Here is a 60948-nt window from a genome sequence, read left to right on the forward strand (position 1 = left end):
TACGAGCTAGGTAGCAAGATTAGACCTTGTGAACCCTAGCCACCAGGGTACCTATGCTCCAATGTCAGGCCTGGCCTAGGGGCACCCACTGACACACTACCCCCACCCGGATACCACCCTACCATGCGTAAGTTGTAATGATGGGCACTGTACTCACCCCCTTGTGGCTGCTGTGATGCCCTCAAGCACCCATCCAGCTCAGGATAGGCCACCGCCAGTATGCTGGCCATCAGGGGGGTCATGTTTCGACAGGCACCCCTTACTCGTTGGGAGGCCATCCGCAGCTGGGCCTACACCATCTTCCATGCCCACCGTCTCAGTTCCTCAAACCGTTTCTGACAGTGGGTGCTTTGCCTTCCATAGACCCCCAGGGGCTGCACCTCCTTGGCGATGGAACGCCATATACCCTTTTTTTGATGGGCGCTAACCTGCAGAGGCAATACACACAGGGACACTGAATTACACAAACAGTCCTGCATGTTAGACTTCTGGCCAACCATACCTGTTTCCATCACCATAGGCACACACATGGCCCAGTACACAATTTATTCGCCACCCAGAGGACATCTATCCACTCCCCTTACATGAGGCTTTCACACACACCACTCCATGCATTCATGCCACACGCATCGTGCCCACAGTGTACTCACCTGTTGGTCTGAAGGCCCATACAACAGTATGTACTGGGATAGGACCCCATCCACTAGTATCTCCAACTCCTCCGAAGTGAAGGCTGGGGCCCTTTCCCCGGTCACAATGGCCATGGTAGGTTCCAGACACAGGTCACAACAGCAAGTGCAGTGTAAGTCCTCTCCTGTGAAAGATCAGGTAGCAAGTGAGGGATCAGATAGAAAATGGCGGTCATGTCCGTGGCAGTGCATACCATCACCACAGGCGTAGATTCCCATTGGCCACTGTAACCCATAGTGCCCAATGTTAACCAATGAGGAGTTGCACAGTGGTTCCTGACCGCCTCCGGCAATGGCGCACAATATCAGCATAATTACCTCACTTCCACCTGTCCCTCCACACAGGACAGATGGACGCCATTTCAGCGGGGAGGCAGGTCCTGGAAAATATCTGCGTCACTGGTGAAATTAGGACATTCTGGACAAATCACACTGACCCATTACATGTTGACAGCATGCAAAGTTCTGTTGTAGCTCCATTGTTCAGTTTGTGACCAGCTCCTCACTCTTTTTCCCCATAGATTCCTACCGCTGCGGATGAATAGGAGATGGAGACATACCCCTGTGTACAGACCCCTGGTGGACGTGGCAACATTGGAGGACAGGCACATAATACTCACCTATAGACTTGACAGGGCCAAAGTCACCAAGCTGTGTGCCCAATTGGAGCCTGACCTGATGTCTGCTATCCGTCACCCCACTGGGATCCCCTCACTTGTGCAAGTTCTATCAGTGCTCCATTTCCTGGTTCTTTCCAAGTGACAGTGGGCTTGGCAGCAGGAATGTCACAGCCATTGTTCTCAATAGTGCTGACAAGAGTATTGTCTGCCCTGATTAAACACATGTGCAGCTAGATTGTTTTCCCCCAGGTTGAGGATTTGGCCACAGTGAAGGCTGAGTTTTATGCAATGGGACATATCCCCAACATAATTGGGGCGATTGATGGAACACATATTGCATTTGTCCCCCCCCCCCCGGCAGAATGAACTGGTGTTCAGGAATCAGAAGAGTTTCCACTCTATGTATGTACAGATGGTGTGCTTGGCAGACCAGTACATATCCCACATCAATGCTAAGTATCCTGGGTTGGTGCATGATGCCTTTGTCCTGAGCAATAGTAGCATCCCAAATGTGATGGGCCAACTACAAAGGCACAGGGTGTGGCTAATAGGTGAGCCCTGGTTCCCACCCAGTGTAAGTTGGTGTATGGTTATGGTGTTGGCCATATGGCATAGAGTGTGGCTAAATGTTGTCCCTCAATATTTCAGGTGACTCGGGTTACCCAAACCTCTCATGGCTGCTGACCCCTGTGAGGAATGCTAGGACAAGGGCTGAAGAATGTTATAATGAGGCCAATGGGCGAACCAGAAGGATAATTGAAAGAACCTTTGGCCTCCTGAAGGCCAGGTTCCAGTGCCTCCATCTGACAGGTGGATCCCTGTGCTACTCACCCAAAACGGTCTGCCAGACAGTGGTGGCATGCTGCATGTTGCATACCTGGCCCTCAGACGCCATGTTCCATTTCTGCAGAAGGAGGAGGCTGGAGATGCCCGTGTGCCAGCAGTGGACCCTGTGGACAGTGAGGATGAGGAGGCAGAGAATGAGGATGAGGACAACATAACACCAGTGATAAGACAATACTTCCAAAGACACACAGGTAGGACAGTGTTACTTCACATTTCAATGACATTTGTTTGAATTTCTGTGGCACTGGCATGCTGTTATTTCCCACCTCTATATCCACTTACTGTTCCCTCTCCCAATTCATTTTGCAGATGTTGGTGACCTCACATATACTCCTGGTGTGATCACTGCAGCCAGCTATAGGTCATTGGTCTATGCTCATTTTCTGTACAGTTGAATTGCAATGTTTGTACCTGTTTCAATGAATACATATAATTGATATACATGACATACTGCAAAGTTTTTTTTCCAATGGTGTTTATTGAAGTGTCAAATTATAGAGGGGGAATTGCAATGGGATGGGATGATGATGGAGGAAAGTCCAGGGTATTGTTCCAGTCTGTTTGTAGCACAGGTGCATTGTCCAAGGGACATAGGAAGGGGAGCAATGGCAGTTCAAGGTGGACAGGGTGACTGAGTGGGACACAAGGATGACAATCAGGAGAGTCTCATTTCCTGGTGGGGGACTTGGCAAGTATCTCTGGCTTCTGTCTAGATCGCAGGGAATGTTTGCGGGGTGGTTCTCATTCTGCAGGGGGAGGGGTGTTGGTGGCCTGAGAGTCCTGTGGCGGGGCCTCCTGTCCACTAGCGGTGGTGGAGGTGGAAGGCTGTTCAGATGTCTGGCTAGTGGCAGGGGCCTGCTGTTCTGTGACTGCCTTCCTCATAATATTGTATATTACGAACCACAGAGAGTAACCCAGAAAAAACCCGACAGGGTCTGGGTAGGACTAAATTACAAAAACACCAAATTGGGGATATAATTTTGACTGATGAAACAATACTGTGATTCAATGTGATTGAAGGATTAACCAACAGGTGTTTTTTATGTTGTTGTTTTTTTAAATATTTTATTCTGGTATAGTTTTATGGGAAATCTATTATTTCTAATTCTTTCTTATTACACAAGCACTCTATCTCGATTGCACTTGGTCCTATTCTATATCTTGTTCTTTTGTTGTGATTATGATGGGGGACTTCATAAATTGTATGTATATGAAATTAATATATATTTGGCATTTATAATAAATAATGTTTTTGGAATAAGAGAAAGGTAATGTTGCATGTGTATATATGAGGAATGAGGCAATTGGAGTGATGAAGAAATGTTTTTCCTGGGGGTCTTTGTTGTTTTTGTAATTTATTCCCTCATAATATTGGCCATGTCTGCCAGCACCCCTGCTATGGAGATCAGGGTGTTGTTGGCCTGCAAGTCCTCCCTGATTCCCTGGTGCTATCCTTCCTGCAGCCGCGTGTTCTCCTGCACATTTTCCAGGAGCTTGCCCGTGTCCTGGGAATGTTGATAAGCTCCCAGGATCTCTGAAAGTGCCTCTTAAAGAGTCGGTTTCCTGGGCCTGTCCTTCCCATGGTGCACAGCAGTCCTCCCAGTTTCTCTGTTGGCCTCTTCCTCTGTCCCCTGAACCGTGTGCCCACTGCCTCTGATCTTAGGTCCCTGATCATCTTGGGTATGAGATGTGGCCTGGGGTCCCTGTAGAGGTGGACACACTGGACACACTGCTGATTGACGTGTCCTAGAGACAGAGGTGTGGGTACGCTGGATGGGTGCTTTTGGTGGTGTTTCCTGATGGAGGGGGCTCTGTGGTGGTGTGTGACTGGGCCTGGGTAACCGGCTGTCCGGAGGTCCCTGATGGGCCAGGTAGGTCATCCAGATCCTGAAGACCAGAGTTGCTGTCATCACTGTGGGCCTATTCTGTTGGGGGATTGGATATTGATGGCACCTCCTCTCCGGTGACATTGGCTGGGGATTTAAATGATGTGTTATGGTTTCTGTGTCTGACATATTGCACATTCATGGCTTGCCCTCTTTGGTTGTATTTGCCCTGGCAGCTTTCACTTGTGTACTTTGGTGTATGGTGGGATGATTAGTTCTCTATAGTGTGCATGCTTTAGTGATGAGTGTCCATGCAGGGCTGTGAGGGGTGTCCTTGTATTGGTTGTGCATGCAGGGCTTGGCATTGGGATGAGTGAGATGTGATGGTGGGGTGTGTGAGAAGTGGTGGAGTGATGGGAGTGAGGGTGAGAGTGGGGGTATGTGATGGCATGCAGATAGGGGAGTAGTAGTAGTAGTAGAGAGTTGACTTACCAGAGTCCAGTCCTCCTCCTACTCCGGCCAGGCCCTCAGGGTGCAGGATTGCCAAGACTTGCTCCTCCAATGCTGTGAGTTGTGGGGAAGGTGGTGGGGGTCCACCACCAGTCCTCTGTACAGCGAGCTGGTGTCTTGCTGCAATGGAACGTACTTTCCCCTGTAGGTCGATCCACCCCTTCCTGATGTCATCCTTAATTCTTGGGTGCTGTCCCACGGCGTGGACCCTGTCCACGATTCTCCACCATAGCTCCATCTTCCTTGCTATAGATATTTGCTGTACCAGTGCTCCAAAGAGCTGTGGTTCTACCCTGACAATTTACTCCACCATGACCCTTAACTCCTCCTCAGTGAAACGGGGGTGTCTTTGTGGTGCCATGGGTGTTGTGTGAGGTGTGTAGGTGAGGCTGTGTTGGGTAATGTGTTGGGGGTTGTGATGTGGGGTGCATGAGTGGTGTATAGATGTGTATAGTGTGTGGCTCTGGTTGTGTCAGTGGTCTTGGTGTCTCTCTCCTGGCAATGGTTTGTAATGGTAAAGGGTTGTGGGTAATGGAGGTGTGTGTTTTATAATGGTGTGGGTGTGTGGGTGTGGTGTGTGTATGTGTGTCAGGTGTGTGTTGTTTGAATTGTCCAATGTGGTGTTGTTTTGTATGTGTGTGTACATTTTGAGCCCAGCGGTATGTACCGCCAATGGTTTACCGCCGTTGAATGTCCGCCGTGGTGATGCCTGGGTCATAATGTGGTCGGCGTTGTTCTGTTGGCGTAATGGTGTGGGTTTTGATACCGCCAGTTTATCACTGACGTTTGGTGTGGCGGATATTTTGTCTGTGGCTGAATAGTGACGGATTGGTGTGTGTGTGTCATAATATGGTGAACACATATCCACTGCGGTGGTGGTAAGTTGGTGGCAGTCAGCGTGGCGGTAAGTGGGATTTACCACTAATGTCATAACGAGGGCCTTAGTTTAAAACAATCCAGATTCAGTCTATAACCATCCTCTGCTACCAAATTTGATGGCACTTTTCTTTATTGTGTCAAATGAAAGTGCTTCTGATGGAACAGAGTGGTGTTACTCCTGCCAAGGATTTTGTTGCTCCTGACAAAGGTCAAATGTCAGTCTAATCTTCTGACAAATTGCTGCATATTCCTTTAACAGAGAGAGTAGTGTTTGCTTTTCTTTCTATTACTACAAAGTGTGATGATTTTTTTAAAGCGACCTATATGATAATCTTGCCGGTGTGAAAGGACGGGTTGTAGGATGTTTTCTTCTAAAATACAGTAACATTTGAATAGCTATGAATGAAATGTACATATATTTAAAAATAAATAAACAGGAAAGTACAAATGAAGCATCATTTTTCTAAATGTGATGGAAATTAAGGTTTTAATTGGATCAAAACAAATCAAGACACTTTACTTGTGATGCACAAAATTACAAATCATTGGTGGAACCCAATGTTCACACATTATTGTTTGTGGGCTATATAGTTTTATCAATAAAACTGTATCTCTGTGCAATTTAGTACTCAATTGAATGTAAACTTGCTGTCTGTTAATAACTGTGTGCTACCACGCCATGCTTTAGTAAAATATTAGTGACAGTGTGCTCTGAAACACAATATTAGGTACATAACACACTGTAATGGTGATGTGAAACTCTTGTGGCACTACGGTGTTGTGAGTGACTATTTGTTGATGTCATTTGTGTCTAACCCCTTTGGTGCTGAGAACAGAATGGTTCAGTCCTCAGCACCGATGCTCGTGTGTTGAGGATGGAACGGTTCCGCCCTCATCACACCACCACCAAAATCCCTCTGCTGCTTGCAGCAAAGGGATTTTTTTTCTTCTAAAAACACCTTCAGGAGCTGGTAAAGAGCTTTCCCAACGTGCAAGACTGTTTTTAGCTTTCACTGAAATGACGAGTAGCATGCTTGCCGCGCTGACATCATTTCAGTAAAATATAAAAGTAAAATGAGCCGATCGGGTCATTTCACTTTCTCTTCCTTGGTGCTGAATGGGCTATCTCAGCCCCTTCAGCCCTGAGGCAGACAGGAGAGGCAGATGTGGAAAGTATCATTGGAAATCCCCCTTCTCCAATGGTACCCTTCTCTAGTGGATCCCGGATTGGAGATCACTTCAGGAGGGCCATCCCCAAGCAGGGATCCACATACTAGATGTCGGGGAGGAGGGAGCGGCTCCTTGGGCAAGGGCTTTTCTGCCCCCACAATGTTTTTTGGCCAAATCAGTCTTTCTGCCCCCCTGGGGGGCTGGGATTGGGTCAAAAGCCCACTTGGTCCCATGGAGATCATTTTTTAGCCAGAGAAGGGAAGGGGTACCATTGTTTACCTGGTGACTGAGGGCAATGCTGGGTGATAGGAATTTTGTGCCAGTGCAGTAACCCCACACAAAAATGTGAGGAAAATGTGATTTTTTAGCTAAATTTGAGGTTTGCAGGGGATTCTGGGTAAGAACACGCTGGAGGATCTATGCAAGCCACACCTCCCTGGACTCTCCAGGGTGTCTAATTTTCAGAATGTCTGGGTTTGGTAGGTTTCCCTAGATGACCGCCGAGCCCAGGACCAAAAACGCAGGTTACCCCCTTGCAAAACCAGGTTGTTTTGTGATAGATAATTTTGTCTCCACAATAGGTTTTGGGCTGTTTCCTATCACAGGCACTTGGCCTACCCACACAAGTGACGTACCATTTTTATCAGGAGATCTGAGGGAATGCCAGGTGGAAGGAAGTTTGTAGCTCCCTGTAGATTCCAGAACTTTACATCAAATAAATATGAGAAAAATGTTTTTTTAGTGAATGTTTGAGGTTTGCAGGGAATTCCGGGTAAAACAATGTGGTGTGAGCCAAACAAGTCAGACCACTTTGGATACCCCTATGTGTCTAGTTTTCAAAAATGAACAGGTTGGCTAAATTTTCTTAGATCTCTGCTGGGCTAGTGTCCAAAACCTCAAGCTACCAGCATTGGGAAAAAGTGTCCGTTTTCAGTGGAAAACTGTGCTGCGTCCATGTTGTGTTTTGGGCCGTTTCCTGTTGCAGGCACTAGGCCTACCCACACAAGTTAGGTACCATTTTACTGGGAGACCTGGGGAAATGGTGAGTGGAATGAAATTGTGACTCCCCACAGATTCCAGATCTTTCCAATTTGAAGAAATGTTTTTTTTTGTCAAGGTTTGAGATATGGAAGGGATTTTGGCTACACTGTGGTGTGATCCAGGCAAGGCAACCCACTGTGAATACCCCTAGGTGTCTAGTTTTCAGAAATATACATGTTTTCCATGGTTCCCTAAGTGCCGGCTGAGCTATGACCCAAAATGCACAGCTAGGCACATTGCAAAAAAGGGCCAGTTTTCTGTGGAAAAATGTGATGTGCCCACACTGTATTTTGGGCAGTTTCCTGTCACAGCCACTAGGCCTACCCACACAAGTGAGGTACCATTTTTATTGGGAGAATTGGAGGAAGGCTACATCGAAGGAAGTTTGTGGCTCCACTCAGATTCCAGAAATTGCCATCACAGAATCATAAGGGAAATTAGTTTTTAGACACATTTTGAGGTGTGCAATGGATTCTGGGTAACAGAACCTGATAAGAGCCACATACGTCACCCCATCCTGGATATCCCTGGGTGTCTAATTCTTAAAAATGTACAGGTTTGCTAGGTTTCCCTACATGCCGGCTGAGCTAGGGCCTAAAGTCCACAGCTAGGCACATTGCAAAAAAGGGTCAGTTTTAAGTGGAAAAAAGGTGAAGGGCCCATGTTGCATTTTGGGTTGTTTCTTTTCACAGGCACTGGGCCTTCCCACACAAGTGAGGTTTTTATCAGAGACTTGGAGGAATGCTGGGTGGAAAGAAGTTTGTAGCTCCCGTCAGATAGCAGAACTTTCCATTAAAGAAATGTGAGGAAAATGTTTATTTTAGTCAAGGTTACAGGTTTGCAAGGGATTCTGGGTAAGAAAACGTGGTGACAGCAAAGCAAGTCTACTGTGGATACCTCCAGGTGTCTACTTTTGTTTAAAATGTACAGGTTTTCTAGGTTTCCCTATGTGTGGACTGAGCCAGTGTCCAAAATCAACAGCTAGGCCCATGGCAAAAAATTGTCCGTTTTCAGTGAAAAACTGTGATGTGGCCATGTTGTGTTTTAGGCCTTTTTTTGTCGCAGGCACGAGGCCTACCCACACAAGTGAGGTGCAAATTTTATCTGAGACGTGGAGGAATGCTGGGGGGAAGAAAGTTTGTGGCTACCCTCAGATACCACAACTTTCCATCACAGACATGTGAGTAAAATGTATTGTTTAGACAAATTTGAAGTTTGCAAGGAATTCTGATTAGCAGAACCTGGTGAGAGCCAAACATGTCACCCCTCCTGGATTACCTTGGGTGTCTAATTTAAAAAAATGTACAGGTTTGCTCAGGTTCCCTAGGATGCGGCTGAGCTAGGGCCCAAAATCCTCAGCCAGCACAGTGCTAAAAAAAAGGTCAGTTTTTAGTGGAAAAATGTGATATACCCACTTTTTTTGAGTTTTCTCCTGTCGCAGGCATTAGGCCTACCCACACAAGTGAGGTACCATTTTTATCAGAAGGTGTGAGGGATGCTGGATGAAAGGACGTTTGTGGCTCTCCTCAGATGCCACAACTCTCCATCACAGAAATTTGAGAAAAATGTGTTTTTAGACAGATTTTGAGGTTTGCAAGGGATTCTGGGTAACAGAACCTGGTGGGAGCCACACAAGTCACCCCATCCTGGGTATCTAGTTTTTAAAAATGTACAGGCTTGCTAGGTTGCCCTAGGTGCCGGCTGAGCTAGGTCCCAAAAGCCACAGCTAAGCACATTGAAAAAAAGGGTCAGTTTTCAGTGGAAAATGTGTTGTGTCCATGATGCCTTTGGGGCTATTTCCTTTTGCAGGCACTGGGCCTACCCATACAAGTGGGGTACTATTTTTATGGGGAGACTTAGAGGAAAGCAGAATAGTAGAACAAGTGTTATTGCCAATTGTCTTCCTCTGTTCTTGCACCTTTCAAATGTAAGGCAAAATGTAAAAAAGAACTCATTTTGAGAAATGCACTCTACTTCACATGCTAGTGTGGGTACCCACAAATTCAGAGATGTGCAAATAACAACTGCTCTACACTCCATATATTTTGCCCATTTCAGAAATACACAGGTTTCCCTGATACTTATTTTTCACTCTTTATATTTTACCAAATAAATTGCTGTATACCAGGTACACATTGATAAACCATTGCGAGGTGCAGCTCAGTTATTGGCTCTGGGTACCTCAGGTTCTTTGGGAACCCACAGGCCCTATATATCCCTGCAGCCGTAAGGGTCCAGTGGACATAAAGGTATATTGCTTTCGAACATCTGTCGTAGTTTGAAGAAGTTACAAATGAAAACGGAGGCACAAGTGGCTGTTTTTTCAACTCAATTTCAATATTTTTTCATTTCAACTGTTACTTTCTATAGGAAAATCTTGAAGGATCTACACAAATGACCTCTTGCTTGCTGAATTTAGAATTTTGTTTACTTTTCAGAAACGCATAGCTTTCCGGGATCCAGCATTGGTTTTACACTCATTTCTAGCACTAACTGGAATGAGGTTGTATGCACAAAAAGTAAAAAAAATGGGCTATGTCCCAGTAAAATGCCAAAACTGTGTTGAAACATTGATTTTCTGACTCAAGTCTCCCTGTTTCTGAAAGGTGGGAAGATTTTGATTTTAGCACTGCAAACCCTTTGTTGATGTCGTTTGCAGCGAGAAAAACACGTTTTTTTCTGAAGCACTCTTTTCCCACCAAAAATAACAAACCTTAGCTGTATTTTGGCAAATCAAATTTCTCAGTCACCCCAAGGGGAATTCACAGACCCTGGGGGCCTTTAGAATCGGCCTAGCAGCAAAGTGGTTAATGTGTGCTTCATGTTCTGCTTCCAGCATTGTTGGTGTTTTGATGGACTGCTGACCAGTTCTTCAGGGACGCTGGCAAGGCCTGAGGTGCAGTCATGCACGCCTTTCTCTGCACCTTACATAAACGCTTACCTGGCACTTCTCCAAGCCCTCCGCCTGCTTATTTTCACATACACACTTGATAGCACATCCCAATCTAGTTAATATATTCACTCTGTTATTCGTTTTAGGCCAATGAATCTTTTGACCCTGATTGAAGACACCTTAGGACGAGATAACTGATCAACAAGTCAATCAACAAATCAATAACATCATCAATTAGACTCAGAAACCACCATGACCTTTCAGTCATGAATAACCACACCAGTTTAGTACGATTTTGTGATGTTTATTCCCTATTGATTACAATTCTACTAGCAAGTTTATTAATCTCAAAACCATGAAACACATCAGCATTGTCATAATATGGCAACTCGAATATGATTTCATCAAAGCAAAGATCACAAACATTAGAACATAGCACGACGTCAACATAGGTTATCCTTTAGCAGAGGATCATTAGTGCGTTATTCAACAAAGCATTGATCCAGTCATTTGTCTATTTGCGTCCGTTTAGTGAACCCCTCAACTAACCTCGAATTAGCATTGGCATGTTGGGCTTCATGCAAAACAATTTTGTAACACTAATTTGGAAAACATCTATCTATGGTCTCTGTCAAAAGAAGAAGTTGGTACCTAGAAAGGAAAGGCAAACAGACAATTACAATTTCATCATCAATAGTTACCCTCCGTAATGGGTCAGCATACAGAGTCAGTCTTCGTCCTCAGGACATCAGTTGATTCACCATCAGCCAGGGAATTCAGCAAGACGGGGTAAAAAGGGACACTTCCCTCATAGAGAGAAGTATAGGACTGGTAAGATACGGTAAGGATGGTTTGAAGAACCAAACAGCAAAGTCTCTATGCATAGTGACAAAGGGGGTGATTCTGACTGCGGCGGACGGTGGTCGCCGCCCGCCAAGCGGTTCCCGCCGAAAGACCGCTCCGCGGTCAAAAGACCGCAGCGGTCATTCTGGCTTTCCCACTGGGCTGGCGGGCTACCGCCGAAAGTCCGCCCGCCAGCCCAGCGGGAAACACCCTTCCCACGAGGACGCCGGCTCAGAATTGAGCCGGCGGAGTGGGAAGGTGCGACGGGTGCAGTTGCACCCGTCGCGAATTTCAGTGTCTGCTAGGCAGACACTGAAATTCTTTTTGGGGCCCTCTTATGGGGGCCCCGCGGCACCCCCTACCGCCATCCTGTTCCCGGCGGGAGAACCGCCAGGAACTGGATGGCGGTAGGGGGTATCAGAATCCCCATGGCGGCGGAGCGCGCTCCGCCGCCATGGAGGATTCTCAAGGGCAGCGGAAAGTCGGCGGGAGACCGTCGACTTTCCGTTTCTGGCCGCGGCTGAACCGCCGCAGTCAGAATGCCCAGCGGTGCACCGCCAGCCTGTTGGCGGTGCTACCGCCGACCTCCGCCATGGTGGTCACCGACCGCCAGGGTCAGAATGACCCCCAAAGTGTCTGGGTCATAACAAAAGTTTGCAATGGCATTTCCCTAATGGCTTCTCGTGTCAAAGGTTTTTATCCCTTTTCTGTTATACAGTCCCCTAATTCCTAATTGGTTAGGGTTGGCACCCCACTATCTCCATCCAATGGGTTTCACTGGTAATATTAAAATTTGTCACCCCATAACAGTTCTCACGTAGTTTATTGGTTCTTGTGATTGACGTCTCCAGCGGGTAGAATGTCCAGTATGATTTCATACTGTCGTGGTCCTCTCGCATCTTCAGTCAGTGGGTCCATTGTCTGTACCGGTTTAGGCGACCTTGTACCTGTAACCAGTCTACACTGTTGCATTCAGCAAAAACAAATGTTTCCTTGAGCAAGTCGTATTTCGTAAGAACGGATCTACTACAGTTACACTCATCTTTTAGCTTTGGAAAAGTACGGGTACATGTCCTTCAGCAAGTCAGCACACTGCACGTTAGAAAAACACATTTAATATGAAACCGGGCAGCTAGGCCTCGGCTCAGGCTAACTAAGGCCTAATGATTTATTAGCAAAACCTTAATATATAATTCTTAATATTTGTGTAAAACCATACATTAAACATATTATTATTTCATTATTAGTCAGCTTCATTAATCATTGTATACGTTGGTGGCCACACATTTCAAGCGTTTTTTAGCAATAACACATTAATACATTTTCTATGCGGCATTATTATGCATTAGTTCATAAACATTTCATGTTAATTTTGAGTATAAGAGCTACGCTCCCTCACACTTACAACTCTCCTACTGAAAGGGTGTGGCTCACTGTACATTGTGTGATGCTTGGATTTTTCATAATTCTTCTGAGTTTAGTGATGCATTCATACCAACAGACCTGATTCAGGAAGGAAACTACTCATTATATTAAGCAAAAATGCTGTATTTTAGCTGTTCCTGCTGAATATTTCCTGTGCCTCAACAGACGTCAATAGGGAAAATACAATTCCCCTGATTATTTTTACAAAATCTCTCTCTTGCTTGTTCTGAAATGTTGGCTTGTGTGGCGATGTAACATTAATAGCAGCAGCCCCAGTCTGAAAATTGTTCCAGTACCACTGTATGTGCCTACCTGTCTGTTTTTCACCAGGACTCAAATTCTAGTCTGAGCTTTCTGTGGGTGCTAATGAAAGTGCACTTGTTTTGGATAAAACAAGATCATTGTATCTTAAGTCACTAGCAGAGGAGTGGTGACCAAAAGGGAACACCTTCAGCATCCAACTGCCACTGAAAGGGCTAGCTTTCTAGAACCATAACAACACTGAAGCATGAGCTCGAGCTAAGGAGAGGCTTGTGCACAATATGTAACCTGTAAACATAAACTGCATGTAGGTATGGGCATAGGAAGTGTGGGGGATTCCCCTCCCCCCCTCAAATTTTGGAGTAGCAGAGACACTGGGGACAAAAAAATCCCCTCTGCACTTTCACTGTTTGCAGGGCCATAGGAGCATTAAAAAGCTACCTATGACGGTTCTGCTTTTGCGCTGATAACCTGCCTCCAGGCAGGGTCGAATTTAGAAGGCAGGTATTCTCTGGTGTCCATGGACAAATTCCTGAGACGAGATTAGGCCGTTTTTAGGTCGAGCGGTCAGTCCTGCCTCTTTATCCCTCCTTTTTCTCTTTTGTTCCTCTCACAGAGCAGGGACTAAGTACAATATATTTATGTCATGTTTCTTTATCTCTTGATTTCAGGGACTTCTTTATTTTTCCTTTCTTGATCGTGTTACACTGTGGGTGCTTCAGGCTGTAGCTGCTTGAATTTTATTGCAACATTCGACCCTCCCACCTCCTCCTCCCAAGCTGGAAAAGACCAGCTGCTGTGTTCAAATTGGAGCTGCTGCTCGGTGAGTGATGGTGTGCTCTCTCATCAAAGAGAGAATTTCATTTGCTTTCCATTGAAGAAGACTCTACTTTCAAATGTTTCACCGTTCCTCCTCATAATTAGCTCTCAAAATTGTTGCTGAGTGCACCTAGATATATCCTTTAAGTGCAACGCAAATATTTCGGATTTTCTGTATCTGTGAAGCTCATGAGTGCATAGATAACGGGTGTGTTCCCGGTGTGTAGTATGTGAAAACTTGAACTTCTGTTACTCACTGCGTTATATATTCATGCCGTCGCATTCATACAATTATTGTGCCTGACTTGTGAAATGCTGCTGATCTATTTAAAGGGCCTGAAGTTGGTGGAAGTCAAAGGTACAGGACAAAGAATAAATTAAAGTGGTTTTTAAAAGTTCTTCGCCCTGTCCATAAGGAGAGTAGGTCCTCTTATCGGGGAGAGAGCCTTTGCCCTTCCTCCAAGACACCTCTCCTCTTCTTAGCTAGAATGTTAAACACCCCGGTTACTCTAACTAATGTTTACTGGAGAGGGTCACAGGGGGGGGTGCAGGGGTGCATGATGGGTGAGAACCAGGGTACAGTGACATGATAAAGAACAACGCCGGGAAGTGGCGCTGGGCTACAGTGTGGCACAATTAAAATAACAGTATTAATCTGGCTGTAACAAACAATGAGCCCGCACTAGGAATGCCGAGCAGTGCTTCTCTGCGCTCTTTATCTTTGCCTTCAAAGACTCTCTTTCTGATACTGTTGGTTGTCTTGTTTTGTGTCAGAGATGCGCTTACCTCTTCCTGTTGATGGCCTCTGTGAACCGCCACAGACTTTCTATGTATCATTTGCCATAAACAAAATATGCAGATGCCAGATACTACAACATTCTCATACAACAGGTATGTGGAATGCATAAAAGTGTGCAGAGTATTGGCAGCTATGGTTAGAACTGAACATTACATTGTAGTCATCCTGGAAGTAATAAAATAAAACACCACATTTGAACAAACTGGGACCTATGGGCCGATTTAAGAGCCCCTAGCACTTCCTTGGGCCATGTCAGCATCATTTTTATTTACGTTAATGTGGCCCAACCAAAATCGCAGCACCAAATTTACAAAGTGGCTCAGCGCATGCATTGCACCACTTTGTAACCCTTTATGCTACATTATGCCTGCGCCAGGCATAATGTATGCAAAGGGGACATTCCCCATTGGTGGGGCGAAAAAATGTCACAAAGAAATCTAAAAGGAGGCAGACCATTGTTTTCAATTGGCCTCAATGGGCTTTGCATGATCAGCGTCAATTGTTTTTATGCTAATCCTGTAAAGCTCAGAACTAGCTCCGAACTAGTGTAAAAAATGTTGACACTAGTTCACCTAATTACCGCCATAGAGTGCCGTATCTTAGATGGTGGCGTGAGGAGGGCACTGAGGGGTCCAAGAAAAGTGGCACTGCACTGGGTGCAGCACCACTTTTCTTAAATCAGGCCCAATGTGTCTTTGTGGAGCTTGTATTCTGTCTTCTGCAATGGGTTAGATGTTTCACAACCAAACCACTACATTTGATGAAAACATAGCTTTACCATTGTCAGGTAAAAAAATATATATGCGCTGCAATGTGATTCTTTGTTTTACTGCAACAAATGGCACTTCATCTAACTAAATAGACAATCAAATGTGACAAAGAAATGAGAGACTCCTTGCTATTTTACATTTTTAGGAAGGTAATGGCATTTTGTATTTGTGGGTCATCATCTTTTAACTATTTCACCAAATACAGTGGAACCTCTTGAAGAGTCTCCACTCTATGTAAGTTTGTATGCAGTAGCTGCATGCTGTGTGGAAGAAAACTACCAGGTAAGTCACAATCTGCATACCCTGCAGGTTCACTTGTGAAAACAATTTCATATATGGTTCTAACCGCACAGAAAAGCAGATCTGGTAAGCCGTAATGGACGCTCAGTGTGAGCTGTGGCAAATCACACCTTAGCATGAATTAATCAGAGAGGCATCAATGCACTCTACTAACACCGTCCCAAAAGCTCTACCCTCCTTAGCCGCCACCCCACTCCAAAGGTTGACGCAACTCTATTTTACCATGTTGCTTCTTCTGGTAGCCACTTAACTTACCTAGTTGGGTTCTGAATGATCACTACGCAACTGAGTGCCACAAAATTCTATACCACACAACATAATTACATGCCACATAATACCACTCAATGCCACATAATTTAACTTCACATAATTACACTCTACTCAATACCACATAAATCCACTCTATGGCACATAGCAACAATCCACATAAATATACTCCACACCGTGCCACATAATTCCAATCAGCATCATTTCACTCTACGCCATATAGTTCCATGCCACAGAATTCAACTCCACACATTTCCATTCCACACTACATAATTTCACACCAAACCATCAAATTAAACTCCACAACACAGCTCCATAACACACCACATACATTCATTCCACACCACAGAATTACGCATCATGCCACAAAATTCAACAGCACACCACATAACTCAAATCCACTACATGCCACTCCACAATACACAATACCATTACACTTAATTACACTCTGTGATCCACAATCCCACTCCATATAATTCCAGTACACTCAATACCATATAATTGCTATCCACATAATTCCACAGCACGCCATGACACATAATTCCACTACACAACTCTACTGCACAACACACAGTTCCATGCCACACAATTCGACAACAAACTATTACAATCCAAACCACATTTTTCCACTTCACACCACATCTGTCCACTCCACTCCATAACACATGGCTAAAAGACATTGGCTCTCATTATGACATTGGCGGTAAAACCAGCTTACCGCTGGGGTGATGGCCTCAAACATACTTCTGCAGTGGCGTATATCCATTCGCCATATTATGACACACACACACCAATCCAACAGAATGAAGCCACATACACAAATCCACCAGCCCAAAGGACAGTCCTAAAGTGGCGGTCCCAACACCCATACCGTTACGCCATCAAAACAACACCCATCACATTATGACCCATAAATCACCATGGTGGACGTTCAACGGCGGTAAACCATTGGCGGTACATACCGTCGCGCTCAGAATGGAGACCCACATACAAAACAACACTGCATTGGCCAATACAAAAAACACATACCTGTCACTCATACACACACCACACACACCCACCAACAGCACTATAAAACACACACACACATTACCCACAACCCTTTACAAACAACAATTACTGCCAGGAAATTGACACGAACAGCACAGAGACAACTAGAAACACACACCACATACACCCATACCTCCCTCACGCACCCCACATCACACACCCCATCACATCACACACCCACACCATTATAAAACACACACCTCCATTACCCACAACCCTTTACTATTACAAACGATTGCCAGCAGAGAGACACCAAGACCACTGACACAACCAGAGCCACACACTATACACATCTATACACCACTCATGCACCCCATATCACACACCCCAACACATTACCCAACACACCCTCACCTACACACCTCACACAACACCCATGTCCCCACAAAGGCACCCCCGTTTCACTGAGGAGAAGTTAAGGGTCATGGTGGAGGAAATTGTCAAGGTAGAGCTACAGCTGTTTGGAGCACAGGTACTGCAGATATCCATTGCCAGAAAGATGGTGCTATGGTGGAGAATCGTGGACAGAGTGAACGCCGTGGGACAGCACCCAGGAACAAGGGACAACATCAGGAAGAGGTGGAATGACCTACGGGGGAAGGTACGTTTCATTGCATCAAGGCACCAGCTTGCCATACAGAGGACTGACGGTGGACCCCCACCTCCTGCCCCACAGCTCACAGCATGGGAGGAGCAAGTCTTGGCATTACTGCATCCTGAGGGACTCACTGGAGTAGCCAGAGGACTGGACACTGGTAAGTCAACATTTAATACGTATTAACCCCCATACCTGCATGCCATCTCACACCCTCACCCTCACTCCCATCACTTCACTCCATCCCACACACTGCACCTACACATATGACTAACCACAATGCCATGCCCTGCGTGCTGTGCCAATGCATGGACAGCCCTCCCAGCCCTGCATGGACACCCATCACCAAAGCATGCACAGCATAGGGGAACTAACAATAACACAATACATCACCATACACAAGCAAAAAGTGGCAGGGCAACACCAACAATAGAGGGGAAGCCAGGGATGTACAATATGTCACAGACATGAAGCATAATACATCACTTACATTCCCACAGGGGTCCCAGCCAATCTCTGCAGAGAGGAGGTGCCACAACTAACCAGTCCCCCAACAGAAGATGCCCACACTGATGACAGTAACTCTGGACTTCAGGATCTGTATGAACTAACTTCCCCATCAGGGACCACTGGACACCCAAGCCCACTCCCAGTCCACCACAGAGCCTCCCCCATCAGAATCCAACACCACAGCACCCACCCAGCATAACCACCCTTCTGTTCCCAGGACACATCAATCAGCAGTGTACCCATCTGTACAGGAACCCCAGTCCACACCTCGTCCCCAAGACAATCAGGGACCTGGGGTCAGTGGCAGTGGGCACTGGGAGGACCGCTGTGCACCAGGGGGAGGACACGATCAGGGAACTGACTCTCCAGGAGGCACTCTCCGAGATCCTGGGAGCCTACCAACATTCCTAGGACACGATGGGCCAAATCCTTGACAACGTGCAGGAGAACAGGTGGCTGCAGGAGGGACAGTATCAGGGGATCAGGGAGGATTTGCAGGCCATTAAAACCACCCTGATCTCCATAGCAGGGTTGCTGGCAGACATGGCCAACATCATGAAAGAGGCAACAGCACCCCAGCGGGCCCCTACCACTAGCCAGTTCATTGACCAGTCCTCCACTTCCGCTGCAGCTAGTGGACAGGAGGCCCCACCACAGGACCCACAGGCCACCAACACCCCTCCCCATGCAGAACTTGAACCACACAGCAAACGTTTCCTGTGACCCAGACAGAAGCCAGCGACACTTGCCAAGACCACTGCCAGGAAATGAGACTGTCATGATTGTCCCCCTTGTGTCCCACACTGTCACCTTGTCCACTTTGAACTGCCTTTGCTCCCCTTCCTATGGACCCTTGGACACTGCACCTGTGCTACAAACAGACTGGGACAATACCCTGGACCTTCCTCTACCATCACCCCATTCCATTGCACTTTTGTCTCCATTTCATAGCACTACAATAAACACCCTTGAACACAACTTGACTATTTGTATTTCGTGTTTTGAAACTGTGCATTTATGGAAAAAGTCACATCTTGTGCAAATGATCTGAACACTATGAGAGCATAGAAATAAGGACCTTTAGCTGTCTGTAGTCAGCACATCAGTACACAGTAGTTATCCCAGCAATATCTGTAAAATGACAAGCCATGGGTGACAGTAAGTTGAGATGCAATGGAAGTTAATGCCATCATGCTACAGCCACACAGAATACACCAATAGGCATAGGAATGGTCAGTTGCACTGTCTCACCTGTGTGTCACTGGAAGTACTGACGGATAACTGATGTTCTGTTGTCCTCATACTCCTCCTCAGCCTTGTCATCCTCACTGTCCTCAAGGTCTACTGCTGCCACAGGGGCATCTCCAATCTCTTCCTCCTGCAAAGAGGGTACATGTTGTCTGAGGGCCAGGTTGCACAACATGCAGCATGCCACTACTATCTGGCAGACCTTCTCGGGTGAGTAGCACAGGGATCCACTAGTCAGATGGAAGCACCTGAACCTGGCCTTCAGGAGGCCAAAGGTCCTCTCAATGATCCGTCTGGTTCACCCATGTACCTCATTATAACGTTCCTGTGACCCTGTCCTGGCATTCCTCCCAGGGGTCAGCAGCCATGATAGGTTTGGGTAGCCAGGGTCACCTAAGTATTGAGGGATCACAATTAGCCTCACACAATGATTTGGGGATGACACCTGAAGGCATACACTAACATAAATTGGGTGGGGACCAAGGCTCACCTATTAGCCACACCCTGTGCCCCTGTAGTTGGGCCATCACATTTGGGATGCTGCTATTCCTCAGAACAAAGGCATCATGCACCGACCCAGGATATTTAGCATTGAAGTGGGGGTGTACTGGTCCACCAGGCACACCATTTGCACATTCAGTGAGTGGAAACTCTTCTGATTCCTGAACACCTGTTCATTCTAGCGGGGAGGACAAACGCAATATGTGTACCGTCAATCACCTCAATAATATTGGGGATATGTCCCATTGCATAGAATCCAGCCTTCACAGTGGCCAAATCTTCCACCTGTGAGAAAGAAATGTAGCTGCACATGTGTTTTACCAGGGCAGACAACACTCTTGCCAGCACGATTGAGAACATTGGCTGTGACTTTCCTGCTGCCAAGCCCACTGTCACTTGGAAAGAAACTGTTGCCAAGAAATGGAGCACTGATAGCACTTGCACAAGAGGGCGGATCCCAGTGGGATGACGGATAGCAAATATCAGGTCTGGCTCCGATTGGGCACACAGCTCAGTTATTGTGGCCCTGTCGATTCTACAGATGAGGATAATGTGCCTGTCCTCCAGTGTAGCCAAGTCCACAAGAGGTCTGTACACAGGGTATGTCTCCACCTTCTATTCATCCGCAGCGGTAGGTATCTAAGGGACACAAGAGTGAGTAGGCTGTCACAATTTGAACAATGGAACCACAACCTCAGTGTACATAGTGCATTTATGTATTGTGACAGTGGGAATGGCTAGGTATGTGCTAATCTAGGCTGTGACGCAGTTAATGTGGATATGACCGTTGCGCCCCCCCATGAAATGGCAACCGTCTGTCCTGTATGTAGGGAGAGGTGGAAGTGAGGTAATTCCGCCGATGTTGGGTGTCGTGGCGGAAGGCGGTCTTGCACCACTGTGTACTTCCTCATTGGGTAATATGGGGCTCTATGGAGTACAGTGGCCAATGGAGATCAGTGCCAGAGGTGAAGGTGTACACCGCCGTGGACGTGACTGCCATTTTCTATCTGATTCCTCACTTGTTTCCTGGCCTTCAACAGGAGAACACCTACACTGCGTGTGCTGCTGTGAACTGTGTCTGGAACCTACCGTGGCCTGTGTCACTGGGGAAAAGTTAGCATTCCATTTCAGTCAGGGCTTTGTGGGTACCAAGAGGAGTGCAGTTGGTGGTTTGAGGCTCTCATCTTGCCGTAGCATCTAGCCAAATCACTGGCAGTGCAATGCATAGTGTTCAAGCCTGATCCCTGTATGTGACAGTGCTGTGTATGTAAAATGTGGTGTGGGTGCAGTAATTGACCCAGTGTTTCCTTTTTCTCTTCCCCCCATTTTTTCTTCTGTCATCCTGTCCATGTGTGCATTAGCATCATCTGGCAGAGGAGCAGGGGCACCGGCGACAGAGGGAGCTGCATCCCACAGGATCCTGGAGGCAGGCAGAGTCCACTGATGCCGAGGGAACCAGTGAGATGGAGGGCGAGGGGAGCACAACGGCGAAGACAGGAGGTGACAACACAGACTCAGATACCTCCTCCGATGGAAGCAACCTGGTGGTGGCAGACACCTCTGTGACCACCCTAGCTGCAGGTACAGCCACCACCCCGTACCAGCACCACCCTCCCAGTAGCCCCTCAGCGAGTTGCCCGTGCCCCCTCACCCAGGATGGTGGGCATCTCCTTCGCCCCAAGCATCTCAGGCCCTGCCCCAGTGAGCCCTGTTGCCATGAGTGAGGAGGCTATTGACCTCCTGAGATCTATCTCTGTAGGGCAGTCAACCATTGTGAATGCCATCCAGGGGCTGGCATCCCAGATGCAGCAACGCAATGCATTCCTGGAGGGCATCCACAGTGGATTGGAGGCCCAACAGAGATCGATTCAGGCTCTAGCCTCCTCTCTGATGGCAGACATTGTCCCTGTTTCTACCGTCCCCCCTCCAACTACCACTTGCCAGTCCCAGTCTGCTCAACCCCAACCCATCCCAAGCACACATACTCATGAGCATGCACACAAGACAACACCCAAGAGAGGCACAGGCAAACATAGGCACCACACTTCATCCCACAAGCACTCACGCAAACACCAGACAGTTGCAGATTCAACCACATCCACTGCCTCCACTGTCTCCCCCTCCTCCTCCTCCACCTCTCTCCCAGTCACGTCCACACTCACACCTGCATGCACTGCTCCAACATCCATCACCAGCTTCACCACACCAAGCAGCACACACACCTCACTGGCAGACACCTCCACAACATCCATGCACGCTTTCCCTGTGTCCTCTCCCACCCTGTCTGTCCCCCCTCCTAAAGGACACAAACGCAAGCACTCACACACCCAACAGCCATCCACCTCACATCAGCATACTGCCCATGCACCTGCACCCAAATCCAGCAGATATACACCTCCTACAACCACTCCCTCAACCACCACTCCCATCCCTCCTCCTGCCCCACCATCCCTAAGAAGCTTTTCCTTTCCCATCTTGACCTCTTCCCTCCCCCTCCAGCCCGTAAGAGCAGGGTCCCAATGACGCAGCCCAGCACCTCAGCCTAACAGTCCACTTTGACAGTATTGGCACCACCTAGTCAGGGTGGCAAGTCAGTGAAAGATCCCACTCCACCAGCCCAGAAAGGGAAGGACCCCACACCTCCTGCCATGAAGGGGAAGGAGCCTGCACCTCCTGCTTTGAAGGGGAAGGAGCCTGCACCTCCTGCTTTGAAGGGGAAGAAGCCCTTGACTCCTGCCCAGAAGGCTAAGGAACACATACAACCTGCCATGAAGGGGAAGAAGCCCTAATCCCTGCCAGGAAGGGTAAGAATTGCACACCTCATGCCATGAAGGGGAAGAAGCCCTCGACTCCAGCAGTCACCAGTGGTCACAGGGCCCTGGCCACCAGCTGAGGAAGTGCATCGCTCACCACCAGCCAAGGCTGCCAAGGAGGCACCTCCATCTGCCACCACCAGCAGAGCCTGCCCAGGAGGCACCTCCATCTGCCACCAACTTGCAGCCATCGCCACCAGCAGAGGCTGCCCAGGAGGGACCTCCATCTGCCACCAACATGCAACCATCACCACCAGCAGAAGCCATGTAGGCCACCCTCCAGGGGCTGCTGTATGAGGGGTCCCCTCCAGAACCAGTGGGCAAGTCACCCACCTGAGAGACTGTGGCCTTGCACTCCCTAGAGAAATGGGCATAGAGCCCCCTCCAGAACCAGTGGGCAAGTCACCCACTCCAGAAACCGTGGCCGTGCACTCCCCAGCACAGAGAAATGGGCAAGGAGCCCCCTCCAAAACCAGTGGGCAAGTCACCCACCTAGAAGACTGTGGCATTGCACTCCCCAGGACGGAGAAATGGGCATGGAGCCTTCTCCAGAAACAGTGGGCAAGTCACCCACCTGAGAGACTGTAGCCTTGCACTCCCTAGAGAAATGGGCATGAAGCCTCCTCCAGAACCAGTAGCCAAGTCACCCACTCCAGAAACTGTGGCCTTGCACTCCCCAGCACAGAGAAATGGGCATGGAGCCCCCTCCAGAACCAGTGGGCAAGTCATTCACCTGAGAGACTTGGCCTTGCACTCCCCAGGACAGAGAAATGGGCATGGAGCCCCCCTCCAGAACCAGTGGGCTTGTTCACTTACTAGGCTGAGGTGTCCCCCACCCCCATCCTCCCTGAGGTGCCTTCCCACTTGCAAACTGATGCCCCTACAGAGTTCTATCCAGATTACGTCAGGATTCGAGTTGGGCCTTGGACTGTGCCCTGTGGCCATGTGGGCCCTTAGTACTTTTGACTTGGCAGGGGCCCTTTGTGTACATTTGTACATATCTGTTTCATTGACAATTTGACTATTTATTAGCTGTTGATATCAATGCATTCACCTTATTGCATTCTTGTTGTCCTTGCATTATTCTGCCGTGTATCAGGTGCAAATTGTTTTTCGTGTGCAGCTGGTTGTGTGTATGGGGGTGTGTGTGTCGGGTGTGTGTCGTGCGTATGTGTGTCACTCTCGTCTTCCTCCCTCCCTCCCTTGTGTGCTAGAGGGCTGTACTCTCCTTCGTCGTCTTCGTCAGTGTTGGTGTTCTAGGTAGAACAAACGTAAAAGAGCATCAGAAAGACTTGCAGTTCGGGTTCCATGGCAGTGTTGTTCTTCCCTGTGTCTCCGATGGTGAGTCCTTACTCTTCTGTGATGTGTTTCCGCCAGGCTTTTAATGGGGTTGGTTCTGCCCCAGAAAACGTGGCGGAATGCAGTATCTTAATATGGTGGGCGGTACTTCGTCTTCCACCTGGCTGTTGATGGCTACCTCCCTGGTGAGTGTTGTTTACGCCCTGGCGGTTGGTATGGTACATTGGCTGTCTGTGGGAGTTATCAGTGCCATGGTCATAATTTAGCGGTAGTTACCGCCAGCCTGTTGGCGGTATTACCGCCACTTTATCACTCACCGCCAGGGTCGTAATGATGGCCATTGTCATTTACAATGCCAATAGCTTTCGTATTGCCAAGACCTACAGCTTTCTAGAACAGAAACAAATCTCTTAAAAGTGAGGCCTATTTGCTTTGCCAATGCTAGTTTTTTCCAGGTTTGGGGCAGGTTCCCCACCTAGGACTAACTGTTGGCCGGCCGTTGTCATGCTATATAGAATGACAATGGTTAGCCGAGCAAGCACAAAATGTGATGCGCCTTCTCGTAGCCTGGCCTAAGGGCACAGCAGCGAGGCCTCTGCTGTTGCTTCTGAGTAGCAGAGTTCACACACCCCTGGCATAGGAAGGTGCTGGGGCTATGGAAGGAGTTTTTTGATCCCAAGAGTGGGTGGCAACCCCTACATTTATGGTTGTCAGCTGATGCATTTTTATACAACCCACCTTGAAGTGTTATGACCTGCAGTTTAGTAGTTAAGAAATCACTCTGATTTAAGTGCTTTCTGCTCTGGTGTGTTGGCAGGGTTGGATTGGACTGTAGGCAATATGGCAATGGCAGAAGGGCTGGTCCGACAGGTCAGAGTGTGGGTGTTTTTTTGTCTGTTTGTGGGCCAGTTTAATGGTCTTTGGGCTGGTTTTACTGTTGATTTCCCTGATATTACCACAAACATTGCTTGTAGAAATTGCACATTCATGCAGTCAGCTATTCCTAAGGCCACTAGAATCAACCTCAGCGTTTTTCATATATTTATGAATTTGTCACATAATCCATCTGCTGCATAATCTGTTGATTGGTTTTAAGGAAACAAGTTTCTAGCTCATATGGTTCACAGGTTACTAAAAAACAACAGCAACAAGTGTGGCTGCACAGTGGAAGGCCCTTTGCAAATGTTGACTGGTCACCTTTCTGTTGCTTATTGCTGTATTTTAAAATTGGATACTAAACCTGGACTAGTGAAGTGCAACCAATGCCCAGAGAGTGTTAACAAGCATAAAAATGTAAAAATAACGAATATTATTAAAAAATGTGCTATATAACACCGCATAATTTGCCTTTTCCTGACACATAATTTAATCAATTCTGCCACACAATTGCAGTGTCTTTACAAGTATGGTCCTGATTCGATTTGCAAATTTGGGCCACTTTTGTAGCTACCTGATTTGCCAACAGGGCCAATTTTCTTTTGATGCCTGGGCCTATCTTCTTTCTCAGTTCAACCCTGCCTCAAGTACTTATGACCACCTTGAAGGTCACACAATGAGGCTTCTATCATGAAGGTCCCTCCCAATTTTGTGAATATGAAAACTATGGGAACTGTGATCCTGGGTACAATGGAGGTTGGGTCAGAGATGTGACAATTTTCAAATTTGGGCCACTTTTTTTGCTACCTGATTTGCCAACAGGGCTAATTTTCATTTAATGCCTGGGCCTATCTTCTTTCTCAGTTCAACCCTGCCTCAAGTACTTATGACCACCTTGAAGGTTACACAATGAGGCTGCTATCATGAAGGTCCCTCGCAATTTTGTGCATATGAAAACTATGGGAACTGTGATCCTTGGTACAATGGAGGTTGGGTCAGAGATGTGACAAGAAAGGGCTTACCTCCCTATTTTTGCAGCACCAGAGAAAACCGGGTACTTTCATCCCTGGGCCTTCCACTGCACTTTAGTAATGCATTTTCTATCTACAGAAGCTCAGGGCTAGCCCCACTGTCCCACTGCTCTCACTGCTTCCTTTGAAAGGAATGAGCAGATGGGCCTAAACATCCTTAGTCTTTCCCAATACACACTATACTGGCATGAAACGCTGCCCCTCCTTTTCTGGCTGCTTCATTTCATGATGACCAGAAATGACTGCCCCACTCCATTTGCAGCAGACTTTTGAGCAACATGAGATGCTGGCTTCTCTGATTGCCCCAAGCTGTGAGTGTGAGAAAAAAGACCACAGAAAGGAGAAAATATATCTGTTTCAAGACTTCCAGCTCCAGGTAGGGCTCAGACAGATTTCTGAGGGGTCTCTCTCTCTTTCTCTGTTGCCTCTCTGCTTTGAGTCATCTTTAGTATATACTATGTTTAGTATCAAACTAGTCTTTTCAACCACTTCAGAGCACATTGACACAATGAATTTGGAGTATCAGCATACAGTAACATGAGTTAGATGTATTTTTCTGACCATAGATCAAGTTAGGAAAGCTACCTGCTTCCCAAAATATATATATTTTTTTTTATCTAAGAAAGGGGTGTGGCATTATGGCCAGAGATGCCAGTTGTGGAACTGAGGAACCAGGTTCAAGTCTTGGTGTTGGCTGAACATCCTGTGATTCTGAGCAAAATTACTTAATTTTTCTGTGCCCCCCAAAAAATGAATATGATTTGTGTAATGTAATAGGTGCTCATGTGAAGATCTCAAGTACCTTTGGGTCGAGCTACTGCTATATAAAACTGCAAAACAAACAAGCATTGGCAAAGCCAATAGGTCTCACCTATGCAAGAGCTATTGGCTATTGTAATGTGCCATATTGTACACCGGTGTGGCTCCCATTCAGCATGGCTAAAAGTTAGAGGCGTGGAGCGTCTTAGAGTGGAGTGAGGGAGTAGAGTGTTATAGAGTGAAGTAGGAAGAGTAGAGTGTTGTAGAGTTGAGTAGAGGAGAGGAGAGTTCAGTGGTTCAGTGGCAGAGAGTGTCATAGAGTGGAGTGGAATAGGGTGAAGTGGGTTGGAGTGGATTGAGGTAGTGGGTTGAATTGGAGTAGAGGGGGTGGATAGAATTGGAGCTACCTGGGGTGGACTGAATAGTGTGGGATGGATTGAAGAGGGGTGTGTTGAAATGGGTTGAGGTGGATTGGAGTGGGGTGATTAGATTGGATTGGGGTAGGTGTATTGGATTGGAGTGATAGGACTAGTGTGGGTTGTGCGAAAGTAGCCTCTTTCTAGCCTTGTTACCCCCACTTTTGGCCTATTTGTGAGTATATGTCAGGGTGTTTTCACTGTCTCACTGGGATCCTGCTAGCCAGGGCCCAGTGCTCATAGTGAAAACCCTATGTTGTCAGTATGTTTGTAATGTGTCACTGGGACCCTGCTAGCCAGGACCCCAGTGCTCATAAGTTTGTGGCCTATATGTATGTGTTCCCTGTGTGATGCCTAACTGTATCACTGAGGCTCTGCTAACCAGAACCTCAGTGGTTATGCTCTCTCTTTACAAATTGTTACTAACAGGCTAGTGACCAATTTCACCAATTCATATTGGCATACTGGTACACCCATATAATTCCCTAGTATATGGTACTGAGGTACCCAGGGTATTGGGGTTCCAGGAGATCCCTATGGGCTGCAGCATTTCTTTTGCCACCCATAGGGAGCTCTGACAATTCTTACACATACGTGCCACTGCAGCCTGCGTGAAATAACGTCCACGTTATTTCACAGCCATTTACCACTGCACTTAAGTAACTTATAACTCACCTATATGTCTAACCTCCACCTGGTGAAGATTGGGTGCAAAGTTACTTAGTGTGTGGGCACCCTGGCACTAGCCAAGGTGCCCCCACATCGTTCAGGGCAAATTCCCCGGACTTTGTGAGTGCGGGGACACCATTACACGTGTGCACTGTACATAGGTCATTACCTATGTACAGCGTCACAATGGTAACTCCGAACATGGCCATGTAACATGTCTAAGATCATGGAATTGTCACCCCAATGCCATTCTGGCATTGGGGGGACAATTCCATGATCCCCCGGGTCTCTAGCACAGAACCCGGGTACTGCCAAACTGCCTTTTCAGGGTTTGCACTGCAGCTGCTGCCAACCCCTCAGACAGGTTTCTGCCCCCCTGGGGTCCAGGCAGCCCTGGCCCAGGAAGGCAGAACAAAGGATTTCCTCTGAGAGAGGGTGTTACACCCTCTCCCTTTGGAAATAGGTGTGATGGGCTGGGGAGGAGTAGCCTCCCCCAGCCTCTGGAAATGCTTTGATGGGCACAGATGGTGCCCATCTCTGCATAAGCCAGTCTACACCGGTTCAGGGATCCCCCAGCCCTGCTCTGGTGAGAAACTGGACAAAGGAAAGGGAAGTGACCACTCCCCTGACCTGCACCTCCTAGGGGAGGTGCCCAGAGCTCCTCCAGTGTGTCCCAGACCTCTGCCATCTTGGAAACAGAGGTGTCTGGGGCACACTGGACTGCTCTGAGTGGCCAGTGCCAGCAGGTGACGTCAGAGGCTCCTTCTGATAGGCTCTTACCTCTCTTGGTAGCCAATCCTCCTTCCTAGGTAGCCAAACCTCCTTTTCTGGCTATTTAGGGTCTCTGCTTTGGGGATCTCACCAGATAACGAATGCAAGAGCTCACCAGAGTTCCTCTGCATCTCCCTCTTCACCTTTTGCCAAAGGATCGACCGCTGACTGCTCAGGACGCCTGCAAAACCGCAACAAAGTAGCAAGACTACTACTAGCAACCTTGTATCGCTTCATCATGCTGGCTTTCTCGACTGTTTCCAGGTGGTGCATGCTCTGGGGGTAGCCTGCCTCCTCTCTGCACCAGGAGCTCTGAAGAAATCTCCTGTGGGTCGACGGAATCTTCCCCCTGCAACCGCAGGCAACAAAAGACTGCATCGCCTGTCCTCTGGGTCCCCTCTCAGCACGACAAGCATGGTCCCTGGAACTCAGCAACTCTGTCCAAGTGACTCCCACAGTCCTGTTACTCTTCAGTCCAAGTTTGGTGGAGGTAAGTCCTTGCCTCCCCACGTTAGACTGCATTGCTGGGTACAGCGTGATTTGCAGCTGCTCCGGCTCCTGTGCACTCTTCCAGGATTTCCTTCATGCACAGTCAAGCCTGGGTCCCCGACACTCTAACCTGCAGTGCACAACCTTCTGAGTTGTCCTCCGGCGTCGTGGGGCTCCCTTTTGTGACTTCGCGTGGACTCCGGTTCACTCCTCTTCTAAGTGCCTGTTCCAGTACTTCTGCAGGTGCTGCCTGCTTCTGTGAGGGCTCCCTCCATTGCTGGGTGCCCCCTCTGTCTCCTCATCCAAGTGGCAACATCCTAGTCCCTCCTGGGCCACAGCAGCACCCAAAAACCCTAACTGCAACCCTTGCAGCTAGCAAGGCTTGTTTGCGGTCTTTCTGCATGGGAACACCTCTGCAAGCTTCTTCACGACGTGGGACATCCATCCTCCAAAGGGGAAGTTCCTAGTCCTCTTCTTTCTTGCAGAACTCCAAGCTTCTTCAAACAGGTGGCAGCTTCCTTGCACCCTCAGCTGGCATTTCCTGGGCTCCTGCCCACTCTCGACACTGTCGCAACTATTGGACTTAGTCCCCTTGTCTTACAGGTACTCAGGTCCAAAAATGCACTGTTGTTGCATTGCTGGTGTTTGTTCTTCCTGCAGAATCCCCCTATCACAACTTCTGTGCTCTCTGGGGGTAGTAGGTGCACTTTACACCTACCTTTCAGGGTCGTGGGGTGGGCTATTTTTCTAACCCTCACTGTTTTCTTACAGTCCCAGCGACCCTCTACAAGCTCACATAGGTTTGGGGTCCATTCGTGGTTCGCATTCCACTTTTGGAGTATATGGTTTGTGTTGCCCCATACCTATGTGCTCCTATTGCAATCTACTGTAATTTTACATTGCTTGCATTACTTCTTCTTGCTATTACCTGCATAATTTTGGTTTGTGTAAATATATCTTGTGTATATATCTTATCCTCATACTGAGGGTACTCACTGAGATACTTTTGGCATATTGTCATAAAAATAAAGTACCTTTATTTTTAGTACTTCTGTGTATTGTGTTTTCTTATGACATTGTGCATATGACACCAGTGGTATAGTAGGAGCTTTACATGTCTCCTAGTTCAGCCTAAGCTGCTTTGCCATAGCTACCTTCTAACAGCCTAAGCTGCTAGAAACAACTCTTCTACACTAATAAGGGATAACTGGACCTGGCACAAGGTGTAAGTACCTCTGTTACCCACTACAAGCCAGGCCAGCCTCCTACATGGGTGGATTGGATTGGATTGGGCTGGGGTGGACAGGATTGTGGTAATTCTGAGTGGTGTGAATTGGAGAGGGGTGGATTAGACTGGACAGGAGTGGGATGGGTTGGATTTAAGTGAACTGGAGTGGAATGGATTCATTGGATTGTAGTGAGGTGGATTGGAGTGGAGTGGATGTTTTGGGTTGGGGTAGATTGGACTGGAGGGGTAGAATTGGAGTGGGGTGTGCTCGGTGGATTGAAGTGGGGTGGACTGAGCTGGGGTGAATTGGATTGGGGTAGAGTTGGGTCGATTAGACTAGATTGGAGTCAGTGGATTAGAGTGAGGTTGACTGGATTGGATAAGTGGAGGCGGAGTGGACTGGAGTGGGGTGGAATAGATTAGAGGGGTGGAATGAACTGGGGTGGTGTGGATTAGATTGAGGTAAAGTGGGCTGGATTGGAGAAGAGTGGGGTGGACTGGAGTAGAGGTGGATTGAAGTAAAGTGGGGTGGATTGGAGTAGAGTGGGGGATTGGAGTGAGGTGGATTGTGTGGGGTCGACTGGATTGAGTAAACTGGAGTGGGTGGATTAAAATGGGGTGGATTGGACTGGAATGGGTTGGATTGGAGTGGTGTGGGGTTGATTAAGGTGGTGTGGGGGTGAATTGGATTGGAGTGTGGTGGGTTAAGGTTAACTTGATTGAATTGAGGTGAATTAGGGTAGATTGGGATGGACTGGAGTGAGGTGAGGTGGGTGGATTGGGTTGCGATGGATTGAAGTGGGGTGGACCGGAGTGGATTGGACTGGAGTGGGGTGGGTTGGACTGGAGTGGATTGGAGTGGGGTAGATTGGATTGGATTATATTGGATTGGAGTGGGGTAGATTTAATTTGGGTGGATTGGATTAGACTGAATTGGGGTGGATTGGATTGGTTTAGACTGGATTGTGGTAAATTCGAATGGGGTCAGTTGTGATGGAGTTGGTTGGATTAGATTAGGGTGAGATGGACTGGATTGGAGTGGACTGGACTGGAGTGGGGCAGGTTGTTTTGGATTGGAGTGGGGCAGATTAGAGTGGGGAAGATTGTTTTGGATTGGAGTGGGGCAAACTGTTTTGGACTGGAGTGGGGCAGACTGATTTGTATTGGAGTGGGCAGATTGTTTTGGACTAGAGTGGGGTACACTGAAGTGTGGCACATTGTTTTATATTGGAGTGAGGCAGATTGGAGTGGAGCGGATTGTTTTGGACTGGAGTTGGGCAGATTGAGGTGGGGCTGATTGTTTTATATTGGAGTGGGGAAGATAGTTTTGGATTGGAGTGGGCAGATTGTTCTGCGTTGGAGTGTGCAGATTGTTTTGGATTGGGGTGGAGCTGATTGTTGTGGATTGGAGTGGGACAGATTGTTTTGGATTGCTGTATTGGAATGTGGTAAATTATTTTGGATTGCAGTGGGGCAGATTGGAGAGGGGTGGGTTGAGAGGATTGGAGTGTGGTGGATTGGGATGGAGTGAGGTGGACTCAAGGGGAGAGGACTGGAATGGAGTGGTTGGTGTGGGGCAGATAGTTTTGGATTGGAGTGGGGCAGATTGTGTTGGATTAAAGTGGGGCAGATTGGACTGGGGCAGATTGTTTTGGATTGAGTGGGACAGATTGGAGTGGGGCAGAGTGTTTTGGATTGGAGTGGGGCAGATTGTTTGGAACTGGGGTGGGGAAGATTGTTTTGGATTGGAGTGGGGCAGATTTTGGGGGATTGGGTTGGGGCAGATTGTTGTGGGTTAGAGTGGGGCAAATTGTTTTAGATTGCTGTTTTGGAAGAGGGAACATTTTTTGGATTGGAGAGGGGCAGATTGTTGTGGATTGGAGTGGGGCAGATGGTTTTGGATTGCTGTATTGGAATTGGGCAGATTATTTTGGATTGTAGAGAAGCAGATTGTTTTGGATTGGAGTGGGGCATATTTTTGGGATTGAAGTGGGGCAGATTAGAGTGTGGCAGATTGTTTTGGATTGAGTGGGACAGATTGGAGTGAGAAGGATTGTTTTGGATTGCAGTGGGGCAGATTGTTTCGAACTTGGGTGGGGCAGATTTTTGGGATTGGGTGGGGCAGATTGTTGTGGATTGGAGTGGGGCAGATTGTTTTGAATTGCTGTATTGGAAGGGAGCAGATTTTTGGATTGGAGAGGGGCAAATTGTTTTGGATTGGAGTGAGGCAGATTGGAATGGGGTGGGTTGGGAGGATTGGAGTATGATCAACTGGGGTGAGTTATCTGGATTGGAGTGGGGTGGATTGGATTGGAGTGGGGTGTACTCTGGTGTAGTCAACACATATCTGTTAATGCATAATTTCAAAAACTACACATAAGAACGAAACAATTTTAATTTGCAATATTTAGAACAAGATGTCATCTTTTGAGAACAGGGCCCCCAACCAAAAACAAAACATGAGCGCAAAGTGAGAAAAGAAGACTTGGCAAAATAAATAAAAAATTACTATAGAAATTAAAACTTTGCGATTTTGCTTGTCCTGCTGGGCACTTTTTTGCCAAAAGAAATATACAGGGGTTAATATCATGTCAACTAAGTAGCACTCATGTTATGAACTTCTGAAGGATGAAAAGCAGATCCTGCAGAGTCTCAAACCTGTGACCTCCAGGATATGTTTGAAATTTGGCAGTAGAAGCCTTGACTCCCTGAGTTACCGTACATTAGGCTGTGTTTGATAAAAACACATCTGAACTTTGTATCAAAAAATAGTGTATTTTAATATCACTATTTGACTTCCAACCTCTATGTTTGTACAGGTGTACTTGAGTCAGTGGTGTGAAGACCACAGGAATTTTGTATTGGGTACCTGAGGCTGACCGTAACGCCCCCCCTAAGAAATGTTGGCCCAGATTTAAAAGAAAATGATGGAGCACGATGCCACACCACATTTGGCAGTGCTGTGCTCTGTCACTTTCAAAATGCATGAATGCGCTGCATTTTATCGAATACGCGCACCCCTGTGTTTCCCCCTGCGCCAGCGCTAATTTTGCTGCTGAGCGCCAACGCAGCCACCCTTGCACCATGGTGCAAGGATGGCTGTGCTGCAGGAGAGATTGTTTTTGTGGAGGAGAGACACCTTCCTGCACAAAAACAATCTTCAATGGCGAATTGCTCTTTCTATGTGTCCTGCAGATTTCAGGACTCATAGAAAGAGTAAAAAACAAGGAGAAATGAAAACATTTCTCCTTGTTGCGCCATGCTAACACCACCCTTGGGGTGGCATTAGATTTTGGCGCTGCCTCAGGTTCACGAAGACTCGTAATTCTGGGACAAAGCCCACATTAACACCCATTGCACGCCCCTACATGCAAAGTGCTGCGTGGGAAGGGGGCATATTTACAAAAAGTGGTTTTACGCCACCTTGTATATACGACGCAGTATCACTAAAAGTGACACTCTGGTGGCGATACGGCCTTTTAAATCTGGCCCTAAGAGTCTCCTAAGCCCCTGCATGTAGATATACGGTATACATAACTTTCAAACACAAAAGGTGAACATACTGTATATACTTAAATTACAACATTTGCGTACGATATTCTAACCGGAAACGCAGAGCCCATTTAGCTGCAACCAAAACAGAAATAAAATATGTATAATTGAGAGCATTTTACACTGAAGGTCTCTAGTGAACACGAGCCAATCAGAGAAGCGATGGGCGTGTTTTAACGAGTATACAATCGTACAGCGCGGTTTCCGCCAATTACAGCCTTCGATACCGCAAACCTGCAGGAGGATTTCATAGGAAGCGACGCGCTTGTGACGCAGGGTGTGGACCGGAAAGAACGCGCAGCATCTACAGCAGGTACAGTCTGAGCCAGCGGTGGCACCCTAACGATGCTGCGAGCCCTATGGCGACCGCAGCGGGTTCCATGGACTCTACGAACCTTCCCGACCTCCCTCTCTCATGCATGTTACACCAGACAGGCCTTGTGTGGGCCTCTATGCCCTTACTACTTTGTCCACCCCTTGTATTCTCAGCAATGTAATACTGTCGTTATAAAGCCAGATCCGGCATCTCCCGGTATTTGCTTCCATCTCCTGTCCCGACACGGACTGTGACTTGACACATATTCCAGAAGTGAGAACGTGTGTATTCTTGATTTCTTAGAGTGAACGGCTTCCCTAGCAGGTAGCTCTCAGCAATTCCTCAGCCAGCTGCATTGAGTCAAAAATAGTATATCAGTGTTTTCAATACAATGGTGTGGCATCTGGCTGACTCTTTGGATCGGGTTGTTTTTATATCTTGTGTAATTCTCAAATAGGATACTTGAAACTTTAAATCTGTATACTTGAGGTTAGTTAGGTCCTTTGCTGTTTTCACACCGGGGTCGGATTGGCAGGGTGGGCAATGGGCCATTGCCCGAGTGGCCGGTGACAAAGGCTAGCTGGGGAGTGGGTTTTTTCAGTAGTAGATAAACTCACATTTGCCTGGGCCGCCGGTGCGCACCCTGAAAGGCCGCTGCAGTTTTAAAGGTGATGCCAGAGATCTGAATAACAAAGTACAGAACCTGGTCGACGTTTCATTGTCATGTGCTCTAGGACAACGGGCCCAAGTGAGCAGGCATCACATGTGGTGAGTGGGTCTCCTCCCATCCTGAATCTCTGAGCGTGGTGGTGAGGCTTCGGGGACAGTGCTGTTTTTGAACGTTACAGCTAGCAATAATGTTATTAGGGGTTAAACGGGGCTATGCAGGGAGCCAGAGTACGAATGATTGGCTTTTTAAGGGGCTTTCTATTTTTTTTTATCTCCAGAGCAGCAGACAGACGAGCTCCGGGTGTCTTCTGCTATCGTGTCACCTTAAAAACTACGAGGGACCTCTTATTCCTCATTGAGCGAAAATAATAAAAAAACAATCTTTAACAGCTAAAATGAGCAAAGACAAAACTTTTTTGACAATTCAGTGACATTGTTCTTTTGACAACGTTACAGTGAAAAACATTCATCCTGGGACAAAACGTCGAAGGGATTGGAGAACAGACATAATGGGAGAGTTACAAAATGGATTCAGCGAGGGATGCAATGTGGCGAGAGACAAAAGGAGAAGTGAGATGTGCCGACTGGAGAAGAATGGCAAAGAGGGGTAGGGAAGTGAAGAAAGAACAAAGGAGAGGGCATTGGATAAGAAAACTAGGGATGCAGAAAGGTGAGTGGGGAGAGATTAAGGAGAACAAGTGAAAGTATGAAGAGAAGGGCAGAAATTGGTAAAGATAAAGCGAAGAGGAGTGACCCAAGAATGTGAATGACAAAGCAAATAATGGAGAGCAAGGCAGAAGAGGTTGTCAAATGCTTCCTGGTCTGTGAACACGAAGGATGGATAATCCCTTATGTGCATTATCCTAGTTCTCTCCCACAGTCTAATTCTTAGTTTAGAGGTTGTTGGCATTCCGTGGGGGCAAATCTAGAGTCCAATCCACTGGGGGAAATCGCTTCATAGTAGGCATAGAATGGTAAAGTAAATTTCCAGCGGTGGATTCTTTGGTTTTAGCGCTGCTTCTGGACACGAGAGCAGTTTATGATCTGTCTGCAGCAAGGCAATACATCGGACACTATAGAATATAGTATTAGGTGTAATACAGGACACACGTTAAAGGGGCAGAGAGAAGTGAGTAGTATTTACAGGAAAGCATAGATGGAGACAAAGGGAGGGTTTGCAAGACAGACATGAAATAAAACTCTAAGGTGATATACAAAATGAGAGAAAGAATAAGGGCATGGGAATTATAAAAATAACCGAATAAAGAGCCCACAGGGGAGACACAGGAGTGAGAGGGGGGATTTGTAGACAAAGAAAGATAATGAAAGAAAGGTAGAATGAGAAGGACTAAGTGAAGGACGTGTAGAATGGGAGGCAGCACGGAGAGGAAAAGTAGAGAAATAGAGGATCGAATAGAGATAGGGGAAACGTGATAGGGAAAATGAGGGTGTACACCACAAGTTAAAAAGTGGTGTGGAGACAGAAGGAAAGGAAGGCAGTAGGCAGATAGGAAAAAGATGATGCTATGGATAGATAGAAATACAGAGAGCTAGAACATCATATAGTCTCATTTGATGATAGAGAAGGTGAAATGAGGGAATAGAGAAAAGGTTGAGAGAATTGAAGGGTGGCATACGTATTTCTGAGAGAGAGAGTTGGGGCTGATCTTATCAAGTAGCTAATTCAATCTGCATATTAAGTGACTTCCTGCAACATTTTCAGATTCAAACAATTGTCTCTTCCCACAATACAAAAGATATCAAGTACTAAACTGTATGCGACCCCCAGAGAGTTGGCTTTCAGAAAGGTTTCTGAGTGACAACCATTGTACACTCTGTGCATAACCAGGGATGCATGCTGCATCGTCCCAGGAAGTTTGCCAGTCCGGAGCTCCAGGGACATATGTCCTGAGCAGAGCCTCTTACAGAACTGATGGTGCCCAAGAGCCTCAGAAAAACAAAGGTGAGTAGGAACCTTGTATACCTGAGGCTGAGTAGGAGTCCAAGGATTCTGATGGCAAGCAGCAGCTTAAGGACAGCCAGGAACATCAGGGACATGAGTGAGCAATTGTTTTAGGGAAATGAAGGCAAACTGAAGGCTCAGATCTAAACTGATCAACACCATTGACGCTCATGCTTGCACCGTAGCCCTCTCTGGGAGATGGGAATGAACGGGAGCCTCAGGTCCTTGGGGTAATCTTAGCACCTGGCGATGTGACCTGAGAGTAAACACAGAAATCAGAGCATTTCAGGTGAACATGGTCCTCAGTAACTTGAGAGTGAGCTGGAGTGGCTGGGTAAGAGTGAGCAATAGCTTCAAGGCCGAATAATGAAGAGGGAAATCAGGGGAGCTGAATTTCATAGGTATCTGAGATTGAGCAGGAGCATTTAAGGACCTCTGTCAACAGGAGCGTTTGGGGACTCAGAATGGAAATGAGGTTAAGGGTCCTATTGGTGTGTGAGGAGCTTCAATACTAACTAATAATGAGCAAGTGTCTCAAGGCCTTAGGATGAGCAGGGCCCCTTGTTCCTTGAGGGTGAACGGAACCAGGCCTCAAAAAATTATAAAAATGTTACTAGACCTGCAGGTCGAGTAGCTTGAATAATCTACTCGACCTAACTGTAATGTACTTGACCCGAAAACGCATCTCAAATTGTGAGGGTCTCAAATTGTGACCCTAGGCAAGTATTGTATTTTACAGTCCCCTTTTTCTTCATTCTCACATATGGGTGCACCTTCCAATATGTGAGTTCAGCATTTCTGCTGTAAAAAAACAAAAAAAATCCTCTTTTGTTTGATTAATTACAATAAACGTTTGCTCCATGTATAATAAATCTAGCCCCTATGTAGGGTACACATGATCCATGCATGACTTGTCTTTTAGTTTACTAATAACTTTGCCATGAGGGCAGGAATGTTTCTCAGTTTATGTTTAAACACTCACTTTTAATAAATATTTTACTAAAGCATGATTTGGTAGTGCACTGTCATTTACAGACCGTAGATTTCCAAGAAATGTCCAAAAACCTTCCCACTAACTTGCAGACTACTGATAGAACTATGGGCCAGATGTATCAAACATATTTTCGATTGCAAAAATGCATTTTGGTATGTAACAAGTCCAATTTGCGATTTGGTAACTTGTTACAAAATCGCAATTTAGATTTCCGACTACATGCCGATTCTGTATTAGGAAGGGGCGTGTCAAGGGCATCCCTTCTTAATACCGAATCGCAGAGGTATGCATGATTGTTTTGCGACCGTGAATGCGGTCGCAAAATAATTAGTTACCACATACTTCAAGTAGGTGGTAACCCATTCGCAAAGAGGAAGGGGTCCGTTCTCCTTTGTGAATGCATGCGAAAAGAGAAGGCCACCAGCCCTCTGATTGTAGCCATTCGCAATGGCTTGCAAATTGCGACCTACCTCATGAATATTAATGAGGTAGGTCGATTTGCGAGCCCTTGGGAATCGCAGTATGAAACTCCTGGAGTTTAATACATTCCAATAGCGATTACTTAATTGTAATTCAATAAAAATCACAATTAGGTAATCCCTATTTTGAAAAATGATACATCTGGCCCCATATAATGTATTAACAATCAGTGAAAATTGGGTTTCAGAAAACGTTTATCATTTGCACATAACCAAGTAAAGTGTTCTGACTTTTTTCATCCTATTAAGATATTTTTTTCATCAAACAGAAGTACAAAAAATGGTCTTTCATAGCTACTGAAATATATTTTGAATTGTGTGTAAAGTTGACTTAGTTATAGAAGTGTTGTGTGTAAGGAAAAACCTGATACCAAAAGCCTTTCATTTCACATAGGTCAGACAAATTCACCTTACAAAGTCCTGGAACTCTGCAGTCACAAGGAAAAGTATTTGCAGTGCAAGAAGACAAGCTGACTTTTGACCTCTGTCTCTGAACACAGAACAGATGTGACCAGAATAAAATTTAAAGGCATCTTAATTGCTCATTCAGTTTCTGATTGAACAAAACACTTGTTCTTTGGCCACTCGCCAGAAAGGGTGAGTAGGATCTAAAAATAGCCTGACCTCCTAAAATAAAACTTGCCATAGCGAGTGGTCGAGTAGATTTTTCGAGCCCATAGAACCCTCCAGACACAAGGATGCACAGGATCCTCTGATTCATGACCTGATCGCAGACAGGGAACTTGAGGATCTGTGGGCCAGCACAGACTACAGACTGGAGGGTGACTAACAAATTCTTGGACCTGAAGTGAAGAAATGTATAGGCCTGAGGATACGGTTAAGAGACCTGTAGTGAGTTGCAGTGGAATAATGGTCTTCTAGCTTTGGCCATTGCTGCTGGCCCCACAAGCTTAAAAAGCTTAACTTAACACAAATTTCTCCCAAAATGACTCCCTTGATGCTAACTAACAAATGTTTCATCAAAGGGCATTATCCATAAATGTGGGCCACATTTTGGTTGGGTGCCCGGCCCTAACTTTGATCCCCTGTCTCTCACCTACTTTAGTAGAGGGAGTAAATTGGATGATGAGACCAGTGAGGGTATGCTGCTAAGGCTGTTTTACTAACTTACTGTTAGACATACTCGTGGTGGCGAGGAGGAGGTGGATAACGCAGGTTTAATAGGAATGCTCCTTAGGTCTGGGACTTGGGGAAGGGTGCCCTGAATATAGTAAAATCATGTTGGTTTCAATCAAAGACTGGGGAAGTGACTTGTTATAGGAATTGAACTACATTTGCCACAGTAACACAGCCAAAAGGCAGTGCTGCTCTACCTTTTGTCTAGGTTCATGCTATAGAAATACTACACACATACATCTTTTTTTGGGTGGGGGGGGGTCACACTGTAGAAATACTTCTAAAATATGTTTTAAATTTTTTTTTGTTTTTTTTTTAGCGTTGGGACCTCACTCCTTGTCATCACAGGCACTCTTTCCAGGACTGTGATTTTGCTTATAAATAATTGTTGTAAGATGTTAGATAAAGATACAAAGACAACTACATACAGAATACATTAGGTTTTCTCTCTGAAGTTCGAGACAGTAAGACACAATGTCCTATAAGACTTGGGGCCAGATGTAGTATGTAAGTATACAATTGCGACTCGCAATCCGAGATGCAGAAAGGTGTCTCAGACACCTTTTGCGACTCGCTATGGGGTCGCAAAGACCCACCTCATGAATACTTATGAGGTGGGTCACAGTTTGCGACCCCATAGCGAGTCTAGGCACTCACAGGGATGGTGGCCTGCTGGAGACAGCAGACCACCATGTCCGTAACTGCTTTTTGAATACAGCATTTTTTTTTTTTTTTCTTTTTGCAGCCCGTTTTCCTTAAAGGAAAACGAGCTGCAAAAAGAAAAAATACCGAAACCATTTAGTTTCGTTTTTTTCAGAGAAATGCCTGCTCTGAAAAATATATTTTTTTGCATTCACAAAGGGGATGGGGTCCCATGGGGATCCCTTCCCTTTTGCGAATGAGTTACCATCCACTTCAAGTGGATGGTAACTGTGAGTTGGTTTGCGACCGCTTTCGCGGTCACAAAGCAACTCTACATCGCGATGCGGTCGCAAATAGGAAGGGAACACCCCTTCCTATTTGCGAGTCGGAATCACATATTGAGAGTCGGTACCGACTCACGAAATGTGATTCTGCCTCACGTTCAGCCTTTTGCGCCTCGCAAACTACGTTTTTCGCCGTTTGCGAGGCGCAAAAGGCTTCCTACATCTGGCCCATGGTGTTGGATGTTCACCTTTTGGTATTTGTAGAGTTTCACAAGATATCTTTGTATGTTAACTTTTTTTTTTTTTTTTTTTTTTTTTTACATATATAGTGCTTTGAACACAATTTTTGTTCTGCCTTAACTATAAATAAAAAGTCTCTTTATTGCTAGTTTAATGGTACTCTTACCAACATCAGAATGTCTATGGCTGAGTCTTAGTAGACCTTGCTGGAATTCGATCATGTGACCTGCTGATCACTGGTTAGCTCCGCAGCAACAATCTGACTTACTAAGCCAACTTATCTGATACCCTATTACATTGCCACTTTATCCTTCTATAATTATCAGGTATGTTTGGTGAGTGGAAGCTAACCAAGACTATAACTCCCAGAATGCATTAATTTGTTAGCTGAAAACAAAGTACCGGAAATCTGGTAGACTTGTGGTGCGAAATTATTTGGTCACCAAATGTCAAGAATCTGGTATATTTGTAGTTTGAAGTTATTTGGTCACCATAGATATCCACTGTTAGACTGCACATTTATACTAGACAGACTAGTGTTGTGGTAAACATTCTGTGGGTCAAGACACACATACGACCTGTGTTCTGCATTCCTGGAAACATTGGTAGTTCCTATTGGCCAGAATTTTCCTCTGACTCAAACTAATTTCTTTAAATCAGATCATAGGGCACAACGTAACAGTGGTACAAGAGAGTGCAACTGGATAATACGATTCGGGATTACTGTTGGATCGAAAATTAGGGTCGTAGGTGTATAACAGATGATTTAATTTGATACTGTTGGGTGGCATCTGGCCATAATGTGGGGTGGCACAGTGAAGTAGGGATCATCAGTTTTCTGTCATATGGAGAATAAAGATATGTTTGTGTGTTGTCTGGTTGAGATACTCTATATAACTGAGTCGATACAGGTGATGAGTGGTACAGGATTCGGGTGGGAGGCTGAGAAACACTAGAGTTGAATTATGATACTGACCGTAGGATGACGTGTTAGAAAATGAAATATGGGACTGTGAGATTTAACAAAGTATGGAAGTGTATTTATACTTGCATACTGTTGGTTTGGAAAATGAAATGAGGGGAAATCAGTATTAGTCAGTTAGACTGTCAAATAATTAAATGGCTCTTTGATAGTGTGGACCAGAAGACTGGAGGTAAAGAAGGTTATGTTTAGAAGAAGAGTGAATTAATTACAGATGGGACAACTACGCAGGGCTGCCGTAAATTGGTATTTTCCCATGACACCGCTTTATGAGCGCCAAACTGGCATTTAGCCATACATTGTTATGCAGAAAACTAAAGCTACACCAATAGAAACGTGAAGAGGAAGGGTGCCAAAGCGTACTTTGCCTGTTGAGTAAAAATGTATTGAGATGGCCATAGAGCAGTGGTGATCTATGGAATAGGAGGGAATGATTGATGCTTTGTGAAAGCCACACTGTACTTATGCACCTTCAGTCTGTCCATACAGTAGCATTTTATGCTTACTTGCCCTATCTCTCACTCCCGGCTTCAAATTCATATGGAGTTGCAGTAACAGAACATGGTAAGAGCAAGATTTTTCTCCTCGCTCAAAGCATTTCCGGTGTAGCCTATATGACTGACATCTATCCATCCAGATCACTCCCACAGACACGAATGCTACTAGCCTCCAAATGAGCTTCAGTGCCTGATGATGGGTATTAGGCAATATACCAATGGAGTGTAGTGTATTGGGTTTTGTAAGTTATATTCAAAGCCTTACTGGCAGTTGGTTGAAACCAGTATACTCTAGGGCAAGAGACTAGAGTTGGGGATACTTAATACAACATTGGAACAACCAATGCATTGATTTTCAGTGTTAACGAATGTTTGAGATGGGTGTAAGAGCACTGTGGACAAAACAACCTTGTTTGTCTGTGTAAACATTCTTTCTTAGTATTGATCCTCTCAGGGTTGTGAAATGCAGCCTCGTGCCAGAAGATTGCTTACTTTGAATTTGTTCAGCTACTATTGCATGTGCTTTCTTTTCCCTCCCGACCTGCACCCTCTCTCTTCAGGATGGTGTCGCCCCTGCTTCTGGTCGCCTGCAGTCTTATTGGCTGGTTCTCTCTGTATGTTTCCTTTTGCCATCTAAACAAGCATCGGAATTACGAATGGAACTGTAGAATAGTGACAGTGATCCATGGGTTTCTTATCATCTCTCTCTCTGCCTATGTTGGCTTTATCGATGGACCATGGCCATTTACCCATCCAGGTGAGTTGTAATCTAGCATTTCATTGATGTAGACCTAAAGGTTTATTTTAAATGCCATTTCCACTTTGGTTTAGTTGTGTCTTAGATGTATTCTTAACAAATTTTAAACAAGGAGATTGCGTAAAGATGGTTAATTGTGGGCTGTGTCCCATGTTTTTTACCTCATTGAAGAACATCACATGAATTTCTGTGGGGTCCTTTGTGTGGGCACTTACATTGGCTTTGGTTACGGGACAGCACCTGCTGCCGACTAATCCTAGAATGGGTTTCAGGAAGAGGGCTGCCAGCATATTGTTTTTCCTTTCTCTGCATCTCCTAAGACACTTCCAATTGCTGCTTGCTTTGTTTAAAATAAGTACCCTCTCCTTTACCGTGCCCTTTTTCCAAAGACTGTTAATGTTAGCCTTTCAAATGCAAGCATCTCACTGCTTATTGGCTATTTTGTCCTTCTTATCCATGGGCTGTTTAACTCCTGATTTCTTACAAAATAAAAAAGGCATAAAGTGGGGAACTCGATTTTATTTTACATTTCACAAGTTTATCACATGGCACTAACCGTATGCCATCAGCCAGTCCTGGATTTTTAGCTAACAACTTTGCATTGAGGGGGGTGTGGGGGTTGTAGATTTCCATTTAATACTTTCATTATGGGTTAAAAATGTCAACTGCTCAAAGTGCTCTTGGCTAAACTGCAAGAAGTAGCTGAACGTGTTATACGAGACATAAAGCACCTGTCAGCAATGTTTTAACATTTTACAAAGTTCTCTAGTTTAGTGGTTCCCAACATGTGGTCCGGGGACCCCACGGGGTCCATGAAGCCTTCTCAAGGGGTCCGTGACTGCTTAGAAAATTCAACAATATTAAGATATTAGGTCTCCAGCTTTCAGTAATGACTCAGGGGGGGGGGGGGGGGATCGCTGGTTTCCAGTAATGATAAAGTGGGGGTCCACAGAAGTCAAAAGTTTGGGAACCACTGCTCTAGATCATTCCAAGAAGTGCCTGTTTCAAGCGTAAAACTGAACTTATTCTGTGCTCGCATATTTTGTGTGGGTTCTCTTTCATTGGCTTCACTCTTTGAAAACAGCACTGGCAGTGCAAATTGTTTGGTCTTTTGTGTAGTGGAAACTTTATAGCAAACTTCACAACACAAAGGTGCAACATGGAGAGCAGCAGAGCAATGTTCCCCAACATTCACTAAAAAGCACAGGTGGCAGTAGCAGAAGGAACATCGCATGACTCTTGCACATACAGGACATATAGCTAACTGCGTGAAGCGAGTGTACAATGAGTTAAAGGACGATTGTACACTCCCCTTAAACAGACATAAACATACAGTAAAAACAAACCTCGTAGAGCAAACAACCAGACCTCTAATGAATTTACCATACATTCATGTGCCCCTTTCCCCAGTGTGGTATACATCATCATCATCAAGTTTACACATCTAGCAGTAAGAAAACTTAGAGGGCACTACTGTTAACTGATTCTGCACCCTCCCAGGTATAGGTTCCCAAGTGTGGGTGAAGTTAAGTCCTTTACTTAGACTTTTATGTTCTCCTTTTGTGAAACAGAAAGGCATGTACTAACGGTGTGAGTAAGTGAGCCAAAATGGTCTTAAAAGTGCTGTTTCATACCACAAGATTAAAAATTAGAGTTGTGCAATCGACCCTTTTTTCCATCAACATGTTTTGGCACCTTCTCCTGGACAAAAGGTTTCTAAAATCAAGTACTGTATGTAAGAAAATGGGTCATTGGTTGGGGAGAATGGGAGTCCCTCTTGTGTGGGGAGTCCAAAATTCTGTTAGGCTAAACACAGAAGCTCAGTAAAATAATCTGGGCTCAACCCCTGGTAGCTTTGGAATGGAACAGATAAAACTAACTTAAGGAAAAGTGTGTAAAGTGTTTAGCAGTACCAAAAATATTAAATAGTCAAAACACCGGACAATAAAAATCCCACACCCAGTTTCTAAAATTAGATTAAAAAAATAATGAGAAAAAAATACACCAAACCAACTTAGATCCAATATGGGGAACTGAAGACGTTTACTTTGAAAGGTTAATGGCAAAAAGCACCAAGAAAAAGTAAAGCATAAATTAGAAGTCACTGCTTGTGGCTGACTGGGACCTAAGCACAATGTTAGGCTGATTACAATGGAGCTTATGTCATACACCCCAAGTGGGTTGTCCCAGTCCTCCAGTGGAGCATAGCTGCAGGCTTTATCCAGGAAAGTCCTCTCAAGTATGGCTAACCATTGGACAAGATGTAGGTAGCTATGTAGCTGAAGCCATTGATTTTGACAGGAAAAGCTCAAAGAGGGAACATGTACATTTTGTGCCTGCCCAAGTCCTCTTATCGGTCTGATACTTTTCACACCTTTGCAAGATGACAATATCTGGGTTTCGAACTTACAACTTACTTGGTTGTGGTTTTTATTATATATATATATATATATATATATATATATATATATATATATATATATTATATATATATTTATTTTTTTCAGAGGCTGAAATCTTCCAGCAGGGCAAGCCTGAAGCTTTGTCCTCTCAAAAGCAGGAACTTTTTGCCAGTTCCAGCTCACTCTCCAGAGGTCCTTAAAGTCCAAGAATTGTTCTTCTAAGTTCCAGTTTTTCAGACTTTCTGGGGCAATTGTTCATGTTTTTGGGTAAGGCTGCCTGGACCTTATGGATAGCACCAAGGGGCCATAACCCAGTAAATCCAGTTGCTTCTGATAAGAAGGGTACTGAAGAAAGTATTGTTCTTGGAGCTCTCCAAATATGGGGTGATTGAGGTAGGGGTGACCATGGAAAATTACATTCTTTCTCACACTTTAAAACAGTCCGTTCTTCATAGGACCTGGTATGCAAGTGCATTTAATATATCATTTGCATTTTTCGTAAGAAGGGGCAGAGAAAGCTTTTCTCTTGACTTTTCCCTTGACAAGTACAAATCGGGCAGCAGTAGTGCAGCTTTGCTTTCCCACATAACAGATACAGCATGGCAGTAGCGAAATAAGTGTTCCAGGAGGGCGACAAGTGCACATGTTCATCGCTCACCAAACATATACATTTGGAGCATGAACTACATGTAGTTTACAGGCACATCTGTGGAGCTAGTGCTTAAGCTACTGAGAGGAATATATAGATGAATGAGTGAGTGGATATTCAAGTTCTGCCACTATTGTCACTTAGATGGTATTCCGCAACACATCTGTAAAGTACTCCTGAGGTTACTCGGAGACCTTCTGTTTGTGTTGATTCTTTGGTTTCCACATATAGAGAAGTAGCCATAAGCAACTAGTCCATTGTTTTTGAAGCAGCCCACCACAGCCTAAGTAACTGCTGTAGCCAGACACCAGGCCTGCCAACTTCCCTAAAAAATCCCATAGTGTGAGGAGGGGTGGAGCATTGGACGGGGCGTGGCCTCATACCTAGAAGCACCTAAGAGACACTTTTGCCCCACCCCGGCCCCAAACCTTTTCCTCTAACAAAAAAATAAATGCTTGCTGAGGCTGCTGCCGATGTCCTGGGGTGTTTTCACACCTATTAATAGACATCTGCCGTTAAAAGCATCCGAAAACAAGCTGAAACCACTGTTTACAGCTAGTTAGTTTTCCCTGCCACTGTGTGATATTGGCTCCTCACCGGGAGACCATGTTAGGGGAGCCAATCTCGTGTGTCACATGGCACCTTGTGAGTTGGCAGGTCTGAGACACCCAGGTACATCCTTTTCATAAAAGTTTTGAATGCGAGCACACCAGGCACTGTGCAATTCCAGCCTTAGTGCTGCACTTATTCAAATGCTGAGGGTCGCTAATGGGCACTTGTATTATGCACATGATTATCCAGCAAGAGTACTAATACTGTTGTGAACTTTCCCAATAATAGCACATTATTGTGCTGCTCTATGTTCATAGCAATAAAACTGTTTAATGTATACTTGCATAAACACCTTTAAAATTAGCTATTTTAATTATATAAAGTGAAATGTGATTTGATGTTTCATTGAAGGTTGATTTTGAGTTTAAAACCAACCAGTCCAGTTTTACATCAAGGTACACGATTTGAAATGCTTAAACCATCAACTAAGCTATTGCACTCCATCCAAAGTGGACTTGTTTATTTTGCCTCTTTTTATAAATGCTTGTTGTATACCTATTAATGTGATAAGCTCAGCTCCTTTGTGTGCATGACTCTAGTTGCTTGAATAGAATGATGCTAACATTTACAATAGTTTACTCAGCATTGCTGCAGTTCTGTTTAGCTCTGTCCTCGAAATAATCAAACTTTGATTTCTTTGCTTACAGGATCTCTGAATACAGCTCTTCAGGTTCAGGTTCTCTGTCTCACCCTGGGCTATTTCATCTTTGACTTGTGCTGGTGCGTGTATTTTCAGACCGAACGACTCCTGATGCTAGTCCATCATGTTCTAAGTATTCTGGGAATTAACATGGCTTTGATTCTCGGCGAATCTGCCACTGAAGTCAATGCTGTTCTCTTTGGCAGTGAGATCACAAATCCCCTCCTGCAGGCTCGCTGGTTCCTGCGTGAAATGGGTCACTACCACAGCTTCTGCGGTGATCTGGTGGACTTTCTGTTTGTGGCCCTCTTCACTACTGTGCGCATTGGTGTGGGAGCCAACCTCCTTTGGTGTGAGTTGGTTTCCCCCACGCCACGTTGGTTTGTGAAAGTTGGTGGAGTGGCCATGTATATTGTCTCGTGGGCGTTCATGATCAGCATTTGGCGGTTTGCTTGGAAGAAGAGTGTGATGAAGTACCAATGGGTTAGCCATAAGCAAAGGAATAACCATCGCAAAATACAATAATGTTAAGTAAAAACAGAATATGTGTTGTAGTAGTATTACAACATGTGGAAAGGCATGGTTTAGAGCTCTACTTTCTACAGAAAATAAGCTTTGGATGATAGAAAGGGGTGATACAAAGGGAGGGAAGGTATTTTAGCCTTTGCAATGGAAGTTTATGGTAAATGGAAACATCGTCCTGAAATGTGGAGATAGCATGGCTGAACTTTGACGTATCAGATCTCGCACTAGTTGTAATGAGGTTTTAGTTTATGGTGCACTGAAGTTTTCCAGCAGGGTGATCCTGGCAACTAGAGATCAGGGATTTGTGAGTACCATGAAAAGCTGCCAAATGCACTGCCACCAACAAGGATACAGTGCTCAAGTCTTTTGCAGAGCAATTTGTGGGCCTGGTCCACCCAGGTTTAGGAGTAGTTTGAGTCTCTTTCATTGTTAGAAAGAGGGGCACATTTAAGCCTCATAAAAGAACACTGGTTTTCCACATGGACAACAGAGTGATATTTTGCAGGAGCTGTCCCCAGCAAAGCATTCTAAAATTGCTGCTAAGTGGAGATGTTATTTGATTGTTGCGATAATGTCTTCCCTGAAGAGTTAAGAGCTGAGAACTGACGCTGTAAAATGCTGGCTAGCTGCCACTTAAAAGCTATCAAATTATTAATCAAGACATCCAGAGGGCACCCTTTCGAAGTCTTATAAAAGTGAAAAAGAAGTTGCTTGGCAAGTGAAGAAAGACTGTTTCCACCTGTAAACGATAAGGTGGGTTGGTACCAGTAGTGGGAAGATGCAGCACCTTGAAAGCAAAGTAATTATTGCGAAGAACACGTTATCTTGCCAGGATAAGAAAACTTGTAGCTCCCTCGGTGGCATGTGCTCTCTTGCAGAACAAATTGTAGTCTACCTCTGATGTACATCGGGCGCAACACGGATTCTCAATCATGGACAAGTCATAAGCCCGTGAAGGAATATGGGAACACGACTGAATATGAACTGGTGTTCTTGTTAAGACCTGCAGGGTTTAAAGTTGAAGTGTGGAATTGTGGTTTGTCAATAAATAGATTATTTTCATAAACATTTGTCTAACTAGGTTCTTTTGTTAAATTACTCTAAAAAGCGATCCTCCGATAAATATTGGAGCTGCAGATCTGTTTTACGCGATACAGAGATTCTGTGGGGGATGAAAACAATAGGACGCTTCGTGGATTTTTAAAATAGAAACCACATATTGTAATTATGTTGGAACACCTTTGAACACTAAGGCAATTGTAGTCTTACGTCGTTGCAGCCACTTGGAGATTAGAACGCAATGGCTGCTAAATTTTGTAGGTCATCGGGAGTCGGACCCTTTTTAAATTATGATTGAAGATCACGGTTTGGCTCCTCTCTTTATGTTCGCCAATTGACAAGGGGCAATTTTCTTCTACTTTGTTTTTTGGAAGTTCACAAACATTTAAATACCTCTGCGTTTCTATATTTTCTACCATTTATATTAATTATTCCTTTCTGTTTGCAGACCACGAGTTCTGTTAGAGCCTTTCAGGTCAGGCAGAGACGTCGCTTCAGTGATTTTCTGAAATTCATCACCAGTTTAAGATTTCATTGAGCAGATTCGAGTTTGAATACCCTTTCAGTCGAGAAACAGGCTAGCCTAATTTTAATGTATTGCTCTGCTGGTTTGTGTTTCAATTTTCCCTCTGATTTGGATGATTAGGTTTTTCATCGTGCTGAGGTTGTTATTTAAATTATTTATTCTAACCATGTGCCCGTTCTTCTTCTGGGGGGTGGCTTCCCTTTACCGTTATGGTTTTGCATCTGGAGGGAAGCAAGACTGTAAGTTGGCTTGTGCTTGTTGCTGCCATATGGCAAGGGAAGAGTATGCGCCTTAAAGCCGGAACTGTCAAGTTTGGAAAAGGGGAACCACATTTGAGTCTCGGCTTCGGAACAACATCCTGTGCTTCTGGGCAAATCACTTAATCTAACCTTGCCTAAAAGTGAACAGGAGCTTGTGCATTGTAAAGGGTGCTCATGTAAAAGGCTGTGATGCCCATTGGCCGATTTCGCGATTAATAAGTTAGCAAAAATACAGTAAGCTGCATATTTACTTCACAGTGCAAATCATGAACTTCCAACACAGATCGAATAGAATCGGTTCTATTAAGCCTTACTTTTCTCATCTGACACACGAGCTGAAAAGCAATTGAATGCAGCTTCAAAGGTATATTTCATTTATTTGATATAGCACAAATCTGGTTCCAAGGAGGGAACATTTTTATTGAAGTGGTTGTATCTCAAATATGCTGCGCTCCGTAGAATCTTAATGTGTGAAATGTGCATTTGAAACGGGATATGATGCTGTGATGGGGCGAGTGAAATGACAACCCGAAATTGGAACAGCTCTTGGCTATATGCTGGGCAGTTATGTTTTCAACGTGCACATTTCACAAATAAATTTAGCACGACGAGGAAGTGTTTTGCAGAGAATTAATCGCTCCTTTGTTCAGGCACGTGACAGATATCCCCATTATGCGAGACAAGACCTTGAGCTAGCCTAATGCATTCTTTGTCTATCATTTACACCTTTGCTGATGTGTATTTATCTTATGTTCTGTTCTCAGATACAGTTTTTTTGGCCTTGTTACATATGGGTTACATGTAGTTTGTGCACTATCCCTTCTGCTGCTTGCCATTTCTTTTTTTTTTTTTTAGATTTCTTTTTATTTAGTTTTGTAGAAAAATGTCTGCTCTTACAAAGGGAACAATAACAACATGAATAAATCAGTTAATACAATCAGCCTAAATATTACATGACTTACTTTCCTTGACAAACTATGACTTAAATGTCTATGTATAACCGGAAAACACTAAACATAACAATCGAAGTAATATACATGATATAAAGGAAATCCAGTGGGGCAGGTAGGGGGAGCTAGAAATGGAGAATCCACGGAATTATACTTCAGTAGAAAAAACGGTAAATGCAGTTAAGGCAGTGATTTCTTAACCTCGGAACCATGACGCATACTCTGGGGGTTTGCAGCTGTTAAACAAATTAAATAACATTAGCAGATTAATGAAGTAACCCCACAAAAAAGAGTAAATGTAAAAGTGAAAATTGTAGAACCGTTCTGTAAATGTGAAGGAATCTGGAATTAGAAGCTAAAAATTAACTTGCTGTCCTTAGCTTGATTTGGGGGAATTGCTCAAGTATAGTGGACGGTAGAATGGACAACTGATGACCTTAATTAAAGCACGTGTGTGTACCCCAGAAAAGCATATTTTAGGTGCAAAAAAGACAAAGCATATACTACAGCCTACGGTATCACTTTGCCTTTTAGAAATAAATCCAAATTTAAAAGGATTCAACCTTTTTAAAATTTCGATTTTTGAATGTTAAATATTTAATCATTTATGTATTGGTATTTTGTAAGGTTGTTTCTGTAGTTTTGTGCCTTGCCTTATGGTTCAAATCATGGAAAATGCTTAGGTGTGGGCCCTCAGTGTCTAGTAGTCATTCACTGTGTGTCCCTGAAGAAAAATTGTTAAGAATCGCTGAACTAAGGCATGTGACAAGTGGTCCACCAAGACTGTGATGGTATCCAAATTATTGAAGATGGTTTATAAACTTCACTTTCTCAGTAGTCCACTCAACACTATTCAAAACGTTGGAAATGGTGAGATTAAACCATATATCTCTCCAAATGTTGTGTCTTGCAAAGTGTGTTCCATAACTATTGCTAAGGAGTACCATTATGATCACAATAATAGTATAAACCATTTTAAAACACGTTTTCAGGTGTATTTCTAGTACCTAATGTTAGTGAGGTGCATTCCCAAAACCATGATAGGCCAAGAACGTGGAATGTATTTATTTAAAATGTGATTAGCTGTTTTCGTTTACCTCCTTTGTATCTTGTTGGACGTCTGCTCGGTCTAGCCCTTTGTACGGCCATTGTGATTATGTATTGGAGATCTAGAGTTGTGATGATTGTAGGTGTTTGTGGTTTGTGGTTTTTAATTTTTGACAAGTAAAAAAAATACATTTAACAGGGGGAAAAGTTATGGATAGTGATGAGTGAATTAATAATGAATACTGGGAAATTGCTTGTGTAGCACCTATACCACTGCAAAAAAAAAAAAGGGGTGGGGGTCGATCAGGTGCAAATCAGCTTTATTCTTGCCCTAAAAGCTACAAAAAGGCTTAACCTTTCAAGCCACCTTCCCCTGATATTAGTATGGGCATATTCAGGCCTTCTTACACTAGCAGTTTGGGATGGACTGTCTTCCTATGAGCAGCACAGATCTCATTACAAAGCAACTGCAATGATCTTTCAATAACCCTGCATAGGTGCTGGAAAGAAGGGTGTGGGGAGTGCTACTGCACCCCTAAAATAATGCTGGAGTTCGGAAGGTGAAAGAGCAATATAGATGCCTTTCAAATGTTATTTTGTCACATTTGCTGTGTCTTCAAAGACTGAGGTCAAATATTAGGGTATGTTTCCGGCAAAATGCTGCTTATTCTTTTATAAGCCCAAAACACACCACGGACACGTCACAGTTTTCCACTGAACACTGACTTTTTTATTTATTATTATTTTATTTTTTTTGCAACGTGGGTAGCCATGGATTTTGGGCCTTACCTCAGCCAGCACTTCGGGGGACGTAGCAAACCTGCACGTTTTTTAAAACTAGACACCCAGGGGAATCTAGGGTGGGGTGCCTTGCATTACTTCTGCCAGGTTGTCCTACCCAGAAGCCCTTCCAAACTTAGTGAAAAACACACATTTGCCTCACATTTATGTGATGGAAACTTCTGGAATCCGCAGGAATCCACAAAATTCCTACCATCCAGCGATGCCAATGATAAAAACGCTGCCCCAGTTGTGTACCTGGGCCTCCGGCCTGCAACAGGAAAGGATCAAACCAAGGTCAATAGATGTCCCCTGCGAGGGTTACCATTGGGGTGAAATATGGGTTGGCTCAGTGTTCAACGATTACTATTAGCAGTTTTGCTTATGTAGATGTTAATATGAAACCATAGTGTACAGTCTTGTATCGAAGGACTGATTGTTTGTTACCTTCTATTACAGCTTTGTTATTGTGTTTATAACATGAGAAACTATTGCATAAAGGAGACCTAAAACACAGAGATGTGTCAGTCTTTAGGAAATATGTTATGAAAATTATGAAGTAATTACTGTTGAGCATTTAATGAATGAAAATGCAGAAAAGTACTGTACTTTGTGTTTGGCTGCTGAAGCATCCTTCCATTACAAACTTTACTTGGTGATGTGCAAATAGTAAATATTTGCTGAAAACAGATATCCACACATTATGGTTTATGCTCTATAAGTTTTTTTCAGTAAAACTGTATGAGACCATTTAAAGGGAAATGTGCTGCCTATAAATGACTGTTTACCCACCACACTTTCGTAATACATTTGCACCAGTGTGCTCCAGAATGCACCACTTGTTAACTTTCTACATCCTCATCACTCTCCTAATAAATGGGTGTGATTCATTTGCTACAGATGTTCTTTATGCAGCACTTTTATTTTCACAATCGCTATGACTTTAATGTTGTAACATTGATGGCTGCACGCCCACTCTGAAAATTGTTCCAGCACCACTGTAACCCAGGTATTTTATTCTTCAGTTCTGGCATGGGTAACCGGTTTGTACCTTCCTAAGATTGTGACATCAATTGTTGTAGCATCTTTTCTTACAGTGCTTAGAAACTGTTCTGAATAACATAATTTAGCAGAGATTGACAACAAAATTTGTCTCAGACAAGAGGTGCATGAAATTTACACCAAACCAGGATCAAACCAAAGCTAAATACTCTTGAGACTGTACCAAAACTAAACTTGGGTTATAGATTGACATGGGTTTGGTTAGGTTGCAAGACCTAGTCCAGCGATAGGAGTGCTATCAGTTTAGAGCAAACCTATCCCCAAGTTCATTAACTCCAGACTGTGCAGGTGGGCCACTAATAAAGTCCTAAGTAATATACCCATTCTCATTAACTATTTCATAGACTATAAAAGTCTATTTCATGTGACATATTCCATTCCTATTGTGAGACAAGTGGTGATATGTGGGCATACTGAGATTGTTCTGCTATACTACATGTCCACTGTTGTCTTTCTGCACCCCATTAATAAGCACAGAATATAGAGGAGGTTGTATTCATGAGTCATGATTCTCTCTCCCTATCCCTCTCCCTCTCCGACATGGCAGAGGGTCAAGTCATACCAGTGAATAAAGGAAGTCAGCAGCTCGGTGGCAGTTTGCAGCTGCTGCTGGTCCCAGGTTTAAAAAAAAAAATTCAACCCAGGAATATTAAGAAGGACCTGAGGGGAGGGAAGTCGAAAGCATGCATGTGCGCGAATAAGCAATGGTGAGCTCGGAAACATGAACACGTATGCACAGCACTGCTGAATGGAGCATGAAATAAACATTGCCAAAGCTAATATGCTCCCCTTTGGGACATATTGGGTTTGCCAATGGTTTTAGCAATATGTTACTTTATATGCCTTGTGTAATTTGCACAAGTAAAGACTTTGAGTATGTTAACATTTGTGAACTATCCTGACTTTAGATTAATTTTGTATTGTAATTGACTAATTTGGCAGAGCCGAGAAATCTTCGGTCTAAAAAGGCTGAGCTATTGCGTTTTCCAATGCTAATATGGTACATATGTGCTGACTCACATTTAGGTGTCTGGGTGAGTTCTGCTTGTGAGGGGGTGTTCATAACTGGGACACGATTTAGACCTCTGGAGCTTGAAGCTGTGTGAGTCTGAATGCCATAACAGTGTCCAAATTACATGCTCATCCAAACCTTGGCCTCTTGCTACGTGCACATAATGATGGTCACTTATGTACCATTTGTAACTATTCCTAATTCTAATTTAACCAAATCATTGTCACTCCATTATGTCAAGCTACTAACAAGCGCTCACAAAGACGATAGATCTGACTTGTTTTAAGCTTTTGTTTGTTGTGTGATATGTCTAGTTACAGGAGCAGAAAACTCACAAATGCTGGGTAGGCAGTTTGCTGTGTAAAGCACAGGATTGTAGTTCACATGTTTTATGCCATACCCATTGTAACCTAGGCCTTACCCCTTTTAGATCCTTCCCTACTTTTTTTCATCCAACGTAAAGTGCTGTGGTACTCAATAGGCTTTTGCCTACAGGGTGCTAATAGATGTCGTGTAGGTGATGTCGTAAAGTATTGGAGTGCATGGAGCCAAATATAATTCTTATGGAGCAGAAAGAAGGAGTGACCGCTTTGCTCCTCTACAGCACTCACTTTGTAACTTCTCTGAAGGCAGCACAGTGGTTAATTCTTGTCAGCGGGTGGGAGTCATGCACTTAAAGAAAGCTGATGGTCTGACCACCAATATGACAGCCCAGGCATGGATCGTAGGTTCAGGGGCTCTCGGAGATATCTCTTCCTTTGAAAAGCAGAGCTGCAGTATTTCTTCCCCCAGCAAAGTTGTGTATGCCATTTGCTCCCCAGTAAAGCAGATCCAATTATGAGAGTCAAGAATAAAGGTAGAAACACTGGTTAGATACTGCAACTTGGAGAAGAAGCAATATGAAATGCAGGGAGGGCTGATTGACACTGTAGAGGGAGGAGAAGCAAACAAATGGGAAGAGAGAGCAACATGGAGTAGGAGAGAAAGAAGTAAACAGTCTTGAGAGTGGGAGCAGGTGGGGGGTAGCTCAAGGACAAGAGAGAGTACAATACAGAGCATGCGGGGGGAGAGAACAACACTTAGGAGCCATCTGGATAGCACATGCATTCTGGTAGAGTGCTTCAATGAAGATTTTTAAAAAAGTAGATCCTGCAAAATGAGCAGTGAAAGGACACAAGTAGTGTGTCCATGCTCTAGGGGAGAGACAAACACAAGAAGAGGAAGGAAATACCACACGATCTAACTAATAAGCAGCAATCAAATGATAATGGCAATGTAGCCAGCCAATGGTAAGCAATGGGTGAGACTATAAGCACACTGTAAGCTAACAATAAATCCTGCAACAGATGTGCATGCTTCACCTAGTAGATGAGACCTAAAAAGAGTAGGAGTATAAAACTAATCTAATCAGAACATTGGAAGACCAAAAGGACCCTGGGAGGGACAAACAGAACAATAAGGAGTAAAGCCATTGAAATGGGTGCAGGGAAGTGTGACAGACAACAAAGACATCCAGTCATGAGCAAGTCGCTGCGCCACTTTCCATGTTTTGTTTATTGGAAGCAGGAAGTTTGCTAGTCTGTGGCCGAGAACTAAAAAGGTGCAGCTTTTTTGATTGGATCAGGATCTAATTTCACATCTGACTATTTTCATGACGTTTTTGGGACAGACCTTGAAGTTGCTTGGGGGAGGTTAGTGAAAGTTTATTAGATGACGAGCAAGAAAGTGTAGTAGAAAAAATAAAAAGGACCACATTCTTATTGGATGATAATATATCAAGGAATTAATAGGCAACGGAGTCTATAAAAATGACTTGACCATCTTTGTAGAGGAGAATACAAAGTGTGTGGATCAGCCCGAAGCAGAAAACTCTGTTTAGGACAAGTAGCCGTCAAAGAAACATACATTGCATGCTCCTACCAGTTTCCGAGCTGCTTCGCAAGAAGACAAGTTGACTGTGTATTTTAACACCAGCAAGTGTCCACATTGATGTTCAACAATATCACTAGGCAGTGGTGTGCCAAACTAAACTAAATATTTAGATACCTGGTCACCAAGGCCAAAAGGCATGGTCACTCTTACTGTTTTTAGATCTTGCTTACAGACTGGTAAGATCTGTGCCATCACACAGTACACAGCACATGCTTATACACTTACACATACATGGATTACATAAAGGTACTTTCAAACAGCCTTTGCCTACTGTGGTTCTGTTCTCTTTAGTCATTGGGTAAAAATGTTCAACAGTGTTGATATTCGGCATTAAACTGATGTAAACAGCACGTAAAAGTATTCTCTGCACATGCACTGTTTCTTTCATCTCCGAGGGTACTCGCCACTTTACTCTATTTTACACCCACCCACTCGTCTATTTCCTCACACCCGCCAACTTCCAAGATCGGGGCTGAACTGCCAGACAGATGATAATGTAGGCATGGTTTTGTGTAAACGTGGCATATTGAGGCCTGTTGGTGGTTGCAATGAATCACCCGATTGTGATCTGTTGCTCTCAAAATGGAAGAGGTTCTTCGAGTCCGATATAATTTCTGGTGGTTGCTGGTAGGGATGCTTTCTTGATCTTGGTGCTCTGGTGCAGGGATGTTTTCTTGATGTGATTGCTGATTGAATTGATCTCGGAAATTGTGATGAAATGCTGTCCAAGTCAGGTGGCCATTCAACAGGATGTAATAGAGTGTTCCTTGAGTCTTTTGGTGGTTTTCCAGCTGCTATCTTGAGTAAGCTCATATGTTCTTCCACCTGGTGCAGCGCTTGGATATTCTGAATTTTTGCACAGAACTGACAGATACATATTGTTGGAAAATGGCCCTGTCTGAAGGGTCACCCCAAACTTTGTGCCTTCCTCCTCCTCTTTTTCTGACCTCGTTTTTGCTGGCTTTCGGACTCTGGGCACGGTACTACTGCGTATTAGTGCTAAAGTGCATGTGCTCTCTCCCTAAAACATGGTAACATTGGCTCATACCCAATTGGTATATTTAATTTACTTGTAAATCCCTCGTAAAATGCACTACATATGCCCACGGCCTGTATATTAAATGCTGCTAGTGAGCCTGCAACACTGATTGTGTGCCACCCACTTAAGTAGCCTCTTTACCATGTCTCAGGCCTGCTATTGCATAGCCTGTGTCCAATTTCACTACTACTTCAACTTGGCATTTAAAACTACTTGCCAAGCCTTAAACTCTCCTTTTATTACATAGAAGGCACCTTTAAGATAGGCCTTAGGTAGCCCATAGGACAGGGTGCTATGTAGGTAAGAGGTAGGACATGTCCTTTATATGCATGTCCTGGTAGTGACAAACAGCCCAATACGTTTTTCACATCTGTGAGGCCTGCACCTTTCATAGACTTGCATTGGGAATTGCTTAATATACTTTTAAGCTGTAATTCTGGATTGAAGAGTAGCTGCTTTGTCCTGTTTCATATCTTTGGACTGGTAATGATAAATCCTCTTTACTGGTAAAGTTGGGCTTCTCCTTACTATTTTAGAAATGCCACTTTTAGGAAGTAGGTATTTCTCTGCTCTTACTGCTCTGTGTGCCTTAAGCCTGTCTCCAATACATGTCTGGTCTGTTCTGGGTAACAGCTCCCTTTGTGCATTCCTCCCAGACAGCCACAAACACAGGACACTAAACTGCATCTGCATTCATTTGCATATTGATGGGTCTTCCTGGGTAGGAAGGGTGGAGGGGCTCACAGTTACACTTCAAAGAATAGTGGCCTGACCCCACACAAAGGACTGATAACCCCCTCAGATAGCCTAGCAGACAGAACTGGGCTGAATAGTAACTGGTGCACTTCAAAACCCCTTTTTGAAATCCTCCCCCACTTCAAAGGCACATTTTGGTATAAGTACTGGGTCTCTGCCCCATCAAATCAGTCAGTTTTGGAACTGGAACCAAACCTCTATCAGAAGGAATGCTGTGCAGCTCAAAGGGCTCATCTGGACTGCACTTCTGCTGTTGCCCTCCCACCTGCTCCTTGCTGTGTGGCCTAAATGACTCACTATATTGCTTTTCTGTTTGTTGCCCTGCTGCCAGCTGCTCCCTGCCTCTGGTGGAAGGATTCTGCCTTCCCACCACAAGTGATCTCCAAGGGCTTGTTAGCTTGCCTCCTGTTCCCAATGCTTGGGGACATCAAGGACTTGAGCCGTCTGCACCTGGGCCCTACAAGCTGTGAGTCTGCTCTGCCTTGGAAGTGGGCCTAAGGTGCTCTACCTTCTTTGATGTTCAACGGAAACGCAAGGAAGCCCAGCAAAGCCTCGCCGTGCAGCTGCCAGCCTCACCAATCTCAAAGCGGGGTGGTGTAAAGCCTCACTGTGCAGCTACCAGCCAATTGTAACTGATACACAACGCCAAGACTTATAAAGCCTTGCCACATAGCTCTCTGGGACCAACGCAAAGCCCTGTGAAGCCTCGCCGCACAGCTCCCAGGGATCAACGCAAAGCAACGCCAAGCCCTACAAAGCCTCGCTGCACAGCTTCTTGGAACTGACGCCAGGTGACCCAAAGCAACGCCACGCAGACAGCTCACTAGGATTTAATGTACTGTGTTCAGCGGGCCCAAGTGGGTCCCTGTACCTGGCCCACACTACATCTTGGTTGGCCTGAACTTGTGACTTTGTCCTGGTCCAGTGCAATCAGATAACTACAGTCGGTGCTTTGCGCTTCTATGTGCTATTTTCACCTAAATCTTTAAAATTGCATGTCTCAGGCTTTACATATTGGATTTTTTATGTTTTGATCTTGTTTTATTCATAAAATCATAAACTGTTTTTCTAACCTGGTGTGGAGTCTTTTTGTGATGTTTTCACTGTGTTACCGTATAAGATATTGTGCTAATACTTTACATATTGCCTTCTAACTTAAGCCTGCTTGCTCTTTGCCAAGCTACTGGAGGGTGAGTACAGGATCATTTAGGTTGTATTGTGACTTACCCTGACTAGGATTGTGGTCCCTACTTGGACAAGGTGTATTCCTCTTCCAACTAGAGACCCAATTTCTAACACAAATTGTTTCTCATCTTTGTACAGCAACTGTTTTTTATGTCATCGATTTGGTGTTTCTTGCTCTAACTGCAAAGCAGTTAAGATGCGCCATTTGTGGGCCACATTTCTCTGAAGAGAAGAATGTGCACACAGTGTGTAGCGTCCTTCCCAGCCTGGGTGTAATGATATTTGTGTTTTGACCACTGACTCCATTTTGCACTTAGCCTAGCAGCACACCGTCACATTAGTGACCATCAGCTTAATTTTGCCTATTGACTTTATATTAGCATTAGCCATTGCCACGTTTAAAAGCTGCGAGTATTTTTCCATGCCCACTTTATACAATGTGCTTTTTGCTCATGTTTTTATTCTGTGTGTTCTTTCTCACCAAGGGCGTAGGTTTATAAGAATGTACCAGGATGATGTTTATGGTACGGCAGGGAACGGTTTTGAGAGACCTTGGGATCTTGGCCAATTCCAATGTGTTCCTTTCAGAACTAACCAGAAGTAGCCAGCATTTCTGAATAACAAGGAGGGATCGAGGGGGGGTTCTAGAAATCTCCCCTGTGTCTTGTTTAAGGTATATAAGAGACCCAGGATTGACAGTGGGAGATGCAGAGACTTCAGTCAGGATCGTGACGTCGAATGCCTGACATCCCATGAGGGTAGATCTCCCTTTCCCTTCCATAGCTGATCTTTGACGTCTACGGCTTAAAGCTACTGAGAGAAAGATGAAGCAGCTGGGCCCCATGGTGATGAACTTTTACTAATTATTTGCTTTGCATTGTGTTTGAAAAAAAAACAAAAAAGAAAAACATATATATAGGTATCTGTACCTTTGCATGTATATATTTGCTGTTCATAGATTGAAGATTCTTTCTACATGTTTCCATTTTATTGTTGAGCACACTTTAGGCGTGCGCTTGCATTTCTACTGATCTTCTTTTACGAGCCTTGCAGAGTGATTTAATAAATGTCTTCTTTAGATTAAGAGGTACATTCCAGAGATTCTTTCTGACTTTTCATTGTGTGTGTATTTTGACTCGGTCAGCAGTAAAGCAAAACACTGGGGGCACCTGCCAAAATCAATACACCTCACATGGAGCTATGTATTATACATCTTTATTTGTGTGTGTGTGTGTAACCGCGAACTCCCCCTTCTAAACCTGCATTCACTTCACCACATTCTAACACTCACGTCATCACTCTACCAAGTCTTTCAGGAGCCAGAAGGATTCTGTCATTCACACAAAAGTACATCTTCTCTGTAAAAAATAATAATAATAATAATATATATATATATTTTTTTTTTACAAACATTTGCACAATCATAACTGTTCAATAACCCTTCTTGGTGTTTTGATGACTTGTCCCAATCTTCTCTTTGGAACTGTGAATCAGAAACAGGAATTTTAATAATCTGCATTTGTGTTGCAGGAGCAACAGCAGTCTGTGGTGATCCAGTTGATGCAGGAGCAACACCAGTCTGGTGATCCAGTTGTCTTTTCTCAACCAGTCTCTGTGTTGACATCAGTATATGACAAGGGGTGAGCCACATGTCTGAAATGCAAGGAGTCTCGCATGATGGATTTCCCAGAATGTTGGGCAGTCACCTTGTGTCCTTTGCTGGTTACAACATGGAATGGCTCAGCATCCAATGTAGTACTAGATTTACATTTTCTCGGCTGTTGTAT

At 44.8% G+C, this 60948-nt stretch overlaps 1 protein-coding gene across 1 annotated transcript; it reads left to right on the forward strand.

Annotated features, from left to right (window-relative positions):
- Positions 1 to 33997: 33997 nt before the first annotated feature.
- Positions 33998 to 48619, forward strand: TLCD5 (TLC domain containing 5). Its single transcript, XM_069224878.1, has 3 exons — positions 33998 to 34078; positions 42529 to 42725; positions 47036 to 48619. The coding sequence occupies exons 2-3, from the start codon at positions 42530 to 42532 to the stop codon at positions 47551 to 47553; spliced, it is 714 nt and encodes a 237-aa protein (XP_069080979.1). The 5' UTR covers positions 33998 to 34078; position 42529; the 3' UTR covers positions 47554 to 48619.
- The last annotated feature ends 12329 nt before the right edge of the window (positions 48620 to 60948 follow it).

The sequence above is a fragment of the Pleurodeles waltl genome, chromosome 3_1, assembly GCF_031143425.1.
Source record: "Pleurodeles waltl isolate 20211129_DDA chromosome 3_1, aPleWal1.hap1.20221129, whole genome shotgun sequence".
Lineage (NCBI taxonomy): Eukaryota > Metazoa > Chordata > Amphibia > Caudata > Salamandridae > Pleurodeles > Pleurodeles waltl.

Coding starts and splice junctions, on each gene's coding strand:
- TLCD5 (XM_069224878.1), top strand. CDS start 42,530: ATGGTGTCGCCCCTGCTTCTGGTCGCCTGCAGTCTTATTGGCTGGTTC. Junction 42,726..47,035: donor ATGGCCATTTACCCATCCAG/GTGAGTTGTAAT, acceptor CTTTGCTTACAG/GATCTCTGAATACAGCTCTT.